Source organism: Oncorhynchus tshawytscha, linkage group LG16 (assembly GCF_018296145.1).
Source record: "Oncorhynchus tshawytscha isolate Ot180627B linkage group LG16, Otsh_v2.0, whole genome shotgun sequence".
Lineage (NCBI taxonomy): Eukaryota > Metazoa > Chordata > Actinopteri > Salmoniformes > Salmonidae > Oncorhynchus > Oncorhynchus tshawytscha.
In genome coordinates this window covers 5,722,539-5,794,627 of record NC_056444.1, presented here as the reverse complement: position 1 = coordinate 5,794,627, position 72,089 = coordinate 5,722,539, and the positions used below count along the sequence as shown (strand labels likewise).

General features: G+C 43.7%; 2 protein-coding genes across 2 annotated transcripts in view; one reads left to right on the top strand and one right to left on the bottom strand.

Moving 5' to 3' along the window:
- tram1 (translocation associated membrane protein 1) overlaps positions 1 to 5,756 on the bottom strand; it is a 15,724-nt gene extending 9,968 nt beyond the window's left edge. Inside the window, exons 1-3 of the mRNA XM_024405826.2 lie at positions 5,428 to 5,756; positions 3,446 to 3,509; positions 1 to 12 (exon numbers count right to left, since the gene is read on the bottom strand). The exon at positions 1 to 12 is cut by the window's left edge and continues 113 nt beyond it. Coding sequence (XP_024261594.2) covers positions 1 to 12; positions 3,446 to 3,509; positions 5,428 to 5,550 — 199 coding nt within the window. The 5' untranslated portion in view covers positions 5,551 to 5,756. The remainder of the gene's footprint in view (positions 13 to 3,445; positions 3,510 to 5,427) is intronic.
- A 26,185-nt stretch (positions 5,757 to 31,941) lies between these two features.
- Positions 31,942 to 62,935, top strand: LOC112237226 (XK-related protein 9-like). The gene is made up of 5 exons (XM_042298707.1): positions 31,942 to 32,060; positions 32,191 to 32,796; positions 37,844 to 38,055; positions 61,501 to 61,583; positions 61,686 to 62,935. The coding sequence occupies exons 2-5, from the start codon at positions 32,480 to 32,482 to the stop codon at positions 62,247 to 62,249; spliced, it is 1,176 nt and encodes a 391-aa protein (XP_042154641.1). The 5' UTR covers positions 31,942 to 32,060; positions 32,191 to 32,479; the 3' UTR covers positions 62,250 to 62,935.
- The last annotated feature ends 9,154 nt before the right edge of the window (positions 62,936 to 72,089 follow it).

Here is a 72,089-nt window from a genome sequence, read left to right as displayed (position 1 = left end):
CTGGCAGGCCCTCTGATAGGGAGACATAAAGAACGCATGAGCCCTTCACGAGCCTGTTCATAGAGCCTTGACGTTACGGCCCCAATGCTTTCTATTAGCAAATAGAACATCACCGCCTTCTAGAACGTAACGAGATTCCTTGCTAGCAGGCAGCCTCTGAGCTGAAGATCCTGCATACCGTGGGGGAAGTGGTTCACTACGCTCTTCTCTAGTAGGGAGACACGAAGCATTTACTAAGCCTTTTATAACTCTTCATAGTTGCCTTATTATACTGTATATACATTGATAAGAAGTTGTTCAAAACAGTCTCTTCTGGACCCTCTGATGGAAGAGATGCATACAGATTAGAGGTCGACCGATTAAATCTGTACAGACGATTAATTTGGGCCGATTTCAAGTTTTGGACCTTTTTGGACACCAACTATGGCCGATTACATTGCAGTGTCAAAAACAAAACAGAAGTATATTTTTATAAACCTGCATATTTAGTTCAAATAAATGCATGTTGGCAGGAAATATTAACTAGGGAAAGTGTGTCTCTTCTCTTGAGTTCTCAGTGCAAGCAGAGTCAGGTTATATGCAGCAGTTTGGGCCGCCTGACTCGTTGCTAACTGTGTTTCTTCCTAACAAAGACCGTAATTCATTTTCCATAATTGGACACCTACACCACCCGATGCTACAGGAAGGCCATAAAGATCATCAAGAACATCAACCACCCGAGCCACTGCCTGTTCACCCCGCTGTCATCCAGAAGGCGAGGTCAGTACAGGTGCATCAAAGCTGGGACCGAGAGACTGAAAAACAGCTTCTATCTCAAGGCCATCAGACTGTTAAACAGCCACCACTAACATTGAGTGGCTACTGCCAACACACTGTCAATGACACTGACTCTACTCCAGCCACTTTAATAATGGGAATTGATGGGAAATGATGTAAATATATCACTAGCCACTTTAAACAATGCTACCTTATATAATGTTACTTACCCTACATTATTCATCTCATATGCATACGTATATACTGTACTCTATATCATCGACTGCATCCTTATGTAATACATGTATCACTAGCCACTTTAACTATGCCACTTTGGTTTACATACTCATCTCATATGTATATACTGTACTCGATATCATCTACTGTATCTTGCCTATGCTGCTCTGTACCATCACTCATTCATATATCCTTATGTACATATTCTTTATCCCCTTACACTGTGTATAAGACAGTAGTTTTTTGGAATTGTTAGTTAGATTACTTGTTGGTTATTACTGCATTGTCGGAACTAGAAGCACAAGCATTTCGCTACACTCGCATTAACATCTGCTAACCATGTGTATGTGACAAATAAAATTTGATTTGATTTGATTTACATAATTATGACGTAACATTGAAGGATGCCACACGTTAGATAAAACACAGACTGAAAGAATAAACGTTTTGTTTTCAAAATGATCGTTTCCGGATTTGACTATTTAATGACCTACGTATTTCTGTGTGTTTATTATAATGAAGTCTACTATTTGATAGAGCAGTCTGACTGAGCGGTGGTAGGAAGCAGTAGGCTCGTAAGCATTCATTCAAACAGCCCTTTACTTCCCTAAAACAGGGAATTGTTATTAGGATTAAATGTCAGGAATTGTGAAAAACTGAGTTTAAATGCATTTGGCTAAGGTGTATGCAAACTTCCAACTTCAACTGTATATGAAATATAAAATGGTATAGCGAGAAATAGTCGATGCTCATAATCCCTATAATAACTACAACCTAAAACTTCTTAACTGGGAATATTGAACCACCAGCTTTCACATGTTCTCATGTTCTGAGCAAGGAACTGAAACGTTAGCTTTTTTTAATCTTTTTTTTTTTAACCTTTTTTTTTTTTTACAAAGCACATATCGCACTTTTACCTTCTTCTTCAACACTTTGTTTTTGCATTATTTAAACCAAATTGAACATGTTCCATTATTTGAGACTAAATTGATTTTATTAATGTATTATATTAGGTTAAAATAAATGGGTTCATTCATTATTGTTGTAATTGTCATTATTAGAAATATATATATATTTTTTTTAAATCGTCCGATTAAATCGGTATTGCCTTTTTTTTGGGTCCTCCAATAAAATAGGTATCGGCATCTAAAAAAAAAAAATCAATCGGTCGACCTCGAATACAGATGCATCGTTACAATTATACTAAAGTTACTTCACTATTTAAACATCTTTGCTTCACGAAGCCTCTAAAAGCACAAGGTTTTACTCAAGCAACATCACTACCAAAGTCCTGCCTGACCCGCTACTGTAGTAATTTAGCGTCAACAAACATCAGCCTGTTAATAATGAATGACTGAGGGGGGTTTGCGTCCCAAATGGCACTCTCTTTCCTATATAGTGCACTACTTTAGACCAGGGTCTATAGGGCTCTAATCAAAAGTAGTGCACTATATAAAAGGGAATAGGGTGGTATTTTGGACGGGCGTCCTGACTCTGATAAGACTATCAGCTCTTCAAATAAAATCCAATATCGTAAAGCACATTCCATCATTCCACAAGCCCTCTTGTCATTCGTGGCTTTAAATGCAGGAGTGTGTAAAATAACATTCATTCACCTTGAGATGAGACGAGGATTGTGTCACAAATGGTACCCTTGATAGTGCACTACCCAATGGGCCCTGGTCAAATATAGAGCAATATTTAGGAAATAGGTGGCAATTTGGGACTCACACAAGACCTCTGATATTGTGGCCTGTTACACTCCAGCCCCAATCCTTCCAGGAGGACCTAGCAGGAGGACCTAGCAGGAGGACCTAGCAGGAGGACCTAGCAGGAGGACCTAGCAGGAGGACCTAGCAGGAGGACCTAGCAGGAGGACCTAGCAGGAGGACCTAGCAGGAGGACCTAGCAGGAGGACCTAGCAGGAGGACCTAGCAGGAGGACCTAGCAGGAGGACCTAGCAGGAGGACCTAGCAGGAGGACCTTATAAAATCAGGAAGACTAAACGTAGCTCCACAGGGAAAAAGGAAAGCTGTGAAAGAAGGTGTTCTGGAAATGGTAGGCCATGTGATAACTTCTATTCTCTAACACACAGGAGAGGCCTTCTAATTCAACAACTACAAGTAGTCTGTAGATTCTAGTCATTGTTTCTATACTGGATAACAGGCAAACTAGTTACACACACACACACACACACACACACACACTAAAGAACAGGTGGACAAGAACAGAAGGTAATTGTTGACTTGCCATTCATTCAGAATAACATGTCACAGAAAAAAAAGTTAGGAAAGCAATAAGAGGAAGATACAACCTCCATACAACCTCCATACAACCTCCATACAACCTCCATACAAGATCCTTTGTCTTTTTAGAGCTTCACTGTTTGACCCAGTGAAGAAAAAAAAAGAGAAACGCACATTCAGGTGGAGCCACTAAAGAAGTTACTGACCGTTTGCAGAGATGGTAATGTTGTATTGGACCGTGATGAACAGCACTGCAACCTTCGAGGTGACCTGCATCACAGTGGGGAAAAGGGAGAGGATTGATTAAAGGACATGAAAACACAGGGTTCAGTCCCCAATAGCACCCTATATAGTGCGTTTACTTAGCCTGGCTCTGGTCTAAAGTAGTGCACTATATAGTGAATATCCCCAATAGCACCCTATATTGTGCGTTTACTTAGCCTGGCTCTGGTCTAAAGTAGTGCACTATATAGTGAATAGGGTGCCGTTTGTGACACACCCAGGTGCTTTTATCTGAGTCATTGACTAAAAGCAAACCACAGCATGATTCTCTCATTAGCCTTCTGGCCTCTCTGTGGGTAGCTTACAGCAGTGTTACATAAACCAGGTAGCATTGTAGATTTACTGACTAGACCACACAGTATCAGACAGAAACACATGTAAACATTATATAAAGTGACATACCCTACATTGCTCCTCTCATATGTATATGCTGTACTCCATACCATCTACTGTATCTTTATGTAATACATGTATCATGTATCACTAAACTATGCCACTTTGTTTACATACCCTACATTACTCATCTCACATGTATATACTGTACCATCTACTGCATCTTGCCTATGCCGTTCTGTACCATCACTCATTCATATATCTTTATGTACATATTCTTTATCCCTTTACACTTGTGTGTATAAGGTAGTAGTTTTGGAATTGTTAGTTAGATTACTCGATTATTACTGCATTGTCGGAACTAGAAGCACAAGCATTTCGCTACACTCGCATCGACATCTGCTAACCATGTGTATGTGACAAATACAATTTGATGTCGAGCTTGCAAACCATTCAATCCAATACTACAGATAAGATTGAATGGAAAACCGGAGATTTGGATTTTATTAAGACGTATATAAATATGGGAAGACTGATTCATAACTATACATTCGTACAACGCTGTTTTATAATGCAGTAGGTTATTTATATTAGATGTGCATCGTCAATGTCAACAGCACATCAAGGCACAAGAACTCAAACTCCCATAATGAGTCTCCTCGGCTCAATGCTGGCGCTGAATTTTATGCTGCATTCACGTCGAAGTCGGAACTAAGAAACTCGGAAATGTACAACCTGCAAATTGATGAACGCAGCACATGTATAAGTACAACCAGTTAGCAAGTAAAACTTTCCTAGTTACAACTAGCACATGAACGCAGCATTAGTAAAGGATGATTCGTGTAGCCTACCTAGAAAGCTAAACATGAAACCCCCAAAAAATAATTCAGTGTAAACCAACAATACATTTTTTTTTTTAAACCTAAGCTCTTCAAATTTGTTAACGGAATAGGCGATCCTAAGGACTTTATGGATCTAACTTTGGTTTTTCCGAACGAGCGGGGCTATCTATAAACGATGACAAGCTCACAATCACCCAGTGATTGCCACGTAGCCTACACTTTATTTGCGAATAAAAAAGTATCCGATGCTGGACAGTCTTGCACAATATTGTAGCCAGCGAAATTGCAATTTTTGTGGTGGCTAAAATGTAACAATCTATGTAACGCTCGTTCCAGTTAGTCTACTTTGTTGTCCCAAATACTACACTTTTATGTTGTTATACGACGTAGGCCAAGTTACTCAAATGTACAAGTGACCAGACAATAGGCAACCCGACAGATGGGTTACAGTTTTAAATCTAACTAGGCTACTACACGCCTTTTCAACTCAAAAGACACTTCTGCTATTACCATTTACTTGAATATTACAATAAGGACAACCTAACAAAAAAAAACTTTGTCACTAGAGCAGGAAGAGTAGATCAGCCATGTCAGTTTTCAAGAGACTTTGACGGAACAAAATCATCTTGTCTGCCCAGTTGACACATTATAGTTAGGCTCATTATGGCCTATTTGGAAAGCTAGGTCTTACTGCATATCCCAGACCCCTCCAACCTGTGGACAAGCCTTACCTCAAACATCAACCCGAGGAGGAACACCATAGCAACACAGGACACAATATCGGCATGGTTCTGGATGATAAACTCGTGGCTCAACACCGGCGGGTTCTTGTTGGTCTTTTTGCGGATCCCCATTTTTACGTCTCCCAAAAGTGAACTTTTATTGACCGGTGCGACTCAGCAGCAGAGTGAATCGGGTATGAGCACGTATTCGGTATTGTTTTCTGTCCGTCCCCGTCAGCTCTAAAGAAAGCCACCAGTCTTCCTCCTGCTGCTCTCTCTCACACACACACATAACCACGGGCCAACAAACGAATATCGAGTCACTCTTATTTTTTGTGGGAGGATCTAGCCGATGCGCGTTGCTGCTAGAGAGTTTTTTTTTTTTTTTTTACACACCCTCTAGAATGTTCGTGAGTGGTTTACCGCCCCCTATATGTCCGGAGTATGCAGACCGTCGGTTTTATGTGCCAAATGCCAACTACAACCCCGCAAGTATATTCAATCTACATGATGACCACACCGCTCACGTTATGTGCCCGGGCGTTGCAAAATAAACGTGCACATACAGGTTATTCAATCATTGCATCCAAACTGCTGACACCGTCAACGAGCGTCTGCATGGCCAGGCGCTAAAATAGAACTTGATTCTATTTGTGACGCATTGATGGATGCAAGTCCCGCCTATCTTCATTGGTTTTTAGGAGCATATGTAACGGATGTGAAACGGCTAGCTTAGTTAGGAGTGCGCGCTAAATAGCGTTTCAATCGGTGACGTCACTTGCTCTGAGACCTTGAAGTAGTGGTTTACCTTGCTCTGCAAGCAAGGGCCGCTGCTTTTGTGGAGCGATGGGTACCGATGCTTCGTGGGTGACTGTTGTTGATGTGTGCAGAGGGTCCCTTGTTCGCGCCCATACCCGGGCGAGGGGACGGTCTAAAGTTATACTGTTACACATATACCCACGTGGGTGATTGAAAGATGAACTGAGGTTCACACTCCAGTCCAGTTGGTAGTGGTAATGCACCTTAAAGTTGGTTGCCAACCGCCATATAAAGTCCAAAGAAGAAGAAGCCTGACGCAGTGGCGATTTTAGCCTGTACATCTTGGTGGGGCAAACAAAAACAACAACAAAAGTAGGGGATGCATGCCAGCAAAGCCACTACACTACACTAAACAATACATGAATTGCACTATAATGGTGACAAACGGTGCCCACAAACTTTTAGGGCCTACATAAAGCTGTCACAGAGAGTCCCAACACCTTACCACTGCTACACCTGGCTATCAGTGGAGCCTTGTCTGGCAGCGAAACAGTTAATTCAACCTCATTTACTGAATTAGCCAAACATAGCTGATATGGCTGACTTTCTTAATAAACAAATGTGGTTTCTACTGACAATTGAGATGTACAAACTATGGCAGAAGGGGACGACAAGAGGCAATCTGCAATCTGCCATTTCGATAAAGACATTAATGAGCGAGCTAGGATGGATGTAGTCAAAACTCTTCAACACTTTTGAAATGTACAGCGACAGAATTCAGAACATGGGCCGTTCCTACAGTGTTCTCCCTGTACACCAAGTCAGAACCGTAGGATAAATAAAGGGGGCATATAAGCAGACAATGAAAGCTCTTACAATAGTCAATGATTAAATTTCTCCAAAACAGGTTATAGGCTACTTGTGCACAACCAAGTCAGAACAGTAGGAGAAATTAAGTGGGGAAAATAGACCAAATTATTGGTGAGGCACATGGGCTACTAACAGCTTACTAAACAACATACACTTAGTAGTACTTTCTTAGCTACAGTATGCATATCTCCCTGGCATATTACATCATTTATGCAGCAGCGTAATATACAAGTTTGGACTCACGTCGTTGTGCTGTGCTCACATGAACAGGAAGGTGGCGCGGCGGTCCTTCGTGGGCAAATTTTGTCATCAAACTTTGTCATCAAAGTCTGTCATTCTCTGGATACGTGGTGCTTTCCAAGACAACTAGGAACTCTGGGGGGGAACAAGGTCAAATCATGACGTCATTGGTCTTCAGGATGTAATTCTAGAAAGAGGACAGAGTTCCCGACTTATAATTCTGAGTTGGATGACTGTTATTTCCCAGCCGGAGCTCCCCCTCCCCCGAACCAGGCGATATTCAATTTAACAGTGGGTCTTGACCAGAGGTGATGCCTCCTCTTGACAATGCTTCGCTCCAAAAGATTGGCTGCTTTGTGGTCGTGGGGTAAGTTTTTTTTTTTTTACTAGCTAGCTACAGGAGGCTAATGAGCTGCTTGTTAGCTAGCTATCCAGCCAACTTTACATGCTATAGCTAAAGGACTTCATATTAGCTTGTTATCTTGATTTAGGCTTAACAGTGTACATCACAAAAACATGCTCCAAATGCATTTGTAGATAACAACAATGGACTATGTTCTGCTCCAGCTGTCAGAAAGGGGAGTAAGTGTACAAGCTAGATGGTGCAGGTTGTGGGATGACATTATGAAAAATAATGTTTTAGTCCCTAGAGAGGGAAAACTAAGACAGACAGAGACAATAGTCAGGGCTTTTATTAAAATATATGTATATATATATATATAAAAAAAAACATTTGCACGTTTGCCAGTCAAAAGCCACAATTTCCTTCACCCAAAGTACCCATCCATGTGCATCTAAGCCTATGTATTTTACAGGAAGTGAGCTCAAAATCAATGTCAAGAGCCCAGTAGAATGAAATAACCATAAACTATAGTCTATGAGAATCATATTGTTATGATACTGTTATGTCCGCTTCTTGGAGGAGGGAACGCGACATCCTGCTACATCTCACCTCCCCGTGGAGTGAAAACAGTATGTGATCATAGGTGATGGGAAGGACGACAGAGGCAGAGAAAAATACAGTTTACAGGGAGTTTATTATTCCTTAACACTAGTGTGGGGAAAAGGGTCTGGACGGGAAACAAAGAAATGAAAGTAAAAATTAAAAGAGTCCCCTCTCCTACCTTACCTGCCTTCCCACTACTTTCCTAACCTTTAGTACCACCTGGCGCGCTAACCAAAACACAGGGGGTGGTCCACCCAGGTCTTACCTAGCCTTCAGCACTACCTGGCGCGCTAACCAAAACACAGGGGGTGGTCCGCCCAGGTCTTACCTAGCCTTCAGCACCACCTGGCGTGCTAACCAAAACACAGGAGGTGGTCAGCCCAGGTCTTACCTAACCTTTAGTACCACCTGGCGCGCTAACCAAAACACAGGGAGTGGTCCTCCCAGGTCTTACCTAACCTTTAGCACCACCTGGTGCACTAACAGGTCTTACCTAGAGTGCATGGACAGATTAAATACTACGGGTTATGTATGCCCGCAGGCCTCTTACCTAAACACTCCCAAGGTGCGTCCCCCCCTGGGAACAAATTAAACAGAATCATTTACCAGTAATGTACGTGAACAATTTAAATGACCCAAAAACACTAAGTCCTGTTGGCATACACATACCTCTGAAGGAGTGGCTACATAATAATATCAACCAAACTGTCACTAACCAACACAGGACATTAAAAAATGTCATTTAAAAAAATATTTAAAAAATAAAAAAGTTCTCCTCTCTGACAAAGGAACACTGGCTTTTATCAAGCTGGAGAAGGAGTTGGTAATTGAAGAGACAGCTGTTTCCCCTGACAAGAGGGAGGGGTCAGAGCTCCAATCAGGGATGGGACCGACCAATCAGCTGCTTTAGGATTCCGGGAGGCCATTTCCTGAAATACACACACATACAAACACACAACAACACAGAAACTGGGAAACGTAACAATACCATAATCCAATTGGTAGCATATTACATGGGGTATTCATGCTTAGTTTATCGTTTACAATGTTATAATGTGTGTTACTGATGATTTCTATCCTTTGGTGGGTCAATTTCACAATTTGGTGGCTTTGATTACAGTTCTGAGGTTTAGGTTGCTTGATGTTCATAGCTAGCAGGCAGCACAAGCAAACATTTTTGTGAAAATCTCTCTTCACCCATTGTCAACACCAACAATCTCTGCACTCTTCCACCATGCCATTGACCTAATGATTTTGTCTCTGTATTCTAAATTGAAAAAGGAGCTATCTTTGTTGTATCATGGTAACAGTTAAATAAAATGAGAAAAAAGAAGACCCAGGACACTGCTCTTTAAATACACTTTACATATCGGCCTCAAGGCCATCTTTGTAGTTTTACATTTTGCAATTCAAAATCATATAGAATTGGAAAATGAGACACAGTGATGATTGGCTTTCCTCCATCTTGTTTTGGTTGTGCTTGCCCGGAACGAATAACAGGCTGAACTATGTTTCATGAACGGAAGATTTTCAAGCTAAAATCTGCTCCGACTGGTTAACGACAGCGGTGGCCGCATGTTATTTGCATAAAATAGAACAGAGCTTAACTTTAATATTTAATATTTTTAATAACTTTTATATTTTATATTTTTAATGGCTTTTATATTTTATATTTTAAATAACTTTTAAAATGTATATTTTTAATAACTTTTACATTTTTAATAACTTTTATATTTTTAATAACTTTTATATTTTTATTAACTTTTATATTTTAAATAACTTTTTCTCTATCGGTCCGATAGCAGGGTTTGTGCCGCTCACCTTCCCACAATCCCCTCTTCTTTGTCTACACCCATTCAGCATCGTTCACACCCTCTAAAGCTTTAGCCCCACCCATCTCATTAAGGATTCACATGTGAGGCCATGTACTAAACAACCAAACCTTTCAAGACTAAAGGCTGGTTTATACTACGGGGGTACAAGGAAGAGAGCATCCTGGTTGCATCACTGCCTTGTATGGCAACTGCTCGGCCTACGACCGCAAGGCACTACAGAGGGTAGTGCGTACGGCCCAGTACATCACTGGGGCCAAGCTTCCTGCCATCCAGGACCTCTATACCAGGCGATGTCAGAGGAAGGCCCTAAACATTGTCAAAGATTCCAGCCACCCTAGTCATAGACGGTTCTCTCTGCTACCACACGGCAAGCAGGACCGGAGCGCCAAGTCTAGGTCCAAGAGGCTTCTAAACAGCTTCTAACAAAGCCATAAGATGAAAGCCCCCCCCATCTTTTACACTGCTGCTACTCTCTGTTATTATCTATGCATAGTCACTTTAATAACTCTACCTACATGTGCATATTACCTCAATTACCTCGACTAACCGGTGCCCCCTCACATTGACTCTGTACCGGTACCCCCTGTATATAGCCTCCACATTGACTCTGTACCGGTACCCCCTGTATATAGCCTCCACATTGACTCTGTACCGGTACCCCCTGTATATAGCCTCCACATGGACTCTGTACCGGTACCCCCTGTATATAGCCTCCACATTGACTCTGTACCGGTACCCCCTGTATATAGCCTCCACATTGACTCTGTACCGGTACCCCCTGTATATAGCCTCCACATTGACTCTGTACCGGTACCCCTGTATATAGCCTCCACAATGACTCTGTACCGGTACCCCCTGTATATAGCCTCCACATTGACTCTGTACCGGTACCCCTGTATATAGCCTCCACATGGACTCTGTACCGGTACCCCCTGTATATAGCCTCCACATGGACTCTGTACCGGTACCCCCTGTATATAGCCTCCACATTGACTCTGTACCGGTACCCCCTGTATATAGCCTCCACATTGACTCTGTACCGGTACCCCCTGTATATAGCCTCCACATTGACTCTGTACCGGTACCCCTGTATATAGCCTCCACATTGACTCTGTACCGGTACCCCCTGTATATAGCCTCCACATTGACTCTGTACCGGTACCCCCTGTATATAGCCTCCACAATGACTCTGTACCGGTACCCCCTGTATATAGCCTCCACATTGACTCTGTACCGGTACCCCCTGTATATAGCCTCCACATTGACTCTGTACCGGTACCCCCTGTATATAGCCTCCACATTGACTCTGTACCGGTACCCCCTGTATATAGCCTCCACAATGACTCTGTACCGGTACCCCCTGTATATAGCCTCCACATTGACTCTGTACCGGTACCCCCTGTATATAGCCTCCACATGGACTCTGTACCGGTACCCCCTGTATATAGCCTCCACATTGACTCTGTACCGGTACCCCCTGTATATAGCCTCCACATTGACTCTGTACCGTAACCCCTGTATATAGCCTCCACATTGACTCTGTACCGGTACCCCCTGTATATAGCCTCCACATTGACTCTGTACCGGTACCCCCTGTATATAGCCTCCACATTGACTCTGTACCGTACCCCCTGTATATAGCCTCCACAATGACTCTGTACCGTAACCCCTGTATATAGCCTCCACATTGACTCTGTACTGGTACCCCCTGTATATAGCCTCCACATTGACTCTGTACCGTAATACCCCTGTATATAGCCTCCACATGGACTCTGTACCGGTACCCCCTGTATATAGCCTCCACATTGACTCTGTACCGGTACCCCCTGCATAAAGCCTCCACATTGACTCTGTACCGTAATACCCTGTATATAGCCTCCACATTGACTCTGTACCGTAATACCCTGTATATAGCCTCCACATTGTTATTTTACTGCTGCTCTTTAATTATTTGTTGCTTTTATTTCTATTTCTGTTGTATTTTTCTTAAAACTGCATTGTTAGATAAGAACTTGTAAGCATTTCACTGTTGTATTCGGCGCCATGCGACAAATAAAATGAGATTTGATTCGATACACGTAACGTTAGCTAGCTACCTAACACGCTTTAACTTGAAACGAAAACAACTTTCTGACAATAAAAAATCATTTTAAGTGTCATTTTTGAAAATGACGCTAGCTAGACTACAGTATCTTACCGGTATAAATAGATAGACGGATGCCATGGTACACCTTAGTCCAGCCCGTCCATTATCTCAGCCAATCATGGCTAGCGGGAAGGTTTCTGGCTTCTTCCATGGATAAACCATCTCGGCATTTAATTTAACAACTTTATTCATATTTACAGATGGCGTACACGTTTGTTATTAAAGCACATGGAAGTTCACATGTTCCAGAAGGCATTTCTGCCCCCAAAAAAACGCATTTTGATGAAAAGAAGAAGAAGTTTTCGTTCAAACGGTTCTCCTGTGAAGTTGATGACCCGCGACATACGCCTAGTTTCCTGAAACGAGTCGCATATTCTATATCAGGAAATGTACATAGTGAACGCGGTTAATAACACCTGTACACATTGTAAATACATACATAGAATATAGTATTTTCAGAACGTGACCTACCTCTTGAATGATCAGATTGGGAAGACTCGACGTTGACAATCTCCCCCTATCTGTAAGCACGACCAATGGCAAAACACCGTATTGATATGTAAATTCAACCAACCAACAGGAGTACACAAACATTAAATAGACATTTCTGCTGTGGCAAAGTGTAAACATAACTCACTCTGTTATGCCTACAATAGTCTGCCACAAGAGACGAGTCATAACACCCATTAAATCTAGTGGTCCAAAACGGAAATGGTTCCAATTGTTTTTTCACCATTCATTTTTTCACATCAGTCTGGCCATGTGGAGAAGACCACTAGAAGTCTGACCATGTGGAGAAGACCACTAGAAGTCTGGCCATGTGGAGAAGACCACTAGAAGTCTGGCCATGTGGAGAAGACCACTAGAAGTCTGGCCATGTGGAGAAGACCACTAGAAGTCTGGCCATGTGGAGAAGACCACTAGAAGTCTGGCCATGTGGAAGACCACTAGAAGTCTGGCCATGTGGAGAAGACCACTAGAAGTCTGGCCATGTGGAGAAGACCACTAGAAGTCTGGCCATGTGGAAGACCACTCTGGCCATGTGGAGAAGACCACTAGAAGTCTGGCCATGTGGAGAAGACCACTAGAAGTCTGGCCATGTGGAGAAGACCACTAGAAGTCTGGCCATGTGGAAAGACTGAAGTCTGGCCATGTGGAGAAGACCACTAGAAGTCTGGCCATGTGGAGAAGACCACTAGAAGTCTGGCCATGTGGAGAAGACCACTAGAAGTCTGGCCATGGAGAAGACCACTAGAAGTCTGGCCATGTGGAGAAGACCACTAGAAGTCTGACCATGTGGAGAAGACCACTAGAAGTCTGGCCATGTGGAGAAGACCACTAGAAGTCTGGCCATGGCCATGAAGACTGGCACCACTAGAAGTCTGACCATGTGGAGAAGACCACTAGAAGTCTGGCCATGTGGAGAAGACCACTAGAAGTCTGGCCATGTGGAGAAGACCACTAGAAGTCTGGCCATGTGGAGAAGACCACTAGAAGTCTGACCATGTGGAGAAGACCACTAGAAGTCTGGCCATGTGGAGAAGACCACTAGAAGTCTGACCATGTGGAGAAGACCACTAGAAGTCTGACCATGTGGAGAAGACCACTAGAAGTCTGGCCATGTGGAGAAGACCACTAGAAGTCTGGCCATATAGTGAGGGGTAACTTACCAGTTTAATCAGGGCCAGCATGAGGGACAACGTTTATTCTGTGTCGGTGAGTGTAGCTAGTAAGTTAAGTTTGTTCATCTTAGCAATGCATTGTGTTCTATACAGCTGTCAACATTCTACGAGGAAAGAGACACTTAATAATCAATTATATAATCATTAACCTGATTACCACGGAAACCAGACTTTGATGAGTGATCACTCAGTTCTAGAATGTTGTCATTGTTGAGAATGAATCTAAAAATCTATTGACATTTAGATTGTACTTAGTTTAGACAACCAGCCTGTATTGAAATCAAATCAAATCAAATCAAATCAAATTTTATTTGTCACATACACATGGTTAGCAGATGTTAATGCGAGTGTAGCGAAATGCTTGTGCTTCTAGTTCCGACAATGCAGTAATAACGAACAAGTAATCTAACTAACAATTCCAAAAAACGACTGTCTTATACACAGTGTAAGGGGATAAAGAATATGTACATAAGGATATATGAATGAGTGATGGTACAGAGCAGCATAGGCAAGATACAGTAGATGATATCGAGTACAGTATATACATATGAGATGAGTATATAAACCAAGTGGCATAGTTAAAGTGGCTAGTGATACATGTATTACATAAGGATGCAGTCGATGATATAGAGTACAGTATATACGTATGCATATGAGATGAATAATGTAGGGTAAGTAACATTATATAAGGTAGCATTGTTTAAAGTGGCTAGTGATATATTTACATCATTTCCCATCAATTCCCATTATTAAAGTGGCTGGAGTAGAGTCAGTGTCATTGACAGTGTGTTGGCAGTAGCCACTCAATGTTAGTGGTGGCTGTTTAACAGTCTGATGGCCTTGAGATAGAAGCTGTTTTTCAGTCTCTCGGTCCCAGCTTTGATGCACCTGTACTGACCTCGCCTTCTGGATGACAGCGGGGTGAACAGGCAGTGGCTCAGGTGGTTGATGTCCTTGATGATCTTTATGGCCTTCCTGTAGCATCGGGTGGTGTAGGTGTCCTGGAGGGCAGGTAGTTTGCCCCCGTTGATGCGTTGTGCAGACCTCACTACCCTCTGGAGAGCCTTACGGTTGAGGGCGGTGCAGTTGCCATACCAGGCGGTGATACAGCCCGCCAGGATGCTCTCGATTGTGCATCTGTAGAAGTTTGTGAGTGCTTTTGGTGACAAGCCGAATTTCTTCAGCCTCCTGAGGTTGAAGAGGCGCTGCTGCGCCTTCCTCACGATGCTGTCTGTGTGAGTGGACCAATTCAGTTTGTCTGTGATGTGTATGCAGAGGAACTTAAAACTTGCTACCCTCTCCACTACTGTTCCATCATGTGGATAGGGGGTGTTCCCTCTGCTGTTTCCTGAAGTCCACAATCATCTCCTTAGTTTTGTTGACGTTGAGTGTGAGGTTATTTTCCTGACACCACACTCCGAGGGCCCTCACCTCCTCCCTGTAGGCCGTCTCGTCGTTGTTGGTAATCAAGCCTACCACTGTTGTGTCATCCGCAAACTTGATGATTGAGTTGGAGGCGTGCGTGGCCACGCAGTCGTGGGTGAACAGGGAGTACAGGAGAGGGCTCAGAACGCACCCTTGTGGGGCCCCAGTGTTGAGGATCAGCGGGGAGGAGATGTTGTTGCCTACCCTCACCACCTGGGGGCGGCCCGTCAGGAAGTCCAGTACCCAGTTATTTTTTATTGTAGTTATTGTAGTTTCATGACCAGAGACACATCTTCAAAGAAACAGTATTTATTTATTCAGAGTGGTACGTGCATTCACACAGTCTGGATCTATAAGATCCTTCCCACTATATGACTGACATGTTAAGTGAGAAAATCACAAATGATCAATTAAACTGCACCTGTCCAAACTGCACCTGTCCTCATGTAATATTCTTTTAATATTTTTTTTTACAGTTTAAATTAAATATTCTACAGATGTAATGTCATCAATCAAATCAAACATTATTTATAGAGCACATTTCTTTATTTATTTCTTTGCATTTCAAGTTGTTTAAAGTCTTGATTTAAAATTTGTGAGGCACTTAACCTCCTTCCTGTAGGCAGGTCTCTATAGGTGACCACTTCCTGTTGGGAGGTCTCTATAGGTGACCAGGGTATTCTCTCTACAACATGTAACACTTAACCTCCTTCCTGTTGGCAGGTCTCTATAGGTGACCACTTCCTGTTGGCAGGTCTCTATAGGTGACCAGGGGATTCTCTCTACAACATGTAACACCTAACCTCCTTCCTGTTGGCAGGTCTCTATAGGTGACCACTTCCTGTTGGGAGGTCTCTAACCCCCAACTAGCACACCAGGAGGAGAGGAAGGTTGACGGACAGCAATAATGTTATAGTGGTTAGGGCCATGTTATGATATAGTGGTTAGGGCCATGTTATGTTATAGTGGTTAGGGCCATGTTATGGTATAGTGGTTAGGGCCATATTATAGTGATTAGGCCATGTTATAGTGACCAGGGCCATGTTATAGTCTCTTAGGGCCATGTTATAGTGGTTAGGGCCATGTTATAGTGGTTAGGGCCATGTTATAGTGGTTAGGGCCAAGCATGTTATAGTGGTTAGGGCCAAGCATGTTATAGTGGTTAGGGCCAAGCATGTTATAGTGGTTAGGGCCATGTTATAGTGGTTAGGACCATGTTCTAGTGGTTGGGACCATGTTACAGTGGTTAGGACCATGTTATAGTGGTTAGGAAAATGTTATGGTGGTTAGGACCATGCATGTTATAGTGGTTAGGGCCATGTTATAGTGGTTAGGGCCATGTTATAGTGGTTAGGACCATGTTATGGTGGTTAGGACCATGTTACAGTGGTTAGGACCATGTTACAGTGGTTAGGGCCATGTTATAGTGGTTAGGACCAAGCATGTTATAGTGATTAGGGCCATGATACAGTGGTTAGGACCATGTTACAGTGTTTAGGACCATGTTATAGTGGTTAGGACCAAGCATGTTACAGTGGTTATGACCATGTTATAGTGGTTAGGACCATGTTATACTGGTTAGGACCAAGCATGTTACAGTGGTTAGGACCATGTTATACTGGTTAGGACCATGTTATACTGGTTAGGACCATGTTATAGTGGTTAGGACCAAGCATGTTACAGTGGTTAGGACCATGTTATACTGGTTAGGACCATGTTATAGTGGTTAGGACCAAGCATGTTATAGTGGTTAGGACCAAGCATGTTATAGTGGTTAGGACCAAGCATGTTATAGTGGTTAGGACCATGTTACAGTGGTTAGGACCATGTTATAGTGGTTAGGACCATGTTATAGTGGTTAGGACCATGTTATAGTGGTTAGGACCATGTTACAGTGGTTAGGACCATGTTACAGTGGTTAGGACCATGTTACAGTGGTTAGGACCATGTTATAGTGGTTAGGACCATGTTATAGTGGTTAGGACCATGTTACAGTGGTTAGGACCATGTTACAGTGGTTAGGACCATGTTATAGTGGTTAGGACCATGTTATAGTGGTTAGGACCATGTTACAGTGGTTAGGACCATGTTACAGTGGTTAGGACCATGTTACACTGGTTAGGACCATGTTACACTGGTTAGGACCATGTTACAGTGGTTAGGACCATGTTATAGTGGTTAGGACCATGTTATAGGGGTTAGGACCATGTTACAGTGGTTAGGACCATGTTACAGTGGTTAGGACCATGTTATAGTGGTTAGGACCAAGCACTCCTCCTGCTTCCTCTGACAGACTCATATCGCTCCTCCTGCTTCCTCTGACAGACTCATATCGCTCCTCCTGCTTCCTCTGACAGACTCATATCGCTCCTCCTGTCAGTACCTGCTTCCGGGAAACCAATGGTCAAAAAATATTGCACGTTCAGTACCAGTCAAAAGTTTGGACACACCGACTCATTCCAGGGTTTTTCTTTATAATTTATTATTTTCTACATTGTAGAATAATAGTGAAGACATCAAAACTATGAAATAACACATATGGAATCATGTAGTAACCAAAAAAGTGTTAAACAAATCAAAATATATTTAGATTTTTAGATTTTTCAAAAGTAGCCAACGTTTGCCTTGATGACAGCTTTGCACACTCTTGACATTCTCTCAACCAGCTTTCATGAGAAAGGCTTTTCCAACAGTCTTGAAAGAGTTCCCACATATGCTGAGCACTTCTTGGCACAGACCAAATCAAATCAAATCAAATCAAATCAAATTTTATTTGTCACATACACATGGTTAGCAGATGTTAATGCGAGTGTAGCGAAATGCTTGTGCTTCTAGTTCCGACAATGCAGTAATAACGAGCAAGTAATCCTAACAATTCCAAAAAAACTGTCTTATACACAGTGTAAGGGGATAAAGAATATGTACATAAGGATATATGAATGAGTGATGGTACAGAGCAGCATAGGCAAGATACAGTAGATGATATCCTGTACAGTATATACATATGAGATAAGTATGTAAACCAAGTGGCATAGTTAAAGTGGCTAGTGATACATGTATTACATAAGGATGCAGTCGATGATATAGAGTACAGTATCAACGTATGCATATGAGATGAACAATGTAGGGTAAGTAACATTATATAAGGTAGCATTGTTTAAAGTGGCTAGTGATATATTTACATAATTTCCCATCAATTCCCATGATTAAAGTGGCTGGAGTAGAGTCAGTGTCATTGACAGTGTGTTGGCAGTAGCCACTCAATGTTAGTGGTGGCTGTTTAACAGTCTGATGGCCTTATATGAAGTAGTTCTAAAAACCAAGGAAAAAATATTTCCGGTTATTAACGCTAGGTTTTATGACTCATACTGTGTTACTCAATAGCCCAGGCATACTGTGTTACTCAATAGCCCAGGCATACTGTGACACTCAATAGCCCAGCCATACTGTGACACTCAATAGCCCAGGCATACTGTGTTACTCAATAGCCCAAGCATACTGTGTTACTCAATAGCCCAGGCATACTGTGAACTCAATAGCCCAGGCATACTGTGTTACTCAATAGCCCAGGCATACTGTTTTACTCAATAGCCCAGCCATACTGTGTTACTCAATAGCCCAGGCATCCTGTCTTACTCAATAGCGCAGCCATACTGTGTTACTCAATAGCCCAGCCATACTGTGACACTCAATAGCCCAGGCATACTGTGTTACTCAATAGCCCAAGCATACTGTGTTACTCAATAGCCCAGGCATACTGTGACACTCAATAGCCCAGGCATACTGTGTTACTCAATAGCCCAGGCATACTGTGTTACTCAATAGCCCAGGCATACTGTTTTACTCAATAGCCCAGCCATACTGTGTTACTCTATAGCCCAGGCATCCTGTGTTACTCAATAGCGCAGCCATACTGTGTTACTCAATAGCCCAGCCATACTGTGTTACTCAATAGCCCAGGCATACTGTGTTACTCAATAGCCCAGCCATACTGTGTTACTCAATAGCCCAGGCATACTGTGTTACTCAATAGCCCAGGCATACTGTGTCACTCAATAGCCCAGGCATACTGTGTCACTCAATAGCCCAGGCATACTGTGTCACTCAATAGCCCAGGCATACTGTGACACTCAATAGCCCAGCATACTGTGTCACTCAATAGCCCAGGCATACTGTGTCACTCAATAGCCCAGCATACTGTGTCACTCAATAGCCCAGGCATACTGTGACACTCAATAGCCCAGGCATACTGTGACACTCAATAGCCCAGGCATACTGTGTCACGGTACGTAGGCAGCACGGTACGTAGGCAGCATCGCCAGCAGCATACCACCCTGCATACCACTGCTGGTTTGCTTCTGAAGATAAGCAGGGTTGGTCCTGGTCAGTCCCTGGATGGGAGACCAGATGCTGCTGGAAGTGGTGTTGGAGGGCCAGTAGGAGGCACTCTTTCCTCTGGTCTAAAAAAATAAATATCCCAATGCCCCAGGGCAGTGATTGGGGACACCGCCCTGTGTAGGGTGCCGTCTTTCGGATGGGACGTTAAACGGGAGTCCTGACTCTCTGAGGTCAATAAAGATCCCATGGCACTTAATTGTAAGAGTTGTCACGAATATTACTGAAGGTGACTCCCCTTCTTGTTCGGGTGGCGGTCGTCGTCACCGGTCTACTAGCTATCGCCGTTCTGTGTTCCTTTGGTTTTGTCTGATTGGTATCACCTGTTTCTTGTTTGGTTGTTAGGGTGGGGTTATATATAGTTTGTTCAGCCCGCTTCTGTTTCGTGCGGGCTTGTTAGTCTGTTTTGTTGGTTGAGTGTATTTTGTTTGTATTTGGGTTTCACGCTGTCCGTTTATATTTCTGATCATTTGTTTTCTTCTTTTGGTTCATGTTATGTTTCTGGGACATTAAAGCATGTTTTTTCCCACATCTTTTGCTCTCTGCGCCTGACTCCACACCTCCTCACTCATTTATCGTAACAAGAGTAGGGGTGTTAACCCCGGTGTCCTGGCTAAATTCCCAATCTGCCCCTCAAACCATCACAGTCACCTAATAATCCCCAGTTTATAATTGGCTCATTCATCCCCCTCCTCTCCCCTGTAACTATTCCCCAGGTCGTTGCTGCAAATGAGAACGTGTTCTCAGTCAAATTACCTGGTAAAATAACGGATAAATAAAAAAAAGTAAGAACTATAGTTTCCCCTGGGAACAACAACATTAAAAAAAGCACACCTTTTATTCCTGAGGGTTCAACGTAGAGGGTTCTGTGTTCCATCGATCGGTGTATTTCATTGAGAGCAACCATTTCCATTTTTCAATAAATAAATAACTACCTGTTTTAAATAGAATATCCTGATATATGACTGTTTTATTTGTCTGTTTCCCAATACAGTGCATTTGAAAAAGTATTCAGACCCCTTGACTTTTTCCACGTTCTGTTACGTTACAGACTTATCGTACGCTTAAATTGTTTGTTGTTTTTTCTCTCATCGATCTACACACAATACCGCATAATGACAAAGCAAAAACAGGTTTTTATACATTTTTGCAAAACATAAACTGAAATATCACATTTCCATAAGTATTCAGACCCTTCACTCAGTACTTTGTTGAAGCACCTTTGGCAGCGATTACATCCTCTAGTCTTCTTGGGTATGATGCTACAAGCTTGGCACACCTGTATCTGGGGAGTTTCTCCCATTCTTCTCTGCAGATCCTCTCAAGCTCTGTCAGGTTGGATGGGGAGCGTCACTGCACAGCTATTTTCAGGTCTCTCCAGAGATGTTTGATCGATCGGGTTCAAGTCTGGGCTCTGGCTGGGCAACTCAAGGACATTCAGAGACTTGTCCCGAAGCCACTCCTGCGTTGTTGTGGCTGTGTACTTAGGGTCGTTGTCCTGTTAGAAGGTGAACCTTCGCCCCCCAGTATTGAGGTCCTGAGGGCTCTGGAGCAGGTTTTTCTCATGGTCTGAGAGTCCTTTAGAAGCCTTTTAACAAACTCCAAGCGGGCTGTCATGTGACATTCACTGAGGAGTTGCTTCCGTCTGACCACTCTACCAGAAAGGCCTGATGGGTTGAGTGCTGCAGAGATGGTTGTCCTTCTGGAAGGTTCTCCCAGTTTGGCTGGTCGGCCAGCTCTAGGAAGAGTCTTGGTGCTTCCAAACTTCAATTTAAGATTGATGGAGGCCACTGTGTTCTTGGGGACCTTCAATGCTGCAGAAATGATTTGGTATCCTTCACCAGATCTTTGCCTCGAGACAATCCTGTCTTGGAGCTCTAAGGACAATTCCTTCAACTTCATGGCTTGGTTTTTGCTCTGACATGCACTGTCAACTGTGAGACCTTATATAGACAGGTGTGCGCCAAATCATGTCCAATCCATTTACGACAAGTGTCCTCCAATCAAGTTATAGAAACATCTCAAGGATGATCCAAACATGATGCACCTGAGCTCAGTTTCGAGTCTCATAGCAAAGGGTTTGAATACTTATGTAAATAAGGTATTTCTGTTTTTGTTTTTGTAACAAAAAAAAACAAAAAAAGAAGCTTTGTCATTATAGCGTACTGTGTGTAGATTGCTGAGGGAAAAAAATATTTGATCAATTTTAGAGTAAGGCTGTAATGTAACAAAATGTGGAAAAAGTCAAGGGGTCTGAATACTTTCCGAATGTACTGTATACGGTTCTGGAACCTGTAGTTTTCATAGGTGTTACGGTACCGACCCGAGTCTTCTGTGTGACCCAGAACAAGGTGAATTTGAGAAGATGTGAATGAAGTTCTGTTGGTTTGCGCACAAAGAAAATACGTAAGTTTACTCTTTAATTTCCTTGATCAAAATAATTAGGGTCAGAGTCTTGGAAACTAAGTATTAATATGATGGACAGATAGACAGACAGGCACACACACACACACGCGCGCACGCACGCACGCACGCACACACACACACACACACACACACACACGCACGCACACACGCACACACACACACACACACACAATCACTCTCACACGTTATGTTTAAAGAATAGTTCTGGCAGGGTGGAGACAGAAGCTCCACCTGAATGTGGACTTTGCTTACTGCTGTACGTCTGCAGTAGTTAACTCCTATCAACACATACACACACACACACACACACACACACACACACACACACACACACACACACACACACACACACACACACACACACACACACACACACACAGCCCAGTCGTTGAATCAATTATGTCATATGATTGCTTGCTAGGTGTGTTGGTTACAGTTAACACTAGGGTGGAGCTATTGTCACATGAGTTTGGAGAAAAGAGAGAGGCTGTGGAGTAGGTCACCTGATTCACTGACTGTAGACTGTGGAGTAGTGTGCTTGGTCACCTGATTCACTGACTGTAGGCTGTGGAGTAGTGTGCTTGGTCACCTGATTCACTGACTGTAGGCTGTGGAGTAGTGTGCTTGGTCACCTGTTTCACTGACTGTAGGCTGTGGAGTAGTGTGTTTGGTCACCTGATTCACTGACTGTAGACTGTGGAGTAGTGTGCTTGGTCACCTGTTTCACTGACTGTAGGCTGTGGAGTAGTGTGCTTGGTCACCTGATTCACTGACTGTAGACTGTGGAGTAGTGTGCTTGGTCACCTGATTCACTGACTGTAGGCTGTGGAGTAGTGTGCTTGGTCACCTGATTCACTGACTGTAGGCTGTGGAGTAGTGTGCTTGGTCACCTGATTCACTGACTGTAGACTGTGGAGTGCTTGGTCACCTGATTCACTGACTGTAGACTGTGGAGTAGTGTGCTTGGTCACCTGATTCACTGACTAGGCTGTGGAGTAGTGTGCTTGGTCACCTGATTCACTGACTGTAGGCTGTGGAGTAGTGTGCTTGGTCACCTGATTCACTGACTGTAGACTGTGGAGTAGTGTGCTTGGTCACCTGATTCACTGACTGTAGACTGTGGAGTAGTGTGCTTGGTCACCTGATTCACTGACTGTAGACTGTGGAGTAGTGTGCTTGGTCACCTGATTCACTGACTGTAGGCTGTGGAGTAGTGTGCTTGGTCACCTGATTCACTGACTGTAGACTGTGGAGTAGTGTGCTTGGTCACCTGATTCACTGACTGTAGGCTGTGGAGTAGTGTGCTTGGTCACCTGATTCACTGACTGTAGGCTGTGGAGTAGTGTCTTGGTCACCTGATTCACTGACTGTAGACTGTGGAGTAGGTCACCTGATTCACTGACTGTAGACTGTGGAGTAGTGTGCTTGGTCACCTGATTCACTGACTAGGCTGTGGAGTAGTGTGCTTGGTCACCTGATTCACTGACTGTAGGCTGTGGAGTAGTGTGCTTGGTCACCTGATTCACTGACTGTAGACTGTGGAGTAGTGTGCTTGGTCACCTGATTCACTGACTGTAGGCTGTGGAGTAGTGTGCACCTGTTTCACTGACTGTAGGCTGTGGAGTAGTGTGCTTGGTCACCTGATTCACTGACTGTAGACTGTGGAGTAGTGTGCTTGGTCACCTGATTCACTGACTGTAGGCTGTGGAGTAGTGTGCTTGGTCACCTGATTCACTGACTGTAGGCTGTGGAGTAGTGTGCTTGGTCACCTGATTCACTGACTGTAGACTGTGGAGTAGGTCACCTGATTCACTGACTGTAGACTGTGGAGTAGTGTGCTTGGTCACCTGATTCACTGACTAGGCTGTGGAGTAGTGTGCTTGGTCACCTGATTCACTGACTGTAGGCTGTGGAGTAGTGTGCTTGGTCACCTGATTCACTGACTGTAGACTGTGGAGTAGTGTGCTTGGTCACCTGATTCACTGACTGTAGGCTGTGGAGTAGTGTGCTTGGTCACCTGATTCACTGACTGTAGGCTGTGGAGTAGTGTGCTTGGTCACCTGATTCACTGACTGTAGACTGTGGAGTAGGTCACCTGATTCACTGACTGTAGACTGTGGAGTAGTGTGCTTGGTCACCTGATTCACTGACTGTAGGCTGTGGAGTAGTGTGCTTGGTCACCTGATTCACTGACTGTAGACTGTGGAGTAGTGTGCTTGGTCACCTGATTCACTGACTGTAGACTGTGGAGTAGTGTGCTTGGTCACCTGATTCACTGACTGTAGACTGTGGAGTAGGTCACCTGATTCACTGACTGTAGACTGTGGAGTTGGTCACCTGATTCACTGACTGTAGGCTGTGGAGTAGGTCACCTGATTCACTGACTGTAGACTGTGGAGTAGTGTGCTGTGGTCACCTGTTTCACTGACTGTAGGCTGTGGAGTAGGTCACCTGATTCACTGACTGTAGACTGTGGAGTAGTGTCACACCTGATTCACTGACTGTAGACTGTGGAGTAGGTCACCTGATTCACTGACTGTAGGCTGTGGAGTAGTGTGCTTGGTCACCTGATTCACTGACTGTAGGCTGTGGAGTTGGTCACCTGATTCACTGACTGTAGGCTGTGGAGTTGGTCACCTGATTCACTGACTGTAGGCTGTGGAGTAGGTCACCTGATTCACTGACTGTAGACTGTGGAGTAGTGTCACCTGATTCACTGACTGTAGACTGTGGAGTAGTGTGTTTGGTCACCTGATTCACTGACTGTAGACTGTGGAGTTGGTCACCTGATTCACTGACTGTAGGCTGTGGAGTAGGTCACCTGATTCACTGACTGTAGACTGTGGAGTAGGTCACCTGATTCACTGACTGTAGACTGTGGAGTTGGTCACCTGATTCACTGACTGTAGGCTGTGGAGTAGGTCACCTGATTCACTGACTGTAGACTGTGGAGTTGGTCACCTGATTCACTGACTGTAGACTGTGGAGTTGGTCACCTGATTCACTGACTGTAGGCTGTGGAGTAGGTCACCTGATTCACTGACTGTAGACTGTGGAGTAGGTCACCTGATTCACTGACTGTAGACTGTGGAGTAGTGTGCTTGGTCACCTGATTCACTGACTGTAGACTGTGGAGTAGGTCACCTGATTCACTGACTGTAGGCTGTGGAGTTGGTCACCTGTTTCACTGACTGTAGGCTGTGGAGTAGGTCACCTGATTCACTGACTGTAGACTGTGGAGTAGGTCACCTGATTCACTGACTGTAGACTGTGGAGTTGGTCACCTGATTCACTGACTGTAGACTGTGGAGTAGGTCACCTGATTCACTGACTGTAGACTGTGGAGTAGGTCACCTGATTCACTGACTGTAGACTGTGGAGTTGGTCACCTGATTCACTGACTGTAGACTGTGGAGTTGGTCACCTGATTCACTGACTGTAGACTGTGGAGTAGGTCACCTGATTCACTGACTGTAGACTGTGGAGTAGGTCACCTGATTCACTGACTGTAGACTGTGGAGTAGGTCACCTGATTCACTGACTGTAGACTGTGGAGTAGGTCACCTGATTCACTGACTGTAGACTGTGGAGTAGGTCACCTGATTCACTGACTGTAGACTGTGGAGTAGGTCACCTGATTCACTGACTGTAGACTGTGGAGTAGGTCACCTGATTCACTGACTGTAGGCTGTGGAGTAGGTCACCTGATTCACTGACTAGACTGTGGAGTAGTGTGCTTGGTCACCTGTTTCACTGACTGTAGACTGTGGAGTAGGTCACCTGATTCACTGACTGTAGACTGTGGAGTAGTGTGCTTGGTCACCTGATTCACTGACTGTAGACTGTGGAGTAGGTCACCTGATTCACTGACTGTAGACTGTGGAGTAGGTCACCTGATTCACTGACTGTAGACTGTGGAGTAGGTCACCTGATTCACTGACTGTAGACTGTGGAGTAGGTCACCTGATTCACTGACTGTAGGCTGTGGAGTAGGTCACCTGATTCACTGACTGTAGACTGTGGAGTAGGTCACCTGATTCACTGACTGTAGACTGTGGAGTAGGTCACCTGATTCACTGACTGTAGACTGTGGAGTAGGTCACCTGATTCACTGACTGTAGACTGTGGAGTAGGTCACCTGATTCACTGACTGTAGACTGTGGAGTAGGTCACCTGATTCACTGACTGTAGACTGTGGAGTAGGTCACCTGATTCACTGACTGTAGACTGTGGAGTAGGTCACCTGATTCACTGACTGTAGACTGTGGAGTAGGTCACCTGATTCACTGACTGTAGACTGTGGAGTAGGTCACCTGATTCACTGACTGTAGACTGTGGAGTAGGTCACCTGATTCACTGACTGTAGACTGTGGAGTAGGTCACCTGATTCACTGACTGTAGACTGTGGAGTAGGTCACCTGATTCACTGACTGTAGACTGTGGAGTAGGTCACCTGATTCACTGACTGTAGACTGTGGAGTAGGTCACCTGATTCACTGACTGTAGACTGTGGAGTAGGTCACCTGATTCACTGACTGTAGACTGTGGAGTAGGTCACCTGATTCACTGACTGTAGACTGTGGAGTAGGTCACCTGATTCACTGACTGTAGACTGTGGAGTAGGTCACCTGATTCACTGACTGTAGACTGTGGAGTAGGTCACCTGATTCACTGACTGTAGACTGTGGAGTAGGTCACCTGATTCACTGACTGTAGACTGTGGAGTAGGTCACCTGATTCACTGACTGTAGACTGTGGAGTAGGTCACCTGATTCACTGACTGTAGACTGTGGAGTAGGTCACCTGATTCACTGACTGTAGACTGTGGAGTAGGTCACCTGATTCACTGACTGTAGACTGTGGAGTAGGTCACCTGATTCACTGACTGTAGACTGTGGAGTAGGTCACCTGATTCACTGACTGTAGACTGTGGAGTAGGTCACCTGATTCACTGACTGTAGACTGTGGAGTAGGTCACCTGATTCACTGACTGTAGACTGTGGAGTAGGTCACCTGATTCACTGACTGTAGACTGTGGAGTAGGTCACCTGATTCACTGACTGTAGACTGTGGAGTAGGTCACCTGATTCACTGACTGTAGACTGTGGAGTAGGTCACCTGATTCACTGACTGTAGACTGTGGAGTAGGTCACCTGATTCACTGACTGTAGACTGTGGAGTAGGTCACCTGATTCACTGACTGTAGACTGTGGAGTAGGTCACCTGATTCACTGACTGTAGACTGTGGAGTAGGTCACCTGATTCACTGACTGTAGACTGTGGAGTAGGTCACCTGATTCACTGACTGTAGACTGTGGAGTAGGTCACCTGATTCACTGACTGTAGACTGTGGAGTAGGTCACCTGATTCACTGACTGTAGACTGTGGAGTAGGTCACCTGATTCACTGACTGTAGACTGTGGAGTAGGTCACCTGATTCACTGACTGTAGACTGTGGAGTAGGTCACCTGATTCACTGACTGTAGACTGTGGAGTAGGTCACCTGATTCACTGACTGTAGACTGTGGAGTTGGTCACCTGTTTCACTGACTGTAGACTGTGGAGTAGGTCACCTGATTCACTGACTGTAGACTGTGGAGTAGGTCACCTGATTCACTGACTGTAGACTGTGGAGTAGGTCACCTGATTCACTGACTGTAGACTGTGGAGTAGGTCACCTGATTCACTGACTGTAGACTGTGGAGTAGGTCACCTGATTCACTGACTGTAGACTGTGGAGTAGGTCACCTGATTCACTGACTGTAGGCTGTGGAGTAGGTCACCTGATTCACTGACTGTAGGCTGTGGAGTAGGTCACCTGATTCACTGACTGTAGACTGTGGAGTAGGTCACCTGATTCACTGACTGTAGAGGAGTAGTGGTGACTACAAGTCAGTCAGTATCGTTGTGCTTTCCTTCACCTAATATTTACTGTTTCACTTGACTGATCTTATGTCTTTCATCCCTTGGAGTTCCAACGATTGAGGACGTGTAATGTGGGGGGAGATGTAAAGAGACAGATGGTTGACTAGCGTGATGTAGAACCATAGTCGACTGATTTACGCGTTAATCTAGTCAGCCTAATAACAAAATTTCCATTAAATCCATCAGTTTTAAGAACACATATTTTCCACCGAGGTCGGAGCTACAGAACGATGTTTGTCAGAACGGTTTGAAAACTAACATGGAGTTATGGAATGACGAGACTCTCATGAACATGGTGATGTGCTCCGTGTCAGTTCTCCGAAGTGTCCCGGGACTCGTCTGAAGGTAACCCAGTACTGGGCTGATAAATGAATGGAACAAATGGATCATTTCACAGTAAAAAAAATAAAATAAAAAAATTTGTAAATTTTTTTCAGATCTTTTTTTTGTTTTTACATATCTCAGATACTTCAAAACATACTTCCTTTTCATATATATATATATATATATATATATATACACCGCTCAAAAAAATAAAGGGAACACTAAAATAACACATCCTAGATCTGAATGAATGAAATATTCTGATTAAATACTTTTTTCTTTACATAGTTGAATGTGCTGACAACAAAATCACACAAAAATTATCAATGGAAATCAAATGTATCAACCCATGGAGGTCTGGATTTGGAGTCACACTCAAAATTAAAGTGGAAAACCACACTACAGGCTGATCCAACTTTGATGTAATGTCCTTAAAACAAGTCAAAATGAGGCTCAGTAGTGTGTGTGGCCTCCACGTGCCTGTATGACCTCCCTACAACGCCTGGCCATGCTCCTGATGAGGTGGCGGATGGTCTCCTGTGGGATCTCCTCCCAGACCTGGACTAAAGCATCTGCCAACTCTTGGACAGTCTGTGGTGCAATGTGACGTTGGTGGATGGAGCGAGACATGATGTGCTCAATTGGATTCAGGTCTGGGGAACGGGCAGGCCAGTCCATAGCATCAATGCCTTCCTCTTGCAGGAACTGCTGACACACTCCAGCCACATGTGGTCTAGCATTGTCTTGCATTAGGAGGAACCCAGGGCCAACCGCACGAGCATATGGTCTCACAAGGGGTCTGAGGATCTTATATCGGTACCTAATGGCAGTCAGGCTACCTCTGGCGAGCACATGGAGGGCTGTGCGGCCCCCCAAAGAAATGCCACCCCACACCATGACTGACCCACCGCCAAACTGGTCATGCTGGAGGATGTTGCAGGCAGCAGAACGTTCTCCACGGCGTCTCCAGACTCTGTCACGTCTGTCACATGTGCTTAGTGTGAACCTGCTTTCATCTGTGAAGAGCACAGGGCGCCAGTGGCGAATTTGCCAATCTTGGTGTTCTCTGGCAAATGCCAAACGTCCTGCACGGTGTTGGGCTGTGGACGTCGGGCCCTCATACCACCCTCATGGAGTCTGTTTCTGACCGTTTGAGCAGACACATGCACATTTGTGGCCTGCTGGAGGTCATTTTGCAGGGCTCTGGCAGTGCTCCTCCTGCTCCTCCTTGCACAAAGGCGGAGGTAGCGGTCGTGCTGCTGGGTTGTTGCCCTCCTACGGCCTCCTCCACGACTCCTGATGTACTGGCCTGTCTCCTTGTAGCGCCTCCATGCTCTGGACACTACGCTGACAGACACAGCAAACCTTCTTGTCACAGCTCACATTGATGTGCCATCCTGGATGAGCTGCACTACCTGAGCCACTTGTGTGGGTTGTAGACTCCATCTCATGCTACCACTAAGGTGAAATCACCGCCAACATTCAAAAGTGACCAAAAACATCAGCCAGGAAGCATAGGAACTGAGAAGTGGTCTGTGGTCACCACCTGCAGAACCACTCCTTTATTGGGGGTGTCTTGCTAATTGCCTATAATTTCCACCTGTTGTCTATTCCATTTGCACAACAGCATGTGAAATTTATTGTCAATCAGTGTTGCTTCCTAAGTGGACAGTTTGATTTCACAGAAGTGTGATTGACTTGGAGTTACATTGTGTTGTTTAAGTGTTCCCTTTATTGTTTTGAGCAGTATATATATATATATATATATATATTTTTTTACCATTTGTTTTTCCATGTATATGTTATTCAACGTGTTTGTAAGACCAAATTCAATGTTTGATCAAATCATTTGAAGATATTTTTTCAAAAGCAAATAGCTAAATGATCCTTGGTAAGACCTTCTTAAAACAATTCCTGTAACGAGGTCTGTGTGTAGCTGGTGTAGAGGAGTCAGGCGCAGGAGAGCAGATATGAGTAAATAATCTTTACTCAACATATACAATAAAAGAGCAAACAATTACAAACAGACAACAGAGAGTTAAATAATGAACAAGTAATTGGGGAATTGAAACCAGGTGTGTAAGACAAAGACAAAACAAATGGAAAATGAAAAGTGGATCGGCGATGGCTAGTCGAACGTCACCCGAACAAGGAGAGGGACCGAATTCGGCAGAAGTCGTGACAATTCCATATGTCACCGTAGTAGAACCCCGGCCCTAGGTCCTTAGACTCTTGACCTTGAATTCAGAATAACTTGCCATATGGTTGTTGGGATTGTTTGAAAAGGCTTTAGTTTGAAAAATGACACATCCAACAGAACTAGTTGCTACAGTAGGTTATGGAATTGTTCAGGACAGGGAGAGAGTGCTCACCTGTTAGATGAAACTGATTGGCTGTGAGTGCTCTATTCACCTGTTAGATGAACCAACCTGATTGGCTGTGTGTGCTCAACTCACCTTTTAGATGAACCTGATTGGCTGTGTGTGCTCTACTCACCTGTTAGATGAAACTGATTGGCTGTTGTGTGCTCTACTCACCTGTTAGATGAACCAACCTGATTGGCTGTGTGTGCTCTACTCACCTGTTAGATAAAACTGATTGGCTGTGTGTGCTCTACTCACCTGTTAGATGAACCTGATTGGCTGTTGTGTGCTCTACTCACCTGTTAGATGAAACTGATTGGCTGTTGTGTGCTCTACTCACCTGTTAGATGAAACTGATTGGCTGTTGTGTGCTCTACTCACCTGTTAGATGAAACTGATTGGCTGTGTGTGCTCTACTCACCTGTTAGATGAAACTGATTGGCTGTGTGTGCTCTGCTATTTAATTAACTGAGTGACTTACAGGAGCATTAGGGTTAAGTGGACCAGCTCACTGGTCACCATAGCAGCACCCACCTGTATCACGCACTCCAGCAGGTGTAATTCACTGGTCACCCCCAAAGCCAATCACTCCTTTGGTTGCCTTTCCTTCCAATTCTCTGCTGCCAATGACTGGAACAAACTGCAAAAAGCTCTGAAGCTGGAGACTCACATCTCCCTAACTAGCTTTAAGCACCAGCTGTCAGAGCAGCTCACAAATCACTGCACCTGTACATAGCCCATCTGTAAACAGCCCATCTATCTACCTACCTCATCCCCATACTGTATTATTTATTTATCTTGATCCTTTGCACCCCAGTATCTCTACTTGCACATTAATCTTATGCACATTCTACCATCCCAGTGTTTAATTGCTATATTGTAATTACTTCGCCACCATGGCCTATTTATTGCCTTACCTCTCTTATCCTACCTCATTTCCACTCACTGTATATAGACTTTTCTTTTTCTACTGTGTTATTGACTGTATGTTTGTTTACTCCATGTGTAACTCTGTGTTGTTGTATGTGTCGATCTGCTTTGCTTTATCTTGGCCAGGTCGGAGTTGTACATGAGAACTTGTTCTCAACTGGCCTAAAAATAAAGAAAGAAAGAATTGCCTTGCTCAGGGGGATACAAACCAGTGAACTTTCGGTTACTGGCCCAATGCTCTTAACTGCTAGGTTACCTGCCACCTCGTCAGCAGTTCATTATCAAGAGTTTACGATGAGAGAAGAGAAGGCAAAGGGTAATGTGAAATCAGAGAAACAGGACACATCATCTGAGCTCAAGTACAGTCACGGCAATGTATGGATTTGACTGTTTTATTTATACGTGAATAGTTTAATGGTTTAAACATAATTTATGTATGTGACTAAAATTGTATTTATGATGTATCTGATTTCTGGTCCTAAAATTCTGTAATCTTCTTTTACAGGGTATTGAGATGTTCTCAAACGTTCTCGTGGACAGTATAATCTCGGAAATCCCAGACCTGATGGGAAGTGTTGTTCATATGGGAGGCAGGCAACTTCGCGTGATTAAAGGACGAACCATTCCTCCCCATAGCAACTATGCAAATAAGTAATTCCAGAACCAACAACTCCCCCCCCCCAAAAAAAAACAAGCTCAATCAATCCCCCAGAAGATTTACATTGACAGAATTCTCACTTTAGTCATTGACTTAGTGACTTATTTGCCATTGAGTGAAAACTGAGCAGCAAAACATGCTTCAAACAGACTCGGAGTTCACTAAAACACGATGGATCTGTACCATCATCGGACTGGGCTTTTACCTGGTGGACATTGTGACAGACGTTGGACTAGCAGTGAAGTACTTCCTGGTCGGAGACCTGATCTGGGCTGGACTGACTCTGCTCTCTGTGGCGGTCGCATCGGCAGCCACACAGGTCTTCAGCTACACCTGGTACAGAGATGACATGCGAAAACCCCTTGTTAACCCAGGTGGAGATGGGCTGATATGTGAGATGAATAGAGGAGGACTGATTGGACTCCATGTCATGCAGACGGGCATCTTCACCAGGTATGTGAAGGTATTAGGTGACATATATGAATATTGAATATTATATTTATTCTCAACTTCATAGTGACATTAGATTGAGATGTTCACAACATATACACACGATAGTACACTTCCCCGAGGGGGATGACGAAATCATCCGAAAGTATTTTCATCTTTGACAGTTATTTAGCCTTTGTACCCTGGTATCTTCTGAAATCAGATCTTTAGATGCAGGTTAGTGTTATAAAGTCAGACTTACTTAACACAAAGACAAGTACAATGACAGATAAGACTGTGTTCTCTTGCATGGGAATGAAAATCCATGTCCTAATATTCTTTACACATCATCTGTCATTCTCAGGAAGTGCGAGAGAGTTGTCAACAGTCCTTATATTCTCTCTGTCTTTACACATCATCTGTCATTCTCAGGAAGTGCGAGGGAGTTGTCAACAGTCCTTATATTCTCTCTGTCTTTACACATCATCTGTCATTCTCAGGGAGTGAGAGGGAGTTGTCAACAGTCCTTATATTCTCTCTGTCTTTACACATCATCTGTCATTCTCAGGGAGTGAGAGGGAGTTGTCAACAGTCCTTATATTCTCTCTGTCTTTACACATCATCTGTCATTCTCAGGGAGTTGTCGACATTCTTCAGGTAAAATGAATGGCATCTCAACGATGTTCCTTGGGCATAGTGGTAATGTTACGTGCAGACTGCAAATACCACATTATTGTCTTTCTGTCTGTCTCTAACGCGCCTTCTGAAAGTGTTCACATCCCTTGACGTTTTCCATAGTGTGTTGTGTTATAGTCTGAATTTAAAATGGATACAATTGAGATTTTGTGTCACTGATCTACACACAAAAAACCCCATAATGTCTAAGTAGAATAATGTTTTTAGACATTTTTACAAATTAAATAAACATGTAAAAGCTGAAATGTCTTGAATCAATAAGTATTCAACCTCTTTGTTATGGTAAGGAGCCTAAATAAGTTCAGGAGTAAAAATGTGCTTAACAAGTCACATAGGAAATTGCATGGACTCACTCAGTGTGCAATAAAAGTGTTTAACATGATGTTTGAATGACTACCTCATCTCTGTACCCCACACATACAATTATCTGTAAGGTCCCTCATTTGAGTTGTGAGTTTCAAGCACAGATTTAATCACAAAGACCAGGGAGGTTTTTCAATGCTTTGCAAAATGAAGGGCACCGATTGGTAGAGGTGGAAAAAAAAGAAGAAAACGGGAATATCCCTTCGATCACGGTGAAGTTATTAATTACACTTTGGATGGTGTATCAATACACCCAGCCACTAGAAAGACAGAGGCATCCTTCCTAACTGAGTTGCTGGAGAGGAAGGAAACCGCTCAGATATTTCACCATGAGGCCAATGGTGACTTTAAAACAGATACAGAGTTTAATGGCTGTGATAGGAGAAAGCTGAGGATGGATCAACAACGTTGTAGTTACTCCACAATACTAACCTAAAGGACAGAGTTTAATGGCTGTGATAGGAGAAAGCTGAGGATGGATCAACAACGTTGTAGTTACTCCACAATACTAACCTAAAGGACAGAGTTTAATGGCTGTGACAGGAGAAAGATGAGGATGGATCAACAACGTTGTAGTTACTCCACAATACTAACCTAAAGGACAGAGTTTAATGGCTGTGATAGGAGAAAGCTGAGGATGGATCAACAACGTTGTAGTTACTCCACAATACTAACCTAAAGGACAGAGTTTAATGGCTGTGATAGGAGAAAGATGAGGATGGATCAACAACGTTGTAGTTACTCCACAATACTAACCTAAAGGACAGAGTTTAATGGCTGTGATAGGAGAAAGATGAGGATGGATCAACAACGTTGTAGTTACTCCACAATACTAACCTAAAGGACAGAGTTTAATGGCTGTGATAGGAGAAAGATGAGGATGGATCAACAACGTTGTAGTTACTCCACAATACTAACCTAAAGGACAGAGTTTAATGGCTGTGATAGGAGAAAGATGAGGATGGATGGATCACAATACTAACATAATCGACAGAGTTTAATGGCTGTGATAGGAGAAAGCTGAGGATGGATCAACAACGTTGTAGTTACTCCACAATACTAACCTAAAGGACAGAGTTTAATGGCTGTGACAGGAGAAAGATGAGGATGGATCAACAACGTTGTAGTTACTCCACAATACTAACATAATCGACAGAGTGAACAGAAGGAAGCCTTTTACAGAACACAAATATTCCAAAACATACATCCTCTTTGCAACAAGTCACTTAAAGAGTCAATCAGCTGTTTAAAGAATAACAAAGTGTCCTCCTGTTTTGGTAAAAAGCTGAGGGATGAGCCTGGAGAAATGTCAACACTCTCAAATCAATATACAGATCTATGGGATGCAAGGACTGACCATCTATGATATCAAAGTTAGAGTGTTAACCACGTTTTGAGGCTGCATAGTGTACTTAGTTTCCAAACTTTGCAGTGAAACAAGCGTATATTGTGGGTTCTGAAGGGGTACAATAGTTGAACTAAGCTCATTTATAAGTTGTACTTTTTATGTCAATTATATTTTGTTTCCAAATGTTTACGCATCTCTCTCGCTTTGTTAATCAAATCAAATCAAACTGTTATTTGTCACATGCTTCGTCAACAACAGGTGTAGATTAACAGTGAAATGGTCAATTACGGACCTTCTCAACGATACAGAGAGAAACATAGAAACATAATAATGAGGAATAAATACACAATGAGTAATGATAACCAGGCTATATACAGTGAGTACCAGTACAGAGTCAATGAGTGATGATAACCAGGCTATATACAGTGAGTACCAGTACAGAGTCAATGAGTAATGATAACCAGGCTATATACAGTGAGTACCAGTACTGAGTCAATGAGTAATGATAACCAGGCTATATACAGTGAGTACCAGTACTGAGTCAATGAGTAATGATAACCAGGCTATATACAGTGAGTACCAGTACTGAGTCAATGAGTAATGATAACCAGGCTATATACAGTGAGTACCAGTACTGAGTCAATGAGTAATGATAACCAGGCTATATACAGTGAGTACCAGTACAGAGTCAATGAGTAATGATAACCAGGCTATATACAGTGAGTACCAGTACTGAGTCAATGAGTAATGATAACCAGGCTATATACAGTGAGTACCAGTACTGAGTCAATGAGTAATGATAACCAGGCTATATACAGTGAGTACCAGTACTGAGTCAATGAGTAATGATAACCAGGCTATATACAGTGAGTACCAGTACTGAGTCAATGAGTAATGATAACCAGGCTATATACAGTGAGTACCAGTACTGAGTCAATGAGTAATGATAACCAGGCTATATACAGTGAGTACCAGTACTGAGTCAATGAGTAATGATAACCAGGCTATATACAGTGAGTACCAGTACTGAGTCAATGAGTAATGATAACCAGGCTATATACAGTGAGTACCAGTACTGAGTCAATGAGTAATGATAACCAGGCTATATACAGTGAGTACCAGTACTGAGTCAATGAGTAATGATAACCAGGCTATATACAGTGAGTACCAGTACTGAGTCAATGAGTAATGATAACCAGGCTATATACAGTGAGTACCAGTACTGAGTCAATGAGTAATGATAACCAGGCTATATACAGTGAGTACCAGTACTGAGTCAATGAGTAATGATAACCAGGCTATATACAGTGAGTACCAGTACTGAGTCAATGAGTAATGATAACCAGGCTATATACAGTGAGTACCAGTACTGAGTCAATGAGTAATGATAACCAGGCTATATACAGTGAGTACCAGTACTGAGTCAATGAGTAATGATAACCAGGCTATATACAGTGAGTACCAGTACTGAGTCAATGAGTAATGATAACCAGGCTATATACAGTGAGTACCAGTACTGAGTCAATGAGTAATGATAACCAGGCTATATACAGTGAGTACCAGTACTGAGTCAATGAGTAATGATAACCAGGCTATATACAGTGAGTACCAGTACTGAGTCAATGAGTAATGATAACCAGGCTATATACAGTGAGTACCAGTACTGAGTCAATGAGTAATGATAACCAGGCTATATACAGTGAGTACCAGTACTGAGTCAATGAGTAATGATAACCAGGCTATATACAGTGAGTACCAGTACTGAGTCAATGAGTAATGATAACCAGGCTATATACAGTGAGTACCAGTACTGAGTCAATGAGTAATGATAACCAGGCTAAATACAGTGAGTACCAGTACTGAGTCAATGAGTAATGATAACCAGGCTATATACAGTGAGTACCAGTACTGAGCCAATGAGTAATGATAACCAGGCTATATACAGTGAGTACCAGTACTGAGTCAATGAGTAATGATAACCAGGCTATATACAGTGAGTACCAGTACAGAGTCAATGAGTAATGATAACCAGGCTATATACAGTGAGTACCAGTACTGAGTCAATGAGTAATGATAACCAGGCTATATACAGTGAGTACCAGTACTGAGTCAATGAGTAATGATAACCAGGCTATATACAGTGAGTACCAGTACTGAGTCAATGAGTAATGATAACCAGGCTATATACAGTGGCTACCAGTACTGAGTCAATGAGTAATGATAACCAGGCTATATACAGTGAGTACCAGTACTGAGTCAATGTGTAATGATAACAGTTTTATACCGGGCTGTCAGTACTGTCTGTCAATGAGTCTGTCTAACTGTCTGGCTATATACAGTGAGTACCAGTACTGTCTGTCTATGTGTTCAGTCTTTACTGTCTGTCTGTCTGTCTGTCTGTCTTGTCTGTCTGTCTTGTCTGTCTGTCTGTCTGTCTGTCTGTCTGTCTGTCTGTCTGTCTGTCTGTCTGTCTGTCTGTCTGTCTGTCTGTCTGTCTGTCTGTCTGTCTGTCTGTCTGTCTGTCTGTCTGTCTGTCTGTCTGTCTGTCTGTCTGTCTGTCTGTCTGTCTGTCTGTCTGTCTGTCTGTCTGTCTGTCTGTCTGTCTGTCTGTCTGTCTGTCTGTCTGTCTGTCTGTATACCAATTCACATCTCTCTTTCTGTTAGGTACTACGACCTGTTGAAGGTGGGATACAGGGCTGTGTTTTCCAAGCCTCTTGGGCCTGTTGAATGCCCCAGAGATGTGCACCTGGCCCTGTTTGGCCGAGCGACTGATCTGAGCATGCTCAAACTGTTTGAGACGTTCCTTGAGAGCGTTCCACAGCTAGTCCTCCAACTCTACATTATGCTGGGCCACGGACACAGGTCCATACTACAATGTGAGTACTGTAGCAACGATCATCAGAATTGATAAAAGGTTTTAAAAAACAAGGTTTTAAAAACTTATAAAGGCAACAGTTGAAGATTCTCCAAACTTTTAGATTTGCTATAAAATCCATCAGATATTGACAGAATTATATCATATAAAAGATTTTACTGGCACAGACAAGTAATAAATGGAGTAATGAGGTATTAAATTGATTGAAAAATATATATATATATTTTTCTGTACATTTGGAAAGTATTCAGACCCCTTGACTTTTTCCACATTTTGTTACGTTACAGCCTTATTCTAAAATTGATTAAATAGTTTATTTCCCTCATCAATCTGCAGACAATACCCCATAATGACATCACAATACCCCATAATGACATCACAATACCCCATAATGACAAAGCAAATAAGTTTTTTTTAAAGATATTTTTGCAAATGAAACATTTACATAAGTATTCAGACTCTTTACTCATAAATAAACTGAAATATCACATTTACATAAGTATTCAGACTCTTTACTCAGTACTTTGTTGAAGCACCTTTGGCAGCGATTACAGCCTCGAGTTTTGTTGGGTATGACGCTATAAGCTTGGCACACCTGTATTTGGGGAGTTTCTCTCTTTCTTCTCTGTCAGGTTGGATGGGGAGCGTTGCTGCACCGCTATCTTCAGGTCTCTCCAGAGATGTTAGATCGGGTTCAAGTCCGGTCTCTGGCTGGGCCACTCAAGAACATTCAGAGGCTTGTCCCGAAGCCACTCATCCCTTGTCTTGGCTGTGTGCTTAGGGTCGTTGTCCAGTTGGAAGGTAAACCTTCACCCCAGTCTGAGGTCCTGAGCGCTCTGGAGCAGGTTTTCATCAATTATCTCTCTGTACTTTGCTCCTTTCATCTTTCTCTCAAACCTGACTAGTCTCTTCATCAGACCAGATAATCTTGTTTCTCATGGTATCAGAGTCCTTTAGGAGCCTATTGGCAAACTCCAAGCGCGCTGTCATGTGTCATGTGCCTTTTACTGAGGAGTGGCTTCCGTCTGGCCACGACAATAAAGTCCTGATTGATGGAGAGCTGCAGAGATGGTTGTCCTTCTGGAAGGTTTTCCCATCTCCAGAGAGGAACTGTGGAGTTCTGTCAGAGTGACCATCAGGTTCTTAGTCACCTCCCTGACCAAGGCCCTTCTCCCCCGATTGCTCAGTTTTAAGCAACATTTCTTCCATTAAAGAATGATGGAGGCCACTGTGTTCTTGGGACCTTCAATGCTGCAGACATTTTTTGGTACCTTTTCCCAGATCTGTGCCTCGACACAATCCTGTCTCGGAGCTCTATGGACAATTTCTTCGACCTCATGGCTTGGTTTTTGCTCTGACATGCACTGTCAACTGTGAGACCATAAATTGACAGGTGTGTGCCTTTCCAAATCATGTCCAATCTATTGAATTTACCACAGGTGGACTCCAATCAAGTTGTAGAATTTTTATTTCCCCTTTAGTTTATTTAACCAGGTAGGCTAGTTGAGAACAAGTCCTCATTTGCAACTGCGACCTGGCCAAGATAAAGCATAGCAATTCGACACATACAACAACACAGAGTTACACATGGAATAAACAAAACATAGTCAATAATACAGTTGAACAAAAGAAAACAAAAAGTCTATATACTTTGAGTGCAAATGAGGTAAGATAAGGGAGTTAAGGCAATAAATAGGCCATGGTGGTGAAGTAATTACAATATAGCAATTAAACACTGGATTGATAGATGTGCAGAAGATGAATGTGCAAGTAGAGATACTAGGGTGCAAAGGACCAAGATGAATAAATAAATACAGTATGGGGATGAGGTAGTTAGTTGGATGGGCTGTTTAGAGATGAGCTTTGTACAGGTGCAGTGATTTGTGAGCTGCTCTGATAGCTGGCGCTTAAAGCTAGTTAGGGAGATATGAGTCTCCAGCTTCAGTGATTTTTGCAGTTCGTTCCAGTCATTGGCAGCAGAGAACTGGAAGGAAAGACGACCAAAGGGGGAATTGGCTTTGGGGGTGACCAGTGAGATATACCTGCTGGAGCGTGTGCTACGAGTGGGTGCTGCTATGGTGAGCAGTGAGCTGAGATAAGGTGGGGCTTTACCTAGCAGAAACATCTCAATGATGATCAATGGTGACAGGATGCACCTCAGCTCAATTTTGAGTCTCATAGCAAAGGGTCTGAATACTTAGGTAAATAAGCTATTTCTGTTTTTTATTTTTAATAGAAAACGTGTTTGCTCTTTGTCTTTATGGGGTATAGTGATGTCATTAGGTGGTATTTTGATGTCATTATGGGGTATTGTGATGTCATTATGGGGTATTGTGATGTCATTATGGGGTATTGTGATGTCATTATGGGGTATTGTGATGTCATTATGGGGTATAGTGATGTCATTATGGGGTATTGTGATGTCATTATGGGGTATTGTGTGTAGATTGATGAGGATTTGTATGTATTTAATCCATTTCAGAAAAAGGCTGTAACAACATTTGGAAAAAGTGAATACTGAATTTCCGAATTCACATTTTCATTAAATCAGGAATTTGTGAAAATATTTTCTATTCAAATAAAGAAAATTGTATTTGCCTCATATATGAAAACATACATACAAAGGGTTAAAACAGGGCTGAAACAACCAAACAAACACCTGTTCTGTCTACCCTAACTGTAATCACCTGGTCTGTCTACCCTACCTGTAATCACCTGTTCTGTCTACCCTACCTGTATTCACCTGTTCTGTCTACCCTACCTGTAATCACCTGTTCTGTCTACCCTACCTGTATTCACCTGTTCTGTCTACCCTACCTGTAATCACCTGTTCTGTCTACCCTACCTGTATTTACCTGTTCTGTCTACCCTACCTGTATTTACCTGTTCTGTCTACCCTACCTGTATTCACCTGTTCTGTCTACCCTACCTGTATTCACCTGTTCTGTCTACCCTACCTGTATTCACCTGTTCTGTCTACCCTACCTGTATTCACCTGTTCTGTCTACCCAACCTTTATTCACCTGTTCTGTCTACCCTACCTGTAATCACCTGTTATGTCTACCCTACCTGTATTCAACTGTTCTGTCTAACCTACCTGTAATCACCTGTTCTGTCTACCCTACCTGTATTTACCTGTTCTGTCTACTCTACCTGCATTCACCTGTTCTGTCTACCCTACCTGTAATCACCTGTTCTGTCTACCCTACCTGTATTTACCTGTTCTGTCTACTCTAACGGTATTTACCTGTTCTGTCTACTCTAAAGGTATTTACCTGTTCTGTCTACTCTAACGGTATTTACCTGTTCTGTCTACTCTAACGGTATTTCCCTGTTCTGTCTACTCTAACGGTATTTACCTGTTCTGTCTACCCTACCTGTAATCACCTGTTCTGTCTACCCTACCTGTATTCACCTGTTCTGTCTACCCTACCTGTATTCACCTGTTCTGTCTACCCTACCTGTATTCACCTGTTCTGTCTACCCTACCTGTATTCACCTGTTCTGTCTACCCAACCTTTATTCACCTGTTCTGTCTACCCTACCTGTAATCACCTGTTATGTCTACCCTACCTGTATTCACCTGTTCTGTCTACCCTACCTGTATTCACCTGATCTGTCTACCCTACCTGTATTTACCTGTTCTGTCTACCCTACCTGTATTCACCTGTTCTGTCTACCCTACCTGTATTCACCTGTTCTGTCTACCATACCTGTATTCACCTGTTCTGTCTACCCTACCTGTATTTATATGATCAGTCTACCCTACCTGTACCTGTTCTGTCTACCCTACCTGTATTTACATGTTCTGTCTACCCTACCTGTATACACCTGTTCTGTTTACCCTACCTGTATTTATATGTTCTGTCTACCCTACCTGTATACCTGTTCTGTCTACCCTACCTGTATTTACCTGTTCTGTCTACCCTAAATGTATTCACCTGTTCTGTCTACCCTACCTGTATTTACCTGTTCTGTCTACCCTACCTGTATTCACCTGTTCTGTCTACCCTACCTACCTGTATTTACCTGTTCTGTCTACCCTACCCTGTTCTGTCTACATGTATTCACCTGTTCTGTCTACCCTACCTGTATTCACCTGTTCTGTCTACCCTACCTGTATTTATATGTTCTGTCTACCGTACCTGTATTTACCTGTTCTGTCTACCCTACCTGTAATAACCTGTTCTGTCTACCCTACCTGTATTCACCTGTTCTGTCTACCCTACCTGTATTCACCTGTTCTGTCTACCCTACCTGTATTCACCTGTTCTGTCTACCCTACCTGTATTCACCTGTTCTGTCTACCCAACCTTTATTCACCTGTTCTGTCTACCCTACCTGTAATCACCTGTTCTGTCTACCCTACCTGTATTCAACTGTTCTGTCTAACCTACCTGTAATCACCTGTTCTGTCTACCCTACCTGTATTTACCTGTTCTGTCTACTCTAACGGTATTTACCTGTTCTGTCTACTCTAACGGTATTTACCTGTTCTGTCTACTCTAACGGTATTTACCTGTTCTGTCTACTCTAACGGTATTTACCTGTTCTGTCTACTCTAACGGTATTTACCTGTTCTGTCTACCCTACCTGTAATCACCTGTTCTGTCTACCCTACCTGTATTCACCTGTTCTGTCTACCCTACCTGTATTCACCTGATCTGTCTACCCTACCTGTATTTACCTGTTCTGTCTACCCTACCTGTATTCACCTGTTCTGTCTACCCTACCTGTATTCACCTGTTCTGTCTACCATACCTGTATTCACCTGTTCTGTCTACCCTACCTACCTTCTGTCTACCCTACCTGTACCTGTTCTGTCTACCCTACCTGTATACACCTGTTCTGTCTACCCTACCTGTTCTTTATATGATCAGTCTACCCTACCTGTACCTGTTCTGTCTACCCTACCTGTATTCACCTGTTCTGTCTACCCTACCTGTATTTACCTGTTCTGTCTACCCTACCTGTATTTACCTGTTCTGTCTACCCTACCTGTAATCACCTGTTCTGTCTACCCTACCTGTATTCACCTGTTCTGTCTACCCTACCTGTATTCACCTGTTCTGTCTACCCTACCTGTATTCACCTGTTCTGTCTACCCAACCTTTATTCACCTGTTCTGTCTACCCTACCTGTAATCACCTGTTATGTCTACCCTACCTGTATTCAACTGTTCTGTCTAACCTACCTGTAATCACCTGTTCTGTCTACCCTACCTGTATTTACCTGTTCTGTCTACTCTACCTGCATTCACCTGTTCTGTCTACCCTACCTGTAATCACCTGTTCTGTCTACCCTACCTGTAATTACCTGTTCTGTCTACTCTAACGGTATTTACCTGTTCTGTCTACTCTAAAGGTATTTACCTGTTCTGTCTACTCTAACGGTATTTACCTGTTCTGTCTACTCTAACGGTATTTACCTGTTCTGTCTACTCTAACGGTATTTACCTGTTCTGTCTACCCAACCTTTATTCACCTGTTCTGTCTACCCTACCTGTAATCACCTGTTATGTCTACCCTACCTGTATTCAACTGTTCTGTCTAACCTACCTGTAATCACCTGTTCTGTCTACCCTACCTGTATTTACCTGTTCTGTCTACCCTACCTGTATTCAACTGTTCTGTCTAACCTACCTGTAATCACCTGTTCTGTCTACCCTACCTGTATTTTCCTGTTCTGTCTACCCTACCTGTATTTACATGTTCTGTCTACCCTACCTGTAATCACCTGTTCTGTCTACCCTACCTGTAATCACCTGTTCTGTCTACCCTACCTGTATTTACCTGTTCTGTCTACCCTACCTGTATTTACCTGTTCTGTCTACCCTACCTGTATTCACCTGTTCTGTCTACCCTACCTGTATTCACCTGTTCTGTCTACCCTACCTGTATTCACCTGTTCTGTCTACCCTACCTGTATTCACCTGTTCTGTCTACCCAACCTTTATTCACCTGTTCTGTCTACCCTACCTGTAATCACCTGTTATGTCTACCCTACCTGTATTCAACTGTTCTGTCTAACCTACCTGTAATCACCTGTTCTGTCTACCCTACCTGTATTTACCTGTTCTGTCTACTCTAACGGTATTTACCTGTTCTGTCTACTCTAAAGGTATTTACCTGTTCTGTCTACTCTAACGGTATTTACCTGTTCTGTCTACTCTAACGGTATTTACCTGTTCTGTCTACTCTAACGGTATTTACCTGTTCTGTCTACCCTACCTGTAATCACCTGTTCTGTCTACCCTACCTGTATTCACCTGTTCTGTCTACCCTACCTGTATTCACCTGTTCTGTCTACCCTACCTGTATTCACCTGTTCTGTCTACCCTACCTGTATTCACCTGTTCTGTCTACCCAACCTTTATTCACCTGTTCTGTCCACCCTACCTGTAATCACCTGTTCTGTCTACCCTACCTGTATTCACCTGTTCTGTCTACCCTACCTGTATTCACCTGATCTGTCTACCCTACCTGTATTTACCTGTTCTGTCTACCCTACCTGTATTCACCTGTTCTGTCTACCCTACCTGTATTCACCTGTTCTGTCTACCATACCTGTATTCACCTGTTCTGTCTACCCTACCTGTATTGACCTGTTCTGTCTACCCTACCTGTATACACCTGTTCTGTCTACCCTACCTGTATTTATATGATCAGTCTACCCTACCTGTACCTGTTCTGTCTACCCTACCTGTATTTACATGTTCTGTCTACCCTACCTGTATACACCTGTTCTGTTTACCCTACCTGTATTTATATGATCAGTCTACCCTACCTGTACCTGTTCTGTCTACCCTACCTGTATTTACCTGTTCTGTCTACCCTAAATGTATTCACCTGTTCTGTCTACCCTACCTGTATTTACCTGTTCTGTCTACCCTACCTGTATTCACCTGTTCTGTCTACCCTACCTGTATTTACCTGTTCTGTCTACCCTACATGTATTCACCTGTTCTGTCTACCCTACCTGTATTCACCTGTTCTGTCTACCCTACCTGTATTTATATGTTCTGTCTACCGTACCTGTATTTACCTGTTCTGTCTACTCTACCTGTATTTACCTGTTCTGTCTACCCTACCTGTATTCACTTGTTCTGTCTACCCTACCTGTATTTACCTCTTCTGTCCACCCTACCTGTATTTACCTCTTCTGTCTATCATACCTGTATTTACATGTTTTGTCTACCCTACCTGTATTTACCTGTTCTGTCTACCCTACCTGTATTTACATTTTCTGTCTACCCTACCTGTACCTGTTCTGTCTACCCTACCTGTATTTACCTGTTCTGTCTACTCTACCTGTATTTACCTGTTCTGTCTACCCTACCTGTATTCACCTGTTCTGTCTACCCTAACTGTATTTACCTGTTCTGTCTACCCTACCTGTATTTACCTCTTCTGTCTACCATACCTGTATTTACATGTTTTGTCTACCATACCTGTATTTACCTGTTCTGTCTACCCTACCTGTTCTGTCTACATTTTCTGTTCTGTCTACCTACCTGTATTTACCTGTTCTGTCTACCCTACCTACCTGTCTACCTACCTGTACCTGTTCTGTCTACTCTACCTGTATTTACCTGTTCTGTCTACCCTACCTGTATTCACCTGTTCTGTCTACCCTACCTGTATTTACCTGTTATGTCTACCATACCTGTATTCACCTGTTCTGTCTACCCTACCTGTATTGACCTGTTCTGTCTACCCTACCTGTATACACCTGTTCTGTCTACCCTACCTGTATTTATATGATCAGTCTACCCTACCTGTACCTGTTCTGTCTACCCTACCTGTATTCACCTGTTCTGTCTACCCTACCTGTATTTACCTGTTCTGTCTACCCTACCTGTATTTACCTGTTCTGTCTACCCTACCTGTAATCACCTGTTCTGTTCTAACCTACCTGTTCTGTCTACCCTACCTGTATTTACCTGTTCTGTCTACTCTACCTGTATTTACCTGTTCTGTCTACCCTACCTGTATTCACCTGTTCTGTCTACCCTACCTGTATTTACCTGTTATGTCTACCCTACCTGTATTTACCTGTTATGTCTAACCTACCTGTATTTTCCTGATCTGTCTACCCTACCTGTATTCACCTGTTCTGTCTACCCTACCTGTATTTACCTGTTCTGTCTAACCTACCTGTATTCACCTGTTCTGTCTACCCTACCTGTATTTACCTGTTCTGTCTACCCTACCTGTATTTATATGTTCTGTCTACCCTACCTGTATTCACCTGTTCTGTCTACCCTACCTGTATTCACCTGTTCTGTCTAACCTACCTGTATTTGCATGTTCTGTCTACCCTACCTGTATTCACCTGTTCTGTCTACCCTACCTGTAGTTACCTGTTCTGTCTACCCTACCTGTATTTACCTGTTCTGTCTACCATACCTGTATTTACCTGTTCTGTCTACCCTACCTGTATACACCTGTTCTGTCTACCCTACCTGTATTTATATGATCAGTCTACCCTACCTGTACCTGTTCTGTCTACCCTACCTGTATTCACCTGTTCTGTCTACCCACCTGTATTTACCTGTTCTGTCTACCATACCTGTATTCACCTGTTTTGTCTACCCTACCTGTATTGACCTGTTCTGTCTACCCTACCTGTATTCACCTGTTCTGTCAACCCTACCTGTAGTTACCTGTTCTGTCTACCCTACCTGTATTTACCTGTTCTGTCTACCATACCTGTATTTACCTGTTCTGTCTACCCTACCTGTATACACCTGTTCTGTCTACCCTACCTGTATTTATATGATCAGTCTACCCTACCTGTACCTGTTCTGTCTACCCTACCTGTATTCACCTGTTCTGTCTACCCTACCTGTATTTACCTGTTCTGTCTACCATACCTGTATTCACCTGTTTTGTCTACCCTACCTGTATTGACCTGTTCTGTCTACCCTACCTGTATTCACCTGTTCTGTTTACCCTACCTGTATTTACCTGTTCTGTCTACCCTACCTGTATTTACCTGTTATGTCTACTGTCCCCTACCTGTATTCACCTGTTCTGTCTACCCTACCTGTATTCACCTGTTCTGTTTACCCTACCTGTATTTACCTGGTTCTGTCTACCCTACCTGTATTTACCTCTTCTGTTCACCATACCTGTATTTACCTGTTCTGTCTACCCTACCTGTATTTACATGTTCTGTCTACCCTACCTGTACCTGTTCTGTCTACCCTACCTGTATTTACCTGTTCTGTCTATCCTACCTGTATTCACCTGTTCTGTCTACCCTACCTGTATTTACCTGTTATGTCTACCCTACCTGTTCCTGTTCTGTCAACCCTACCTGTACCTGTTCTGTCTACCCTACCTGTATTTACCTGTTCTGTCTAACCTACCTGTATTCACCTGTTCTGTCTACCCTACCTGTATTTACCTGTTCTGTCTACCCTACCTGTATTTACCTGTTCTGTCTACCCTACCTGTATTTATATGTTCTGTCTACCCTACCTGTATTTACCTGTTCTGTCTAACCTACCTGTATTTACCTGTTCTGTCTACCCTACCTGTATTTACCTGATCTGTCTACCCTACCTGTATTCACCTGTTCTGTCTACCCTACCTGTATTTATATGATCAGTCTACCCTACCTGTACCTGTTCTGTCTACCCTACCTGTATTCACCTGTTCTGTCTACCCACCTGTATTTACCTGTTTTGTCTACCCTACCTGTATTGACCTGTTCTGTCTACCCTACCTGTATTCACCTGTTCTGTCAACCCTACCTGTAGTTACCTGTTCTGTCTACCCTACCTGTATTTACCTGTTCTGTCTACCATACCTGTATTTACCTGTTCTGTCTACCCTACCTGTATACACCTGTTCTGTCTACCCTACCTGTATTTATATGATCAGTCTACCCTACCTGTACCTGTTCTGTCTACCCTACCTACCAGAAATAAATACCAAGATCAAGGGCTGCACTTTTTCAACAGGATAACAACAAATTGCTGGTGAGTGGTCTAAAACTGTGATCTTGGTTGTCTCACCTGTTCTGTCTACCCTACCTGTATTTACCTGTTCTGTCTACCATACCTGTATTCACCTGTTTTGTCTACCCTACCTGTATTGACCTGTTCTGTCTACCCTACCTGTATTCACCTGTTCTGTTTACCCTACCTGTATTTACCTGTTCTGTCTACCCTACCTGTATTTACCTGTTATGTCTACCCTACCTGTATTCACCTGTTCTGTCTACCCTACCTGTATTCACCTGTTCTGTTTACCCTACCTGTATTTACCTGTTCTGTCTACCCTACCTGTATTTACCTCTTCTGTTCACCATACCTGTATTTACCTGTTCTGTCTACCCTACCTGTATTTACATGTTCTGTCTACCCTACCTGTACCTGTTCTGTCTACCCTACCTGTATTTACCTGTTCTGTCTATCCTACCTGTATTCACCTGTTCTGTCTACCCTACCTGTATTTACCTGTTATGTCTACCCTACCTGTTCCTGTTCTGTCTACCCTACCTGTACCTGTTCTGTCTACCCTACCTGTATTTACCTGTTCTGTCTAACCTACCTGTATTCACCTGTTCTGTCTACCCTACCTGTATTTACCTGTTCTGTCTACCCTACCTGTATTTACCTGTTCTGTCTACCCTACCTGTATTTATAAGTTCTGTCTACCCTACCTGTATTTACCTGTTCTGTCTAACCTACCTGTATTTACCTGTTCTGTCTACCCTACCTGTATTTACCTGATCTGTCTAACCTACTTGTATTCACCTGCTCTGTTCACCCTACCTGTATTGACCTGTTCTGTCTACCCTACCTGTACCTGTTCTGTCTAACCTACCTGTATTAACCTGTTCTGTCTACCCTACCTGTATTCACCTGTTCTGTCTACCCTACCTGTATACACCTGTTCTTTCTACCCTACCTGTATTCACCTGTTCTGTCTACCCTACCTGTTCCTGCTCTGTCTACCCTACCTGTACCTGTTCTGTCTACCCTACCTGTACCTGTTCTGTCTACCCTACCTGTTCCTGTTCTGTCTACCCTACCTGTACCTGTTCTGTCTACCCTACCTGTATTTACCTGCTCTGTCTACCCTACCTGTACCTGTTCTGTCTACCCTACCTGTATTCACCTGTTCTGTCAACCCTACCTGTAGTTACCTGTTCTGTCTACCCTACCTGTATTTACCTGTTCTGTCTACCATACCTGTATTTACCTGTTCTGTCTACCCTACCTGTATACACCTGTTCTGTCTACCCTACCTGTATTTATATGATCAGTCTACCCTACCTGTACCTGTTCTGTCTACCCTACCTGTATTCACCTGTTCTGTCTACCCTACCTGTATTTACCTGTTCTGTCTACCATACCTGTATTCACCTGTTTTGTCTACCCTACCTGTATTGACCTGTTCTGTCTACCCTACCTGTATTCACCTGTTCTGTTTACCCTACCTGTATTTACCTGTTCTGTCTACCCTACCTGTATTTACCTGTTATGTCTACCCTACCTGTATTCACCTGTTCTGTCTACCCTACCTGTATTCACCTGTTCTGTTTACCCTACCTGTATTTACCTGTTCTGTCTACCCTACCTGTATTTACCTCTTCTGTTCACCATACCTGTATTTACCTGTTCTGTCTACCCTACCTGTATTTACATGTTCTGTCTACCCTACCTGTACCTGTTCTGTCTACCCTACCTGTATTTACCTGTTCTGTCTATCCTACCTGTATTCACCTGTTCTGTCTACCCTACCTGTATTTACCTGTTATGTCTACCCTACCTGTTCCTGTTCTGTCTACCCTACCTGTACCTGTTCTGTCTACCCTACCTGTATTTACCTGTTCTGTCTAACCTACCTGTATTCACCTGTTCTGTCTACCCTACCTGTATTTACCTGTTCTGTCTACCCTACCTGTATTTACCTGTTCTGTCTACCCTACCTGTATTTATATGTTCTGTCTACCCTACCTGTATTTACCTGTTCTGTCTAACCTACCTGTATTTACCTGTTCTGTCTACCCTACCTGTATTTACCTGATCTGTCTACCCTACCTGTATTCACCTGTTCTGTCTACCCTACCTGTATTCACCTGTTCTGTCTACCCTACCTGTATTTACCTGTTCTGTCTAACCTACTTGTATCTACCTGCTCTGTTCACCCTACCTGTATTGACCTGTTCTGTCTACCCTACCTGTTCTGTCTAACCTACCTGTATTAACCTGTTCTGTCTACCCTACCTGTATTCACCTGTTCTGTCTACCCTACCTGTATACACCTGTTCTTTCTACCCTACCTGTATTCACCTGTTCTGTCTACCCTACCTGTTCCTGCTCTGTCTACCCTACCTGTACCTGTTCTGTCTACCCTACCTGTACCTGTTCTGTCTACCCTACCTGTACCTGTTCTGTCTACCCTACCTGTACCTGTTCTGTCTACCCTACCTGTTCCTGTTCTGTCTACCCTACCTGTACCTGTTCTGTCTACCCTACCTGTATTCACCTGTTCTGTCTACCCTACCTGCTCTGTGTAGACTGCCTGCATTGACCTGCTCTGTCTAGACTGCCTGCAGTCTCCTGCTCTGTCTAGACTGCCTGCACTCACCTGCTCTGTCTAGACTGCCTGCAGTCTCCTGCTCTGTCTAGACTGCCTGCACTGACCTGCTCTCTCTAGACTGCCTGCACTCACCTGCTCTGTCTAGACTGCCTGCAGTCTCCTGCTCTGTCTAGACTGCCTGCACTCACCTGCTCTGTCTAGACTGCCTGCACTCACCTGCTCTGTCTAGACTGCCTGCACTCACCTGCTCTGTCTAGACTGCCTGCACTCACCTGCTCTGTCTAGACTGCCTGCACTCACCTGCTCTGTCTAGACTGCCTGCACTCACCTGCTCTGTCTAGACTGCCTGCACTCACCTGCTCTGTCTAGACAGCCTCAGTAATTACCTTTGTCGCGTCCTGTTGCATAATTCAACAAGTGTATCAACAGCCAAGAGAGCCAGAGACAATTAGTATTAGAGAGAGCAACCGAGAGAGAGAGAGAGAGAGAGAGAGAGAGAGAGAGAGAGAGAGAGAGAGAGAGAGAGAGAGAGAGAGAGAGAGAGCAACCAAGAGAGAGATAGAGAGAGAGAGAGAGAGCAACCAAGAGAGAGATAGAGAGAGACTGGACTCCCCAATTACTGACCAGGAGCTCTATAAGAAACTTCAGGCCCTCAGATTTAAAAAAGCATGCAGACCTGATGGCATCCTAAATGAGATGCTCAAACTCACTAGACCAAAATGACCAATTGACTATATTAAAACTGTTTAATTTGATCCTGAGTGTAGGTTATTTCCCTGACATCTGGAATCAAGGACTCATAACCACAATCTTTAAGAACAGAGACAAATTTGACCCTAACAATTCCAGAGGCATTTGTGTGAACAGTAACCTGGGGAAGGTTTTCTGTTGTATTATAAATGTAAGAGTTCTAAACTTCCTTAATAAGCACAATGTCTTGAGTAAAAGCCTAATTGGATTTTTACCAAAACATCGCATCATATTTACACCCTACACACCCTGATAGATAAACATGTCCACCAAAATAATACCAAAATATACGCTCGCTTTATCGACTTCCAAACAGCATTTGATTCTATGTGGCATACAGGACTGTTCTACAAAGTTATTGAGAGTGGTTTAGGGGGTAAAACATCTGACATAATTAAATCAATGTATACTGGCAATACGTGCAGCATTAAAATTGGTAAGAAAATAACAGAATTCTTTAACCAGGGGCGGGGCCTTCGTCAGGGTTGTAATCTGAGCCCTGCAGTCTTCAATATTTACATCAACGAGTTGGCCACTATTCTAGAAAAATCCTCACCCCCTGGTGTTAGTCTCCACAATTCAGAGGTTAAATGCCTACTCTTCGCAGATGACCTATGCCTGCTGTCACCCACAGCACATGGCCTACAGCAGAGCCTGGACCTGCTAGAGCAGTACTGCCAGACCTGGGCCCTGGCAGTAAACCCCCACAGCACATGGCCTACAGCAGAGCCTGGACCCGCTAGAGCAGTACTGCCAGACCTGGGCCCTGGCAGTAAACCCCCACATCACATGGCCTACAGCAGAGCCTGGACCCGCTAGAGCAGTACTGCCAGACCTGGGCCCTGGCAGTAAACCCCCACATCACATGGCCTACAGCAGAGCCTGGACCCGCTAGAGCAGTACTGCCAGACCTGGGCCCTGGCAGTAAACCCGCACAGCACATGGCCTACAGCAGAGCCTGGACCTGCTAGAGCAGTACTACCAGACCTGGGCCCTGGCAGTAAACCCCAAAAAGACTAAAATAATGATTTTCCAGAGAAGATCCAGATCTCAGGGAATTAGACCAAACTTCTCAATTGGTACAAAATATATAGAGTACTGTGTGACGGCCCTGAATTATTCTGAACCGTCTCAGTGCAGCTCCTTCCAATAGGGCGCTTTCCCTTTAATTCCCAATTAAATAGCCAGCATCAGCTGCGCAAAAGGGGGGTTGTGATGGAGACGTGAATGAGGATGTGTTCAACCCTCAGTGCCGAAGCTTCTCTATTCCGTTTGTTTTGTTGCCGTTAAACGTGTGTTTTGTAGCCTAAGAGAGTTTACCCAGGATCGGATCCACTCTTTGCGTCCATGGACTACACCTCTCCGTTCTTCGTGGCCTTTCTCCGCTGGAGATCTATTGGCGGATTGGATTGTCTGACTGACCGACTGACTACCACCTTTTTGTATACGGTATTTCATTTGTTTTGATGCGATGTATACTTTGATTTATGTAGTTAGTTGTAGTTGAGGACTTAGTAAGAGTTGATACGCTTTAAAGTTCTGTGGTAAAATAATTGTTATTGATTGTATGTTTAATACTGGGTTTACGCTACACGGAATGAACGGACAAACATTGCGTGACAAAAGTCACTTGAGTTCACTGAACTCCTTTACCGGGCTGGACTCTTTTTAGGCCCGAGGTACAGGACATTTCTGGAGGAACCAGAACTCATTGTGATATTATTATATGTGTGTAATCATTGTTGTTGCTAATACAACCCACGCAAAAGAATATAGTTGTTTTTGAAGTTCTTTCCAATGTTTTAAGGGTTTATGAAAAGTTTATTTCCATCCTGACTTTTACATAAGTCCTTTGTATTGGTGTAGACTTGACGGACCAGATGGGACTCATTCCCACCCAAACTAAAAGGAGAAACCAATGTTTTCTCTGGTAGGCACAACCTACCTGGCACCCCTATAAATAATAACCTCAAGTCAAAACCGTTACATAAAAAATGGCACCCCAGATGGGACAGCTCAACATTGAGAACTAACCAAAGCAAATCTTTTGTGTGGAATTAAAACAATGGATTCACCCCAAGATAATGTGCTCATCCATGTCATACCTGTCAATGGGAATACACAGGGCCATTCTGACCATCAAGCTGACAATACAAATCTTAAGGTGAATGGAGATAATGGAGTTGATTTGGGCCAGAGCCCTGGGAATCTGAATGCTCGGTCTGGACCACAGGCCACAGGAGGTCTAACCAGTTACTCACTTATTGACATGGATCTGTGTGGAAGTACTGAGCTAGCCCTCCCTCTGACACCCAACCTTCCTCCATTGTCTGGTTTATCTCCAGAGGTTGTAGTCCTACAACTTCAAGGTGACATCCTTGATATTCGTCGGACTCAACAACATCTCCAAACTCTTATCCACCATAATTTCAAATGTCTGAGGGAAGAGCAACAACAGAGTGCCATGGAATTCAGAAACTCACTGAGCACTCTAACCCACACGCTGACAGAGCTCAGTGAGAGTGGAAGACGGGAAATTACTGGTGCCATGGACAGGCAGTTTGACTACCAACGAAACCAACTCACTGCCACTCTCCAATGGCGCCTGCAACATCACCACACTGAGGTCCTCAAGGACGTTAATTCTGTGTTTTCTCCCATGGTTAACACTGTAGGCCACTTGCAGACAGAACTCTCTAATTGTGTTAAAATGTTGGATGACGTGTCTGTGGACATGGCCTCCATTAGGCACAACTCCTTACACAGAGTTTCCCTGGTGTCCACTTCTGTTCAGACCACTGAGGGCCAAGCTGGCACCTCTGAACAGCCAAGACAAGGCCATGCTGCAGCCACCCCTTGCAGGATGCAATCTACCATGCATCCTGGTGTTCATTTGCATTGTCCGATAACACCCTCCCCCTCTACTTCCTCAATCCCTCCTAGCTCGTTTGTTCATGGTGATATGAGTAGACGTCATGTGGGGGCGATGCCCATTAAATTGCAATTTCCCACCTTTGGGAAAAAAGATGACAGTCCTGATCCGCTAATGTATCTAGAAAGATGTTGTGACTTTCTTGCCCTCAATCCCCTGGCTGACGAAGAACTCCTTGCCACATTGAGGAATGTGTTGCATGGGACAGCTCGAGACTGGTGGGATGTGGCATGTCTCACCACTACCTCCTGGGCTGACTTTGAGGCCAAGTTTTCCTCTGCATTTCTGTCTGAGGATTACACAGATGAGCTGGCAGACAGAGTCAGGAATCGAGTGCAAAGCGAGAAAGAGAGTATCCGTGACTTTGCATACGGTTACCACTCCCTGTGCAGAAGGTGGAAACCTGGCATTGAGGAGGAAGAGGTCATTAAATTGATCTTGAAGAACATCAACCCACTACTAGCCAGTCAACTCCGAGAACGAGTCACCACTGTCAATGGACTGGTTCGCTTGGGAAAGCAGTTTGAGAAGGACAGAGAATGCCAACAGCAATATGACCAGAGAAAGAAACAGACACCCAAACAGTTACCCAAGACAGACCATCAACAACAGCCAGAGTCTCCAGCCGAGACCCCTCTCATGTTCTGTTGGAGATGTAGCCAAAAGGGACATTCTTCAGCTACATGTCCAAGACCGTATCAAGTAAACCCTTCCAGAAACCACAAATCACAACAGGCCAACACACCTAACTCTCTTTGCAGGAATGACCATCCTACTCTGGGTGCTTTAACCAGAGCTGAAACTCCAAGAGTCACTGCCTACGCCCCCCCATCGACATCCCCTTCCTTTCAGTTAATACCGCACCAATCAGAAGCTACAAAGTTACATGATTGGGGTTCAAATGTGGCACTCTTCTCTGCCGTTGCTCCGGTACCACTAACCCTTGATAATCCTTCTGACGATCTCCTTTTACAGGCTGTGAGAAGAGCTCAGCTGGAACAGCCAGAGGAGTTAAGGCTGTTGGAACAGCTGCAGAATAATGCTGATGTATGTACTTCAAAGCTAGGACGCACCGGGCTCCTGAAGCACAAAATATTCCTTACACAGGAAATGCCGATCAAGCAAAAGCCATATCGTTTGTCCCCAGCGAAGCTAATCATCCAAAAGGGACTCATTAATGATATGTTAACACAAGATATAATAGAACGTTCCTCCTCTCCCTGGGCTGCTCCTGTTGTCCTCATCCCAAAAAAGACTGGTGGTCTTAGATTTTGTGTGGACTATAGGAAGACCAACAAGGTTTCCCAGACTGATGCCTATCCTCTTCCTACCATCCACGAGATCCTGGAGTCATTGTCTGGCGCTGTTGTGTTCACTACCCTTGACCTCAATAGTGGTTATTGGCAGGTTGAGATGGACCAGGAAAGCAAGGACAAGACTGCTTTTGTCTGTGCTGAGGGCTTGTTTTCCTTTAAGGTGATGCCCTTTGGATTAAAGAATGCCCCTGCCACTTTCCAAAGACTCATGGAGATTGCGTTAGGTGAGCTCAAAGGGAAGATCTGTTTCGTCTACCTGGACGATATAATTATCTACTCTCAGAACAGAGAAAGACACTTTCAAGATCTTCAAGCAGTGTTGGACAAGCTAAGAGAAGCTGGTCTGACCTTGAATATGAAGAAGAGCAACTTCTGCCAAACCTCCCTGAAGTTCCTTGGGCATATTGTGTCTTTTGACGGCATTCATGTGGATCCTGAAAAGACGAAGGCTGTACAAGACTTCCCTGTGCCAACCACACTCAAGGCCCTTCAACGGTTCCTTGGGATGGCTGGATGGTACCATCGGTTTGTGTCGAACTTCTCCCAGGTTGCAGAACCCCTCAACGCGTTGAAGCGAAAAGGAGTGAAATTCCAATGGACGGCAGAGTGCCAGACCTCCTTTGAAACCCTGAAACGACACCTCGTCACACCTCCCATTTTAGGTCATCCCAACTTTGATTGCCCTTTTGTTGTTTACACTGATGCAAGTGATGTTGGACTTGGTGCTGTCCTAGTCCAACAGACTGGACTTGGCACTGAAGAAGTGCTAGCGTTCGCCAGTCGGACATTGAATGGAGCAGAACGGAACTACTCCACAACCGAGCAAGAGTGCCTTGCAGTTGTCTGGGCTTTGGAAAAGTGGAGGTACTACCTGGAGGGAAGACACTTCATTGTGGTCACTGACCATTCCTCCCTTGTGTGGGTGTTCAAGACCAACAAACCAAGTACCAGACTCATAAGATGGGCTCTACGGTTGCAAGAGTTCACCTTTGCAGTAGAATACAGGAAAGGAAAATACAACACTGTTCCAGATGCCTTGTCCAGAGCTCCTGCTTGTGATAACGGTGGCCCTCCTCTTACATGTGCTACTGTCCTGTCAAGCAGTCGAGACTCGCCCAAAACGGACTTTCCCATCTCTGATGAGGCCATATGGAAAGCCCAACAGGATGATCCAGAAGTACAGGCTTTGTACCAGACTATCCTGGAAGATGGAGAAAAGATGGTCAATCCTACCACAAAGCTGACCATCATTGAAGACAAAGTCTACCGTGTTGTACAACTACCTCACAGAACACTCTACCAAATGTACATACCTGAAACTCTACGCCTTCAACTGCTTCAACATTTCCATGAAGACCCATTAGCTGGTCATTTGGGCAGGTTTAAAACCTACAAGCGGTTGCAAGCGTTACTGTACTGGCCAAATCTGGGCATGGATGTGAAGTCGCACATCCCTGTCAGGTTTGTCAAATGTACAAACCAGAAGGTAGAAAGCCTGCTGGCAAGTTGCAGCAAACGGTGGTTACCCGACCTTGGGAAATGTTAGGAGTGGATTTGATGGGTCCATTTCCTAGAAGCTCCAATCAGAATGTGTACATGCTTGTTTTTGTTGATTATTATTCAAAGTGGGTGGAGCTATTTTCCCTGCGTCCAGGCCACAGCAAGGACCGTCTCTAACATCCTTACGAAAGAGATCCTGACTCGCTGGGGAGTGCCTGATTACATCCTGTCTGATCGAGGTTCCCAATTTGTCTCTGATCTCTTTGAGGAGACCTGCCAAAGATGGAACCTGAGACAGAAGTTGACCACGGCCTATCACCCACAGACCAATCTCACTGAGAGAGTAAATCGAACCTTGAAGACGATGATTGCTTCCTATGTAGGGACCCAGCACAAACACTGGGACAAGCACCTTCACGAGTTTCGATTTGCCCTGAATTCTGCTGTGCAAGAGTCCACTGGAGTCACACCTGAAGAGCTGAACCTAAGTCGTCCTCTCCGAGGACCCTTGGATATGGTGCTACAGCCCCAGCAGCTTACTCCAGACGCTGCTTGCTATGACCAGGTAGTCCATCTCCACGACTTGAGAGCTCTTGTCTCAAAGAACACGATCCAGGCTCGACTCAAGCAGAAGAGAAATTATGATAAGAACAGACGAGACATGCAGTTCCAGCTTCGTGATCGGGTGTGGCTTCGCTCTCATCCTTACTCGAAAGCTGAACAATTCTTCTCTGCCAAGCTCGCTCCTAAATGGCAAGGACCATATAGGATTGTGGAGCAGATGGGCCCTTTGAACTACCGAGTGGTGAAAGAGGACACAGGTGAAGATATGCGCGTTGTCCATGTCTCACGCCTTAAGGCCTGTTACCCCTCGGCTGAGGAATTGGAGGCGATTGAGCGCCGCAAGGTCCTGGATATCTTTGAAGAGGAAAGTGAGGAGACTTTTCTTGGATTCCCAGACTCAGAAGTCTCACACCTTAAGGCCTGTGATCCTTCAGCTGAGGAGCGTGAGCTCCAAAAAGTCATGAATATTTTTGTAGAGGAAAGCGATGAGACCTTTCTCGGTTTCCCCGACCAAGATGTGCCTTCCAGGGCAATGGTCGACTTTTTCCAGGGGAGGGGTGTGTGACGGCCCTGAATTATTCTGAACCGTCTCTGTGCAGCTCCTTCCAATAGGGCGCTTTCCCTTTAATTCCCAATTAAATAGCCAGCATCAGCTGCGCAAAGGGGGTTGTGATGGAGACGTGAATGAGGATGTGTTCAACCCTCAGTGCCGAAGCTTCTCTATTCCGTTTGTTTTGTTGCCGTTAAACGTGTGTTTTGTAGCCTAAGAGAGTTTACCCAGGATCGGATCCACTCTTTGCGTCCATGGACTACACCTCTCCGTTCTTCGTGGCCTTTCTCCGCTGGAGATCTATTGGCGGATTGGATTGTCTGACTGACCGACTGACTACCACCTTTTTGTATACGGTATTTCATTTGTTTTGATGCGATGTATACTTTGATTTATGTAGTTAGTTGTAGTTGAGGACTTAGTAAGAGTTGATACGCTTTAAAGTTCTGTGGTAAAATAATTGTTATTGATTGTATGTTTAATACTGGGTTTAGGCTACACGGAATGAACGGACAAACATTGCGTGACAAAAGTCACTTGAGTTCACTGAACTCCTTTACCGGGCTGGACTCTTTTTAGGCCCGAGGTACAGGACATTTCTGGAGGAACCAGAACTCATTGTGATATTATTATATGTGTGTAATCATTGTTGTTGCTAATACAACCCACGCAAAAGAATATAGTTGTTTTTGAAGTTCTTTCCAATGTTTTAAGGGTTTATGAAAAGTTTATTTCCATCCTGACTTTTACATAAGTCCTTTGTATTGGTGTAGACTTGACGGACCAGATGGGACTCATTCCCACCCAAACTAAAAGGAGAAACCAATGTTTTCTCTGGTAGGCACAACCTACCTGGCACCCCTATAAATAATAACCTCAAGTCAAAACCGTTACAACTGTACACACTAGAATTACTGAGGTTTAAATATATAGAGTACTGTACACGCTACAATTACCGAGGTTTACATATAGAGAGTACTGTACACACTACAATTACTTAGGTTTAAAAATAAGCTCAACTGGACACCTTAATGAGGCAGTGAATGAGCTGAGAGAGAAAGCACACAGGGCATTCTACGCCATTAAAAAGCTCATTCAAATTGAAATACCGATTAAAATTTGGCTAAAATGAATTGAACATGTCATTGAACCAATTGCACTTCATGGCAGCGAGGTGTGGGGTCCACTTGCAAAACAAGATTTTACCAAATGGGACAAACACCCCATTGAAACCCTGCATGCAGAGTTCTGTGAGATTCTCCTACATGTCCAGAGGAAAACTATAAACAATGCATGCAGGGCAGAATTAGGCCAATATCCACTAATAATAAAAACTCAAAAAAGAGCAATTAAGTTTTGTAAAGATCTAAAATACAGTGACCCCCTCTCATATCATTACCAAGCCCTGCAATGCCAAGAGATGAGCAAGGAAAAGAGTCCCCTCATCCAGCTGGTCCTGAGTTCACTAACCTGTTCTACTAACAAACTGAAGCCTCAGTCCCCTCATCCAGCTGGTCCTGAGTTCACAAACCTGTTCTACTAACATACTGAAGCCTCAGTCCCCTCATCCAGCTGGTCCTGAGTTCACTAACCTGTTCTACTAACACACTGAAGCCTCAGTCCCCTCATCCAGCTGGTCCTGAGTTCACAAACCTGTTCTACTAACACACTGAAGCCTCAGTCCCCTCATCCAGCTGGTCCTGAGTTCACTAACCTGTTCTACTAACACACTGAAGCCTCAGTCCCCTCATCCAGCTGGTCCTGAGTTCACTAACCTGTTCTACTAACACACTGAAGCCTCAGTCCCCTCATCCAGCTGGTCCATGGGCTGAGTTCACAAACCTGTTCTACTAACACACTGAAGCCTCAGTCCCCTCATCCAGCTGGTCCTGAGTTCACAAACCTGTTCTACTAACACACTGAAGCATCAGGACCAGAAAATCCAATCAATCATAAGAAACCAAATTACAACACAGTCAAAACAAAACTACATTGCTTATTGGGAAACACAAGCACAAACCAAAATGCAGTGCTATCTGTCCCTAAATCGACAGTCCTCCATGGCTAACTATTAGACCATGGTTACTGGTCAAAACCTTAGAAAAACCTTGACAAAGTACAGGCTCAGTGAGCACAGCCTTGCCATTGAGAAGGGTAGATACAGGAAAACCTGGCTCCCTGTAGAGGAAAAGCTGTGCAACCACTGCATCACAGCAGAACCTGAGACAGAGCTGCATTTCCTGACAAAATGTCAAAAATATAAAACAATTAGAGAGTGTCATTTTCCCAAATTTGAAACCCTTAGTCAAGGTTTCAAAGACCTCTCTGATGAGAAAAGACTACCCGTCCTGTTGGGGGAGGACGCAGAGAGCTGTGGGTTGGCAGCATACTACATTGCTGCCTGACATAAGATGAGGGACAGTGTCTGACAGACCAATCAACCTGCACATGTCCTCTACTGTATGCTTATTGTTATTGTTCATTGTATGGTTATTTTGACACTTAGTTATTGTTGTTACTGTTGTCCTGTTGACAATTTTGATTCTCATTTTATTTATTTTTATATTGTAAATATCCAAAATAAGCTTTGGCAATAAGTACATTGTTACATCATGCCAATAAAGCAAATTGAATTGAATTGAATTGAATTGAATTGAGAGAGAGACTGTATGTGTGTTAGAGAGAGCAACCAAGAGAGAGAGAGACTGTGAGTGTTAGAGAGAGAAACCAAGAGAGAGAGAGAGAGAGAGACTGAGAGAGAGAGACTGAGACTGAGACTGTGAGTGTTAGAGAGAGCAACTGAGAGAGAGACTGTGAATGTGTGAGAGACAGGCACAGAGAGCGAGAGACTGTGAATGTGTGAGAGACAGGCACAGAGAGCGAGAGAGACTGTGAATGTGTGAGAGACAGGCACAGAGAGCGAGAGAGACTGTGAATGTGTGAGAGACAGGCACAGAGAGCGAGAGAGACTGCAGCCACTGCCACAACTTGACTCTCACATGCCTGTCTTTCACATGCCTGTCTCTCACATGTCTGTCTCTCACATGCCTGTCTTTCACATGTCTGTCTCTCACATGCCTGTCTCTCACATGCCTGTCTCTCACATGCCTGTCTCTCACATGTCTGTCTCTCACATGTCTGTCTCTCACATGTCTGTCACATGTCTGTCTTTCACATGTCTGTCTCTCACATGCTTGTCTCTCACATGTCTGTCTGTCACATGTCTGTCTCTCAAGATCCTTCCCTAATGTGTGTCTCATCTTCCCCTGTCCAGGCATCTGCATGGTGGGCTCATTCATCAACATCGCCTGGGCTATAGTGGACTACCGCCGGTGTCTCCGTCGATCCTTACCCCAGGTAATATAATAATAATATATAATATAATAATATATAATAACATAATCATATTATCATATATATATATATATAAAATAATAATAATGAATATAACATCCCCAGGTCCGAGAGATGCCTTCTGGCCTCCCTACCTTCGTTTACCTCCTGTACAAGCTGTTGACCATCACCGCTCACATCCTCAGCCTCAGCCTCTTCCTCGTCCTCAGCCCCTACAGTACCCTGGGAATGGCTGTCGTCTGGCTGGCCGGAACCCTGTGGGCCCATTGGGTCCGTACTGATTTCTGCATGTCTAAAGGTCTAGAGAGGCTCTATCGGATCATCGTGGGAGTCGTCCTCATATTCACCTTCTTTAACGTGAAAGGACAGGATACAAGTTGGCCGATGGCTGTGTACTACGTTCTCTTTGCGTTAGTGAACCTCTCTGGTCCTTTGCTGCTGGTTCTGGTGAGGCCAGAGGCTAACGCTGCTGAGTACTTCTGGCCGGTGACTCTGCTGATATTTGGAGGGACCGTTCTAGGGCTGGTCTGTCTGCTCCTGTATTATACTGTCTGCCACCCCAGAGGGAGGAGTCTACAGGCAGATGAGGTGGATGGACACATGGGACAGGAGAGAGAAACAGAGACGCCAGACAACATGGTGAGAGTTAGGAACTTCCTACAGCTCTGAGCCTCGTTTCCTGCTCCACTCTGAAAGATCTGAAAGACCTGATAGACCTGAACGACCTGAACAACCTGAACGACCTGAAAGACCTGAATGACCTGAACAACCTGAACAACCTGAAAGACCTGAATGACCTGATAGACCTGAACAACCTGAACAACCTGAAAGACCTGAATGACCTGAAAGACCTGAAAGACCTGAAAGACCTGAACAGTTAAAAAGGAGTCTGATGTTTGACCTTTCAGGTCTGGTCCCTTCAGCTGAGATCAAGAAGAGGACATAAGGGAGCCACTTCACGCTAGTGAAACACAGCCCCTATCTGTGGATTCAGGATGTGCAACGCAAAACAGAGAACACAAGGTGGCACTGTTGTCTCTCTTTACAGGCTATGGCCATCTAGCATTTTTGGGTAAAGTGAAGAGGAAGACGTTGCTATGGACGTTGCCGTTGCTATGATGACGTTACTATGGACTTTCTCTTTGATATGTTAAAGACTCTTTTACTGACCTGCCAATAACTGAAAGATGTCTAATTGATTTTAATCTCTGACACACTTTCCACTGTTCCTGCTAGTTTAACTGTCTTTTAACCTCTATAAGTATTCTGCTGTTCTGTGTGATATTTACTATCTGTGAATGCACTTTAAAACTTTAAAATATAATATATTTAATAATAAAAATGTAGCATAACTACCTTTTATCATTACAATTATTACATTATTATTATTATTATTATTATTATTAATTATTATAGATGACATACTGTATGAATACCAGCTCAGAAATACCCCCAACACTAGTAAGGGTCATTTCAATGCTAATTAATCATAACAAACCGGGTTTCATTGGCTGAGGGGCGCTGACGTGTGCCTCTCTGATGACGTCCCAAATGGCACCCTATTCTCTATTCAGTGCACTACTTTTGACCAGAGTCCTAAGATCTGGTCACAAGTAGTGCACTATATAGGGAATAGGGTGTCATTTTGTTACGCAGAGAGATGGTTTGTAGTAGACCAGCCTACTGTAGTGAATGGACCAGACAGTGTTCAGGAGGGTTCAGGAGGTGGAGGTATCAGTGAGGAACAGACTATGTCCATAATAACACCCTATTCCTAATAGAGTACACTACTTTTTTTTACTAGAGCACTATGGGAACATATACTGGACAATAACTGAAAGTAAAAATCAAACGCCTAACTCAAAATTACAGAACTCTGAGTAGCACAGGCCTCAATCATATAATACCTGTCTGTCACCGTTCATCGTGTCTAGTGGAATGACCCGGCTTTATGGCACCGTTCATCCTGCCTAGTGGAATGACCCGGCTTATAACATCGTTCATCCTGTCTAGCGGAATGAGCTTCATGTAATGCAGTCCTACTGGGCAGAGAGCTTTAAAAAAAATAAAACAAAACATGGCTGAATTCCTTTTAGACCTGCCGACTACAATCATCTGAGATGGTCACTGTGTGCAGTCCAGGGCCTGGAGTAGTGCACTAGAGAGAGAGAGATCACACAGGAGATTACAGAGCATTAAGGTATCTCTGCCAGAAGTGGAAATTACAGAGTGGTGCTGTTGTCAACGCCAGAGTTCTCTGCTGAGAGAGAAGAGAGAGAGAGAGAGAGAGAGAGAGAGAGAGAGAGAGAGAGAGAGAGAGAGAGAGAGAGAGAAGAGAGAGAGAGAGAGAGAGAAGAGACAGAGAGAGAGAGACAGAGACAGAGAGAGAAGAGACAGAGAGAGAGAGGGACAGAGAGAGAGAGGGAGAGAGAGAAGAGAGAAGAGAGAGAGAGAGAGAGAGAGAGAGAGAAGAGAGAAGAGAGAGACTAACGATGAGCCCGAAATGACACCATATTCCCTCCATCTTTGACCAGAGCCCTATGGGGCCGCATGGTCAAAGGTAGTGCACTATGTAGGGAATAACGTGCCATTTAGGACAGAGAAAGTGAAGGGGACACATGCAACTTCTCTCCCCAATAAAATACGTTCATGACGGTTTTATACAGCATTAGCTGGGGCTGAAATCATGGAAAGATACAGTAGAGCTGAGAGGAAGACATCCATCATCTAGAGGTTAAAGATAATGTAGAGCTGAGAGGAGAACATCCATTATCTAGAGGTTAAAGATAATGTAGAGCTGAGAGGAGAACATCTATCATCTAGAGGTTAAAGATAATGTAGAGCTGAGAGGAAAACATCCATCATCTAGAGGTTAAAGATAATGTAGGGCTGAGAGGAAAAAGATAATGTAGAGCATCCATCATCTAGAGGTTAAAGATAATGTAGGCTGAGAGGAGAAAACATCCATCATCTAGAGGTTAAAGATAATGTAGAGCTGATGAAAACATCCATCATCTAGAGGTTAAAGATAATGTAGAGCTGAGAGAAAACATCCATCATCTAGAGGTTAAAGATAATGTAGAGCTGATATCATCTAGAGGTTAAAGATAATGTAGAGCTGAGAAAGAACATCCATCATCTAGAGGTTAAAGATAATGTAGAGCTGAGAGGAGGACATCCATCATCTAGAGGTTAACATCCATCATCTTTAAAGATAATGTAGAGCTGAGATGAAAACATCCATCATCTAGAGGTTAAAGATAATGTAGCGCTGAGAGGAGAACATCTATCTTTTAGAGGTTAAAGATAATGTAGAGCTGAGAGGACATCCATCATCTAGAGGTTAAAGATAATGTAGAGCTGAGAGGAGAACACCCATCATCTAGAGGTTAAAGATAATGTAGAGCTGAGAGGAGAACATCTATCATCTAGAGGTTAAAGATAATGTAGAGCTGAGAGGAAAACATCCATCATCTAGAGGTTAAAGATAATGTAGAGCTGAGAGGAAAATATCCATCATCTAGAGGTTAAAGATAATGTAGAGCTGAGATGAAAACATCCATCATCTAGAGGTTAAAGATAATGTAGCGCTGAGAGGAGGACATCCATTATCTAGAGGTTAAAGATAATGTAGGGCTGAGAGGAAAACATCCATCATCTAGAGGTTAAAGATAATGTAGAGCTGAGATGAAAACATCTGTCATCTAGAGGTTAAAGATAATGTAGCGCTCAGAGGAGAACATCTATCTTCTACAGGTTAAAGATAATGAGAACATCTATCTTCTATTAAAGATAATGTAGCGCTCAGAGGAGAACATCTATCTTCTACAGGTTAAAGATAATGTAGGGCTGAGAGGAGAACATCCATTATCTAGAAGAAATGAAGTATTTGATTTGCTCTACTCTAATGAAGAGCAACAGAGAGAGAGGAGAAGATCCTCCCCAGCAGGTGGCTAGGCTAAAGGGACGTCATACCACTACAATAGAGGCCCGGGGCATTTGGGATGCAGAGCCTCTGCTGACATCACCCTGACCAAAGATAGACCTCACTGCTTCAGTGGAAGGCCGTCAGAATATAAACTTTCTAGACCCTACATGGGATTCTGTCCACCTGACCTTTAACCTTTAACTAGAGTTGTTAATTTCCATGAACTTTAATCAAATTCTCCAGGCGCCCTGGTCAAAAGTAGTGCACTATGTAGGGAATCGGGTACAGCCAGCGTGTGACCTCTCTCTCCTGATACCCAGCAGTCCTAGCTCTAGTCAGGCCTGGACTTACTCTCTACTTTATACCAAGTCTTGTCTTGATGTTTTCCATCAGCGTTTTCCTTTAAAAGGGGAATCAGCCGTTCAGCGGAGGGGCATTACAGTCGCGCTCCGTACGGCCCGCAACCTCAATTTGTCGAGACACAATAAACCCTGCGAGCCGGTCTGCTTTTCATTATATCTTCAAAGTCTGTATATAAACCCCATGATTAATGAACCTTCTCCATGTGGTACGTCCTTAATCATTATGACCTGACGGTCGCTCGCTGCACTGCCTCTAGAACACACACACTGCACACACACACACACACACACACACACACACACACACACACACACACACACACACACACACACACACACACACACACACACACACACACACACACACACACACAGAGCCTCAGATACATTAGTGGTGCCTTCTAGCTAGCCGATCAGTAAATGTCAGCCAGGCAAGTAGGGCTCTTAGTCAGACCGTCCCCTTTGCCTCATACTTGGAGAATTCCCCAAATTTAGAGGGTGAAGGGGAGGGTGGGGGGATTGGTAGGAACTAGTATGATGCAAGGGCACTGTGGGTGAAGGAGGGGGTTTGGTAGGAGCTAGTATGATGCAAGGGCACTGAGGGTGAGGAGGGGGTTGGTAGGAGCTAGTATGATGTAAGGGCACTGAGGGTGAAGGAGGGGGTTGGTAGGAGCTAGTATGATGCAAGGGCACTGAGGGTGAAGGAGGGGGTTGGTAGGAGCTAGTATGATGCAAGGGCACTGAGGGTGAAGGAGGGGGTTGGTAGGAGCTAGTATGATGCAAGGGCACTGAGGGTGAAGGAGGGGGTTTGGTAGGAGCTAGTATGATGCAAGGGCACTGAGGGTGAAGGAGGGGGTTGGTAGGAGCTAGTATGATGCAAGGGCACTGAGGGTGAAGGAGGGGGTTGGTAGGAGCTAGTATGATGCAAGGGCACTGAGGGTGAAGGAGGGGGTTGGTAGGAGCTAGTATGATGCAAGGGCACTGAGGGTGAAGGAGGGGGTTGGTAGGAGCTAGTATGATGCAAGGGCACTGAGGGTGAAGGAGGGGGGTTGGTAGGAGCTAGTATGATGCAAGGGCACTGAGGGTGAAGGAGGGGGTTGGTAGGAGCTAGTATGATGCAAGGGCACTGAGGGTGAAGGAGGGGGTTGGTAGGAGCTAGTATGATGCAAGGGCACTGAGGGTGAAGGAGGGGGGTTGGTATTTGTTATTTAAAGAATGAACACCGAACAAACTAAGAAAATAACAAACGAAACGTGAAGCTATACAATATAGTGCTGACTGGCAACTACACATAGTCAAGATCCCACAAACACCAAAGGGGAAATGGCTACCTAAATAGGATCCCCAATCAGAGACAACGATAAACAGCTGCCTCTGATTGGGAACCATATCAGGCCACCATAAACATACAAATACCTAGACCTACAAAACCCTAGACATACAAAAACTCCTAGACAATACAACAACTAGCATATCCACTCTAGTCAAACCCTGACCTTACCAAAATATAAAGAAAACAGAGATATCTCAGGTCAGGACAGGTTTCCACACCATCTTCTGTTTTAACATTATGTTGGCATGTTCAAGGGCGTATAGCTACAGTAGACCCGAGATGGTTAGGGTGTGTCCAACATAGTATTTGATGCCATATAGTACACTAGCTTTTAACCAGGGGCCAGAGAGAAATGGGGAATAGGGTGCCATTTTGGATTCAGTCTTAGACTTAGCAGTGATCTTAACCCAGAGTACTGGAACAGCAGTGCTGCTGTTGGCTGACAGAGGTTTAAAGTAGGAGACTAAAGCAATCTGAGCTGTGGCAGAAATATGGTGAGCTCAGTTATTACTAGAGACCTGTCGCAGGCCAGGTCAGTTATTACTAGAGACCTGACACAGGCCTGGTCAGTTATTACTAGAGACCTGACAGACCTGGTCAGTTATTACTAGAGACCTGACAGACCTGGTCAGTTATTACTAGAGACCTGACAGACCTGGTCAGTTATTACTAGAGACCTGACAGACCTGGTCAGTTATTACTAGAGACCTGACAGAGACCTGGTCAGTATTACCAGGGACATGATAGACCTGGTCAGTTATTACTAGGGACCTGACAGGCACTCCATGTGAGACACATCACTATTCCTGCTGAACACTGAGGTGGACTGGGTCCAAGAGGCTGTGTGTGTGTGTGTGTGTGTGTGTGTGTGTGTGTGTGTGTGTGTGTGTGTGTGTGTGTGTGTGTGTGTGTGTGTGTGTGTGTGTGTGTGTGTGTGTGTGTGTGTGTGTGTGTGTGTGTGTACCTGTCTCCAGCTGGTTCTCATTCTGAAGGAGCTTTAAAAGGCCACACACAGGGAGCCAGACACAGGGAGAGAGAGAGAGAGAGCGAGAGAGAGAGAGAGCGAGAGAGAGAGAGAGCGAGAGAGAGAGAGAGCGAGAGAGAGAGAAAGCGAGAGAGAGCGAGAGAGCGAGAGGGAGGGAGAGAAAGGGAGAGAGAGAGAGAAAGGGAGAGAGAGAGAGAGAAAGGGAGAGAGAGAGAAAAAGGGAGAGAGAGAGAGAAAGGGAGAGAGAGAGAGAAAGGGAGAGAGAGAGAGAGAGGGAGGGAGAGAGAGAAAGGGAGAAAGAGAGAGAGAGAGAGAGAGAGAAAGGTATGTCATAATTGCAACCATGTCTATATTACAATATAAACTGGGTGGTTCAAGCTCTGAATGCTGATTGGCTGACAGCCGTGGTATATCAGACTGTATACCACGCGTGTGACAAAACATTTAGTTTTACTGCCCTAATTACTTTGGTAGCCAGTTTACTCTGCGTTGCGTTGTGCATAAGAACAGCCCTTAGCCGTGGTATATTAGTGATATACCACAAATCCCGAAGTATCTTAGACGTGGTATATTAGTGATATACCACAAATCCCGAAGTATCTTAGACGTGGTATATTGGTGATGTACCACAAATCCCGAAGTATCTTAGACGTGGTATATTGGTGATATACCACAAATCCCGAAGTATCTTAGACGTGGTATATTGGTGATGTACCACAAATCCCGAAGTATCTTAGACGTGGTATATTGGTGATGTACCACAAATCCCGAAGTATCTTAGACGTGGTATATTGGTGATGTACCACAAATCCCGAAGTATCTTAGACGTGGTATATTGGTGATATACCACAAATCCCGAAGTATCTTAGACGTGGTATATTGGTGATGTACCACAAATCCCGAAGTATCTTAGACGTGGTATATTGGTGATGTACCACAAATCCCGAAGTATCTTAGACGTGGTATATTGGTGATGTACCACAAATCCCGAAGTATCTTAGACGTGGTATATTGGTGATGTACCACAAATCCCGAAGTATCTTAGACGTGGTATATTGGTGATGTACCACAAATCCCGAAGTATCTTAGACGTGGTATATTAGTGATATACCACAAATCCCAAAGTATCTTAGACGTGGTATATTGGTGATGTACCACAAATCCTGAAGTATCTTAGACGTGGTATATTGGTGATGTACCACAAATCCCGAAGTATCTTAGACGTGGTATATTGGTGATGTACCACAAATCCCGAAGTATCTTAGACGTGGTATATTGGTGATGTACCACAAATCCCGAAGTATCTTAGACGTGGTATATTAGTGATGTACCACAAATCCAGAAGTATCTTAGATGTGGTATATTGGTGATGTACCACAAATCCCGAAATATCTTAGACGTGGTATATTGGTGATGTACCACAAATCCCGAAGTATCTTAGACGTGGTATATTGGTGATGTACCACAAATCCCAAAGTATCTTAGACATGGTATATTGGTGATGTACCACAAATCCCGAAGTATCTTAGACGTGGTATATTGGTGATGTACCACAAATCCCGAAGTATCTTAGACGTGGTATATTGGTGATGTACCACAAATCCTGAAGTATCTTAGACGTGGTATATTGGCCATATTGCTTAAGTAATTACTACCATAAAGTAAAATATCAGGTGAAAATTGTTTCCAAAAACGAATAAAACTCAAATTTGACTCAACAAATTAATATAGAAAGGTCTGTCCACACATTGCACTTCCAAGAGACGCAGTTCAAGAAATAGAGTTAAGAAAATATTTACTGAATAAACTAAAGTATTTTTTATTTATTTTTAACCAAAAAGGAAATTACATAACAATTACGAAGCACTAAACAGGGGGTACCGGGGTTACCGAGTCAATGTGCGGCGGTACAGGTTAGTCAAGGTAATAAATGGCGAGTAGCAGCAGTGTAAAAACAAAGGAGGGGGGTGTTCAATGTAAATTGTCCAGGAGGCTATTTGATTAATTGTTCAGCTATCTTTTGGCTTGGGGGGTAGAAGCTGTCAAGGAGCCTTTTGGTCCTTACCTTGGAGCTCTGGTACCGCTTGCCGTGCGGTAGCAGAGAGAACAGTATATGACTTGGGCAACTTTGACAATTATTTGGGCCTTCCTCTGACACCGCCTAGTATTTGATACATTCACCTCTGAAGGTAAATAATGTACTTACATTAAGTAAATCTTGCTGTGATTTGTCATCCTGAGGGTCCCAGAGATAAAATGTAGCGTAGTTTTGTTTGATAAAATCTATTTTAATATCCTAACATGATCCATGTCGTAAACAGTGTTAGTCATGAATTCCGATTCTTTCAACTTGCAACAAAACAATCCTGAAATATAAACGCTAATGTAACGATTTTCTTCGGGTGAAGGAGAGTCGGACCAAAATGCAGCGTGGTTAATACGATACATGTTTAATAACGAAGAAAAACGAACAATACAAAAACAATAAACGTAACGTGAAAACCTATACAGCCTATCTGGTGACAACTAACACAGAGACAGGAACAATCACCCACCAAACACTCAAAGAATATGGCTGCCTAAATATGGTTCCCAATCAGAGACAACGAGAATCACCTGCCTCTGATTGAGAACCGCCTCAGGCAACCATAGACTTTGCTAGAACACCCCACTAAGCCACAATCCCAAAACCTACGAAAAAACCCCATACATAAACACAACACAAAATAAACCCATGTCACACCCTGGCCTGACCAAATAAATATAGAAAACACAAAATACTAAGACCAGGGTGTGACAGCTAAACCTTGTTCCACCCTATCAAGCTCGGTTTCTGTGTTTCCTCTCTAGAAGAAAACATGTTTCATCATTCTAAACAACAAGTATATTAGCCCACGAAGGACAGACATAATTACGCACCAATGAGAGAGGCGGTGTTCAGTTGATTGACTGTATCTTGGTCCAATGATCACCTATCGTTTAGAAACATAGCTAGTTAGATAGACATTTTTGGATCCAACAGCCGTGTCTTTGTGAGACACAGAGTAGGTGAACGGATGATCTCCGCATGCATGGTTCCCACCGTGAAGCATGGAGGAGGAGGTGCGATGGTGTGGGGGTGCTTTGCTGCTGGCACTGTCTGCGATTTATTTAGATTTCAAGGTACACTTAATCAGCATGGCTACCACAGCATTCTGCAGCGATACACGCTCCCATCTGGTTTGCAATTAGTGGGACTATCATTTGTTTTTTAACAGGACAATGATCCAACACACCTCCAGGCTGTGTAAGGGCTATTTGACCAAGAAGGAGAGTGATAGAGTGCTGCATCAGATGACCTGGCCTCCACAATCACCTGACTTCAACCCAATTGAGATGGTTTGGGATGAGTTGGACCGCAGAGTGAAGGAAAAGCAGCCAATAAGTGCTCAGCATATGTAGGAACCCCTTCAAGACTGTTGGGAAAGCATTCCAGGTGAAGCTGGTTGAGAGAATGCCAAGAGTGTGCAAAGCTTTCATCAAGAAAAAGGGTGGCTACAATTTTTGGGTTACTATATGATTCCAAATGTGTTGTTTCATAGTTTTGATGTCTTCACTATTATTCTACAATGTAGAAAATAGTAAAAATAAAGAAAAACCCTTGAATGAGTAACTGTGTCCAATCTTTTTATGTATATATCAGGCATACAATATATTAGTATAATCTAGGCGTCTTACTACCGATTGATCCACATATTTCATTATAGTGATTGTGTTCCCCATACTCTATATAATATGCATATATTTAACGATATGTGTTTGTATTTGATTGTGTTGATGCAGTACTCACCCACTAATAAAATAAACGTTATATAAAATAAGTAATACTAAACTTCAGTTCTAACTTATTTTTTTTTTATCC

Coding starts and splice junctions, on each gene's coding strand:
- LOC112237226 (XM_042298707.1), top strand. CDS start 32,480: ATGCTTCAAACAGACTCGGAGTTCACTAAAACACGATGGATCTGTACC. Junction 38,056..61,500: donor ACACAGGTCCATACTACAAT/GTGAGTACTGTA, acceptor TCCCCTGTCCAG/GCATCTGCATGGTGGGCTCA. Junction 61,584..61,685: donor TCCGTCGATCCTTACCCCAG/GTAATATAATAA, acceptor TAACATCCCCAG/GTCCGAGAGATGCCTTCTGG.